At 45.9% G+C, this 71,312-nt stretch overlaps 2 protein-coding genes across 2 annotated transcripts in view; one reads left to right on the top strand and one right to left on the bottom strand.

The window, feature by feature from the left end:
- Positions 1 to 8,452, bottom strand: part of CGAS (cyclic GMP-AMP synthase) — a 16,792-nt gene extending 8,340 nt beyond the window's left edge. Inside the window, exons 1-3 of the mRNA XM_004580553.4 lie at positions 7,556 to 8,452; positions 3,599 to 3,821; positions 2,002 to 2,244 (exon numbers count right to left, since the gene is read on the bottom strand). Of these exons, the coding sequence (XP_004580610.2) occupies positions 2,002 to 2,244; positions 3,599 to 3,821; positions 7,556 to 8,251 (1,162 nt within the window). The 5' untranslated portion in view covers positions 8,252 to 8,452. The remainder of the gene's footprint in view (positions 1 to 2,001; positions 2,245 to 3,598; positions 3,822 to 7,555) is intronic.
- Positions 8,453 to 25,361: 16,909 nt separating this feature from the next.
- Positions 25,362 to 63,655, top strand: MTO1 (mitochondrial tRNA translation optimization 1). The gene is made up of 12 exons (XM_012925550.3): positions 25,362 to 25,618; positions 33,544 to 33,743; positions 33,825 to 33,942; positions 42,955 to 43,244; positions 46,307 to 46,419; positions 46,518 to 46,708; positions 47,280 to 47,410; positions 48,731 to 48,935; positions 50,684 to 50,855; positions 55,386 to 55,504; positions 60,202 to 60,362; positions 62,865 to 63,655. Exons 1-12 carry the CDS (start codon positions 25,402 to 25,404, stop codon positions 62,985 to 62,987), a joined length of 2,040 nt encoding a protein of 679 aa, XP_012781004.2. The 5' UTR covers positions 25,362 to 25,401; the 3' UTR covers positions 62,988 to 63,655.
- The last annotated feature ends 7,657 nt before the right edge of the window (positions 63,656 to 71,312 follow it).

The raw sequence follows: 71,312 nt of genomic DNA, 5'->3' as shown, positions 1-71,312 counted from the left end.
TGTGAGAAATTAAGTCAGCTCATTTAAGAGACTTCTAAAATACCATGTTTATTACACACTGTACACAACAGCCAAGAAAATGGAAACAACCTAAGTATCCATACATTGATAAGTGAATAAAAAGGCTGTAGTATATAGATATATTTACACAATGAACTACTCTTCAGCCATTCAAAAAATATTGTCATTTGTACCAACATAGATAAAACCAGAGATCGTGACATTAAGTGAAATAACCCAGGCACAGAAAGGTAAGTGCCACATGATCTCACTTAAATGTGAAATCCAAAATGTTGATATCATAGAAGTTAAGTGAAGAATGATGGTTACTAGAGTAGGGAGGGATAGGGCATGAGGAAAAGTTGGTTAATGAGTAGCAACTAGCTCTGGTATCTTTTTGCACAGAAGGGTGATTATGTATAATGATAATGTACTACATCTTTAATTTTTTGAAGATTTATTCATAGGGACTGGTACTGTGGCATAGCAAGCTAGGCTTCCATCTGTGCACTGGCATCCCATATCAGTGCTGGTTTGAATCCCAGATGTTCTACTTATGACCCAGCTCTCTGCTAATACACCTGGGAAAACAGCAGAAGATGGCCAAAGTGTTTAGGCCCCGGCACCCACATGGGAGACACAGAAGTTCCTGACTGCTGGCTTCCGACTCATCCAGCTCTGGTCCTTGCAAACATTTGGTAGCAAACCAGCAGATGGAAGATCTCTGTCTCTCCTTCTATCCCTATAATTCTGCCTTTTACATGGCAGCAGCAGACAGAGAAATTTTCCATCTTTTGGTTCACTCCCCGAATGGCCACGACAGCTAAGTCTGAGTCAAACAAAAGCCAGGAGCCTGAAACTCCATCCTGTTCTCCACACAGATGGTAGGAACAAAAATATCTGGAGCCTCATCTGCTTTTCCACACATTTTAGCAGGGAGCTAGATCAGAAATAGAGAAGCCAGGACTCAAACAGGTGCTTTGCTGTGAGAAGCCAGTGTCGAAAGTGGTGGCTAAACCTGCTGTGCCACAACAACCAGTTCTAGTGCTGCACATCTTAAACAAACAAAAAATGAACTAAATAATTGTATTATTTTATCATAAGAAATGATAAGTGTTCAAATAGATATACACATTTACCCTGATTTGGACATTATATAATGTATAAGTACATTAAGACATGACACTCCATAAATACACATAATTTACAGGGTCACATAAATTTATTTTTGTTTTTATTATTTTTTTAAAGATTTAAAAAATTTTTAAAGATTTTTATTGGAAAGACAGATATACAGAAAGATCTTTTATGCACTGGTTGGCTCCCCCAAATGGCTGCAAAAGCTGGAGGTAAGTCAATCCAAAGACAAGAGCCAAGAATTTCTTTCAGGTCTCCCACAACAGTGCAGGGGCCCAGAGCCATGCTCCACTGCTTTCCCAGGCCACAAGCAGGGAGATGATGGGGAAGTGGAATAACACAGGACACGAAACAATGCCCAAATGGGATGCTGGCGCTTGCAGTCAGATGATCAGTGAATTGAGCCATTATGCTGGCCTCTTATTCTGTTTTCTGGTTTTTTTTTTTTTTTAACTATTTATTCATTTCAAAAGCAGAGTGACAGAGAGAGAGGAACATGAAGAGATATATCATCTGCTGGTTCACTCCCCAAACGGTCAGAGTAGCCAGGTGAAAGCTGGCATCCTAGACTGCAGCACTAATTTGAGTCCAAGATACTCTTCCAATCCAGCTCCCTGCTAATGCACTGCAAAGGCAGTGAAAGATGCTCAAAGACTTAGACCCCTACCATTCCCATGGGAGACTCAAAGTTCCAGGTCGCTGGCTTCAGGCAGGGACATTACAGAGTGAACCAAGCGAACACAAAATTTCCTTTAATGTGTGTGTGTGTATGTATGTGTGTGGGTGTGTGTGTGAGAGAGAGAGAAAGAGAGAAAGACTCTGCCTTCCAAAGAAATAAACATTATTAGTTAAAAAATAAAATACCTTGAAAACTATTTCCTTCCTTTGCATGCTTAGGCACAAGGTAAAATGGCTTTTGCCTTAGCTGTCTCCGAATTGGCGATCCAAGCCAGCGTTCGATGGGCAGGCCCTCCTGGGTACAAGCAGGCCAGCTAGTGCATGGTTGCAAAGCCAGGATTATATCCACAGATATTTCTCGAGGTTGTGTAATGATCAGGGTTACAGCAGGACTACCCCGTCTCTTCTTCTCAACGGCAACATCTACATCTGTTTAAACATAAAAGGAAAGAAAGGCTTGAGCAACCCAAGCTTCAATGGAAATACAGAGTAAATATTACAGTAGGATAAGGGGGACATTAGTTCTAATATGGAAATAGTTCCTCACAGGAAAGAATTTAAGTCATTTAACTGATATTTGTTGATACCTACACCACTGATAGATAGAATCAAGGTCCTGTCTTTTTTTTTTTTTAAGATTTATTTGTTTGTTTTTTATTGGAAGGTCAGATCTACAGAGAGGAGGAGAGACAGAGACGAAGAGCTACCGTCCACTGATTCACTCCCCAAGGGGCCGCAATAGCCGGAGCTGAGCTGATCCAAAGCCAGGAGCGAGGAGCGTCCTCGGAGTCTCCCACGTCAGTGCAGGGTCCCAAGCCTTTGCGCTGTCCTCTACTGCTTTCCCAGGCAACAAGTGAGGAACTTGGTGTGAAGTGGAGTAGCTAGGATACAAATCAGCATCCACGTGCGATCCTGGCATGTGCAAAGTGAGGACTTTGGCCACTAGACTTTCATGCTGGGCCCCATGATCCTATCTTAACACTTCTGATAAGAAGCCCAGGAGACTGGGGTTTGTGATTGCAATGATTATCTTTTTATTTTATTATTATTAATTTTTAGTTTTTTTAATTGAAAAGGTAGATTTTACAGAGAGAAAGATCTTCCATCTGCTGATTCATTCCCCTGGTAACCACAATGGCTGTAGCTGAGCCAATCCAAAGCTAGGAGCCAGAAGCTTTATCTGTGTCTCTCATGTGGGTGTAGGGGCCCAGGGTTTGGGCCGTCCTCAACTGCTTTCCCAGGCCACAAGCAGGGAGCTGGATGGGAAGTAGAGTGGACAGGACATGAGGTCACATAGGATCCTGGTGCTTGAAGGGGGAAGATTACCCAATTGAGCCATTGATCCCATTTTCATTTAGAGCTGAAGTTAACAGTTTGGAGGGAAGCCTGCAGAAGAGGTCATGCAAGCAGCAGGAAGGAGCGAGCCCTGTGAGCTTAGCTCAGCAAAGCCCAGCCTAGCAGCAGCGCATGAGGCCCATATAAAGGCAGTGAGCATGCAGACTGTGGCTGGCAAGAACAGGTCGCCAATCTTAACCTGGCACATTTATGCACGGGCACAGGCTGCAGTTCAGTGACTATCTCGTGACCATGGAAATACTTCCAGTCGACACTTGGAAAGAATACTAGAAGATGCAGTAAACTTCATGAGCAGAGTTGATTCCAGAAGGTGGCAGCAATCTGGTGGAAGAGGTCAAGTGTTCACTGGCAGTTAGGAAATAACCTTAGCCCTCTGAGCGCTGCCCTTGTGAGGAGGAAAACAGCCAACCAAACTCAAAAACCTTACCTGTAATGTTTTTAATTTCTTCTGTAATGATTTTCCTAAACTTTGACAGCATCCTAGAGGCTGATAACCGTCGATCTGGTTCTAAAAACTGATCAAGAGGACTTCCTTGAGGGTTTCTTTTAAACTTCACGAAGTAATGAGCATCACTTTTGGGATATTCTTCAAGCATAACTCTGGGGACTTCTAGTTTAAACATTACATCAAATTCATCAGGAGCAGAAATCTAAGATACAACAGAAATAACATCGAAATGCTTGTGAATATTTTTTTAAGCAATTGTGTTTTGTTTTATTTTGTTTTTAAGATTTACTTATTTGCAATTAAAGGCAGAGTTACAGAGAGGAAAGCCACGTGGAGAGGACAGACTTGTCTATCCGCTGGCTTACTTCTCTACTGGCCACAAAGTTGGAGATGGGCTGGCCAGAAGCTAGGCAGGAGCCAGGAAAGAGCTTCTTTCAGGTCTCCCAGGTGAGTGAGAAGTCCAAGGACTTGGCCCATCCTCTGCTGCTTTCACAAGTCCATAAGCACAGAGCTGGAGGGGAAGTGGAACAGCTGGGATCCAAATCAGTACCCAGATGAGATGTTGATGCTACAGGCAGACAATTAGCTTGCTATACCATAGAATGGCCCACTGCAGTTTTTAGAAAGGATTTATTCATTTTTATTTGAAAGACAGATTTACAGACAGAAGGAGAGACAGACAGAAAGAACTTCCATCTGCTGGTTTACTCCCTAAGCAGCCATGGCGAGAGCCAGGAGCCAGGACCTTACTCTGGGTCTCCAAGAACATGGGTGCATGGGCCCAAGGATTTGAGCTATCCTCTGATGCTTTCCCAGACCATAAGCAAGGAGCTGGATTGGAAGTAGAACAGCCAGTCATGACCAGGTGTCTATATGGGATGCTGACACTGCAAAGCAGGGGATTAGCCTGATGTCACCACAGCAGAGCCTACATTTAAAAAAAAAAAAGAAATTTCTGGGCCCAGCATGATACCTCAGTGGCTAACTCCTCGTCTTTCATGTTCCAGGATCCCATATGGGTGCCAGGTCATGTCCCAGCTACTTTACTTCCCATCCAAATCTCTGTTTGTGGCCTGGGAAATAGGAGAGGATGGCCCAAAGTCTTGGGACACTGTAACCACATGGGAGACCAGAAAGAAGTTCCTGGCTCCTGGCTTCTGATTGGCCCAGTTCTGGCCATTGCAGCCATTTGGGAAGTGACCTAGCATATGGAAAAACCTTTCTTTCTCTCCTTCTCTCTGTAAATCTGCTTTTCCAATAAAAATTAAATAAATTTAAAAAACCCTGAAGTTTCTACTTAAAACTCCAGACTGAAATACAAGATTCCTAATATTATACCTTCCAGGAGAGGACCAGTGGAGTTGGGAGCAGGTAGAAATGCATAAATTATTTTTAGTTTTCAGGTTTTAACTCAATTTTTTTTTTACTATTAGCAAGCATTATTTTTTCTTTATGCACATTTATTATTTGAATGTTCATAATAACATGAATTTAGAACTTGTAAAGCATATTTTAACAAAGGCGGCAAATCCTGCCATGTTATTCTTAATTTATTTATTCAATTCAACAAATATTTATAAATGCTTAAACATTGTTAGTTTCATTACACCAGGGTTTAGGAAATCCTTCCAAGGCCTGGCTCACCAAGTTTACCTTGTTGCACTGACAGACCCAGACACTTGCTATAAAACTTGGCAAGCAGAGCTATCCTACCTGTTCTGTTTTCCATCCTCTGACAAACCACTCCACATCCTCTGCTGGCCTAGATGAGCTGGCTGTCATGTCCACCATGTGCATCTGGGTATGTTGTCCATTGCACAGGCATCAGCAACTTGAGGAGACCCAGTCCTGATATATGCCCTCCAAGGTTGTATCATGTATCTTGTGATGGTCTGGGTTTTGAGTCCAATGATCTAGTAGGTGAGTCCCCCAAGAAACCTTGCCTGAGGTGACTTTAGGCTTGACTCTTGTGTGTGTCAGCTAATGAGGGTCAGGTTTGATCCATCAGCCGCACCAGCCAACGCACTTACTGGTGGATGCAACTGCCCGGTTGGTTCCGGTTGTTCTACCAATCTAGTTACTGGCCTTGGAACAGCAGTGGAAAACAGCCAAGAGTCTAGGCACCTGTCACCCATGTGGGAGATCCAGAAGAAACTCCTGGCTTCAGCCTGGCTCAGGGCTGGACATTGCAGCCATCTAGGGAGTGAACCAGAAGAGGGAAAGATCTCCATTTCTCTTTGTAATTTGACTTTCAAAATAAATAAATAAGTGACTCTTTAAAAAATGGTGAGGGTGTATGTAACAATACTCCTGTCCCACATTGAAGTGTCTAGCCTTAATGGAAGCCAATGAACCAGTAGGTAAGACCTCTCTTTCTCAGGCCTGATGCGGTATCTTAGTGGCTAAAGTCCTTGTCTTTCACGCGCGGAGATCCCATATGGGCACTAGTTGGGCACCGGTTCTTATCCCGGCTGTTCCACTTCCCATGTAGTTCCTGCTTGTGGCCTGGGAAAGCAGCAGAAGATGGCCCAAAGCCTTGGGACCCCACACCAGCATGGGAGACCTGGAAGAGACTCCTGGCTTTGGATCAGCTCACCTACTGGGTAAGTGAACCAGCAGACAAAAGATCATTCTCTTTATATTTCCTTCTCTCTTTATATCTGCCTTTCCAATTAAAAAAAAAAGTATTTTTAAAAAAGAAGACAGATCTTTCTTTTCATATACATGCACTGAGAAAGGATCATGAAAATGCACATAGAGGGCAGCTCCATACAAACCAGGAAGAGCACCCTCATCAGAACCCAATCTTACGATATCCTGATCTCAGCCTTCCAACATCCACAACTGTGAGAAGAGAACTTCCTGTTGTTTAAGGCACCAGTCTATGGTATTGTGTTACGGCAACTCAAGAGGACCAGGACATACAGCCACTCTGACAGGGGAGCCACTCACTGTCTTGAAGGCTTAGAGATAGATACATAATAATTGGCCAGATTTTAGAATTATGAACATCTTAAAATCCTAAATCTAGGATTTTACAATCATTCATCTTATGGGAGAGCATTGTTGGCTGAATAAAGCCAGTATGCAACTCTGAAAGAAGTTATGAAGTACTAACAGTTACGAGCAATCACTCTGTTTATGTTCATGTTACAATCACCTTCTTACACAGTTAAGTGAGGTTATACCCTAGCACTCAGAAAACTAAAAACTAAGCCAGACGTAACCAAAACTATCTATCACTGATCAGAAAACAGAATTGGTGAGGGGAGCCTGCTCCTAAACCGCCACTTCACACAGCACAATTTTTTTAAAAAGATTTATTTTATTTTTATTGGAAAGTCAGATATACAGAAAGGAGGAGAGACAGAGAGGAAGATCTTACTTCCACTGATTCATTCCCCACGTGGCTGAAACGACCAAAGCTAAGCCAATCCGAAGCTAGGAGCTAGGAGCCAGGAACCAGGAGCCTCTTCCAGGTCTCCCACACAGGTGCAGGGTCCCAAGGCTTTGGGCCATCCAAGACTGCTTTCCCAGGCCACAAGCAGGGAGCTGGATGGGAAGTGGAGCTGCCGGGATTAGAACTGACGTCCATATGGGATCCCGACACGTGCACAGCTAGGACTTTAGTCACCAGACTATCGCACAGGGCCCACATACCTACTTTCATGACTGAATGTGCACATTTAAATTGCCCCCTCCCCATCAGTGTCTTGAGAGTAGCTGGCCATCAATACCGATCAGTTGCATGGTCGTTTGATGTACAGATTAATAAAAGAACCTAAAACTAACGGAGACTACTTAAGAACAAAAGTTTAAGTTACTTCACGGGTTCCGGCAGAGGCGCAAGTTGGGTAGGTGGGGGAAAGACAGGTGTGTTAGTTCGGGACCCCCAGTGCGCGGCAGGAAGAGAAAGCCTGACGCTGCGCAGCTCACCTTTACGTGTTCATAGTAGCTCCCGGTGTTCAGCAGTGTGACGCGTTTAAACTCTGATTCCACCCTCTGCAGTCTGTGCAGCAGCTGGTCCACGACCCTGTTCACGATCTTCGCCGCCACTGAGATTTCCTCGCGTTTCAGCCTTAGCTTATCCAGCACCTCCTTGGAATTCCAGCTGCCCCACGCCACCTCACTTTGGCTGACATTCGGGACCTGAACCGCTCCGCCGGGGCAGAGTTCCTTGCTGGGCCCGAGCGGAGGTCTCTGCTCAGTGCAAGATGAGCGTGCGCCCTTTCGGGAACGAGATCCTGCCTTGGGAAGGCAGGCCACGGGCGCCTCGGGAGGCTCCTCCGCCTCCAGAGGAACCGACTGTCGCTCTGTCAAAACGGTGGCTGCACTGGCCTGGGGCGCGGGGGCTTCCGCGCACAGAGACGCCCGCTTGGCACAGCTTCTTGGAGCGCGGACCTCCGTCTTCTCCCGAGGGCTCTGGGCGTTCTTCCTTTGGCGTACCGACTCCCTGGCCGGACCACCGTCCCCTGCCTTGGAAGGGGCCGCCCTGAGAGCAGCCGCAGCCATGGAGGCTGTGTCAGCCGCAGGCTGTGTCGGGGCGTCCCGCACACCCTGTGCCGAAGCGTTGGGCGCGGCGTTCCCGGCTGTCGAAGATGCTCGCGTCTTCTTTCCGCGCCGCGAGTCCATGACTGGCTCTGCTCTTTTCCCCGAATGACGAACCCGGACAAGAATCGCGAAGCGGAGGAACCAGATAGAGCGTCTGGAAATGAAACTTAAAAATCAGGCGGGAAGACGGCGGTTTGGGAGTCGGCACAAAACAGGAAGCGAGGCTGCGAGATCATCCGGCCCGGCCCATGTCGGGAAGCGCGGACCGCAGCCACGTGTGGCGCCTTCTGCGAGGCGGAAGTTCTCATGCTGCAGGGTGAGAAATTCTAGAGAACACTGGAGAAACTTGATTACCAAAAATATTTCCTGGCATATCGCCTAAACGTAGTTTAGAAAACTGTATCTTTTTCTAGTTGACAAACTTTTTAAAAGATTTGTTTGTTTGAAAGTTACAGAAGGAGAGAGGGAGAGACAGATCTATTGCCAACGTTTGAAATGGCAGGAGCTGGGCTGATCCCAAGCTGGCAGGAGTCAAGAGCTTCTTCCAGATCTCCCACGCGGATGAAGCGCCCAAGCCTTCGGGCCATCTTCTGTTGCTTTTTCCTGGTCATTAACTGGGAGCTGGATCAGAAGTGGTGCAGCCCATGTCTGGTGCGGTAGCCTAGTGGCTAAAGTCCTTGCTTTGCACCAGCCAGGTTCCCATATAGGCGCTGATTCTAATCCCGGAGGCCCCTGCTTCCCATCCAGCTCCCTGCTTGTGGCCTGGGAAAGTAGTCAAGGACGGCCCAAAGCCTTGGGACCCTGCATCCACTTCGGAGACCCAGAAGAATCTCCTGGCTCCTGGCTTCGGATTGCCTCAGCTCCAGCCATTGGGGCTGTTCAGGGAGTGAATCAACAGATGAAAGATCTTCCTCTTTGTCTCTCCTTCTCTCTGTATATTTGATTTTCCAAGTAAATAAATAAATAGATCTTTTAAAAAATGAACTGGTCTGACTTTCCAAATGAATAAATAAATCTTTTTAAAAATGAAGTGGAGCAGCCAGACAGGAGTCAGAGCCCACGTGGGACACTGACATCAGGCCTTATCTGCTTTGCCACAGCAAGGCCCAAGAAATTCCAGTAGCAGCTTAGGTAAAGATTTTTTTTGTTATTGTTCATGGGAAACAGAAAATGCCCAATCTTTACTAAAGGGATAAAGATGAAGGTTAAGTGGAGTGAATATTTAATTTTATTTGGCTTTTTGAAAGCCATAAAAAATCTTAAAGAAGCATAGAGTTCTGAGTTCTGTGTTTTTAAATAATAACTCATTTTATTTTGGATGATGTTTACATAATTAAGAGGGATGCATGCCCATGTTAACCATTGATTAGGTGGGGAGGGTCAAGGAATGGGAGAAAATGGATAAGATACTGCTTCCATCCCCTTTTTTCTTCCTGTATCTAGAGAAAATGGAGAGAGAAAGGAAGTGGACCGCTTTCAATTACCCAACCACATCAGTACCTAAAAATGGGGGATGGCCACCTGATGTCATCCCAGGGTCCCCAGTGTGCAGCATATTCTGAGGGTACTGCTCAAGTGATTTAAATAGTTCTGAGATGTTGTCAATTTCGTTGTTCCAAGGTTGAGGAAATCCTTCCAAGTTTCATTGGCTGGCATAGTCCACCTTAATTCGCCCGGATACGCGTTGTCAAAGCCTGATTGGGAGAGCTGTCCAGTTTGTTCTGCTTCCCATGGTACAAGATGTCCTCTGCAGGCCTCAATGAACTAGTTGCCATGTCCTCCATGAGCTGTCCACTGCACAGACCTCAGCAACAACAAAGACCCAGTTTTGATACAAGGACTCCATAAGCCTGTGATTTTCATCATGATAGGGGTTCTGAGTCCAGTGATCCAGTTGGGATCACTGGCTCCTGTATATGCCAGCCAGTACAGGGTGGCAGCCCAATCTCACCGACATCAGCCTACACACAGTGGTGGTTGCAGTCACCTGATCGGTTCTATCTCTAGACCCATCTCATACACAAACCAATGGATGCTGTGGCCCAGCCCAACCCTGCACACCACACACTCGACCTTCTTATAAACCAGCAGGAACTGCAGCCTACTCCCAGCAACCCCCAATAACCCCCAACTTCCAGCCACACTTCCTACGCTTGCCAATATGTGCAGCAGACTGGTCCAGTCTATCCTGTATCCCATTTGGCTCTTGTAGACATCAGTGGGTGCTGAAGCCTAGCAAACCTACTATCTAGCCCACACTCATACTGGCAGGCACTACTGGCTATCCAGCAAGGCCTGCCACCAGCCCTGATACTCATGCTTACCAGTGGGAATTACAGCTCATTAGAAAGGTGCCCACAATTTCCCCTCTAGGCCCACTCCTAGCCCTGGATCTTGTACTTTCTAGGTGGTTCTATAGTCTAGTCTGACAGAACTTGCCCCCAGTCCTAGCACCTGCTAGCCGATGCTGCAGTAAAGCCAATCAGCCTACACTTACTCTGGCTCATGCACGCACCACTGGATACAATCACTTAGCCCAGCCTGGCTCTCCCCCTAGCCTAGCTCACATGCAGGTTAATAGGCTTTGTAGTACTGCCCTGCCCAGTCCCAGCTCCCAGCGGGAGTAGTGGTCTGGAAGGGGGGTCCTCGCAGCTCCTCTATTTGATATGCGCCCCTCCCCCCAATCCTGGGTCTTACATAGCAGGTTGGTGGGTTATACAGCCCATTTTGGCATGACCCATCTCACCTCAGCATTCACCATGTTGGGTGGGTGTTGTAGCCTGGCTTGGCCCAGCCTGCCCCCAATTCCAGCTCATGCTGGTAGGTGCTATAGCCCAGCCCAGCCCAGTCTGACCTGCCCCCAGACCTGCCCTACATGTATACCAACAGGTACTATATCCTGGCTTGGTCTGGACTGCACACAACCTAGGCTCTTGTGCTCACCTGCATGGACTGCGTCCTGACAGAGGAATTCCCCAAGCTCCTCTATCAAGTCACCTCCCAGAGGCAGATCTTGTGTACACTGGTGGGTTCTTTGTCCAGCCTGACCTGGCCCACCTCCTGTTCCGGCAGGTAGAGCAACCTTACCCAACTAGTCCACACCCATTGCAGCTCCTCCTGTTGGTTGCTACAGGCCAGCCATCCTACACCCAACACACCTACACCACTCTGGCTCTTGCATGCACTAGCATGTGCTGGAACCTAGCCCAGTCTGGCACACCCCAGACCTAGTCCACACCCATGCTGAGGTATACTAATCATGTCCAGCCCAGTTCACAGACCATATTCCAGCTCTTGTGCTCACCAGTGGGAACTGCAGCTCAGAGCGGTGTCCCCTTAGTTCCCTGCCACAGATCTCTGCCGGCGATGCTCTGACCCAGCCCAGCGAAACCCATCCCCTATCTTGGCATTTGCAATCAGTTGCTGAACCCTGACCTGACCCGGCATGTCCCCTGTGTCAACTCTCGCTGTCAGGTACTGCAGCCTGGCCCTGCTCAGTCTGCCTCCCTCCCTGGGTTTTTGTTGTTGTTGTTGTTGTTGTTGTTGTTTTGGGTTTTTTTTTGTTGTTTTTTTGATAATGTTTATATAGTTGATTGAGGGGAAGAGCTGAAGTTTAGGAGAAAATGGGTGAGATCATTGTTTTTGTTTTTGTTTTTGTGGGGGTTTTTTTTGCTGTTGTTGTTTTGTTTTGTGAGATCTTTGTTTCTAAATTTTCTTTTTCTTCTCCCTATACCTGGTGGAAGGGAAGAGATAAGGGGAGAAACCTCACCCAGCTTCCCAATCGCCTCAGTGGCTAAGACAGAGCAGTAGACAGCATACCCAGATGCACGTGGAGGATATGGCAGTCCATTGGGGCTAGCAGAGGACATCTGGTATCATAATAGAGGAAGGAGGGAAGAACAGATTGGTGAACTACTCCAGCCAAGCACCGACTGGAAATATCCAGGCAAATGGAGACTCTAAGGTGGACTATGTCAGCCAATGGACCTTGGGAGGATTTCTTCATCCTTGGATTGCCAAGATCAATAGCATTTTAGAATTTTTGAAACCACTCTAGCAGAACCCTTGGAACATGTGCCACATTGGAGACCCTGGGATGACATCTGTTGGCTATTCTCCACTGAGGTGATTGGGAAGCTGGGTGAGGTTTCTCCCCTTATATTTTTTTAAAATAAAATAAAATAGGCAGCTATGCTGGTACACTGGTATAGTTAACACTGCTGCAGTGTGCGAGCAAGATCACACCAGACATGTATAAGGTTTATTAAGGAGTCTTTATTAATCAAGCTTGGTGATAATAGAGCACAATAGCAAATCACAAGTCCATACAGCAATCCACCCAATCATAATCCACCCAATCATAATCCCAAAAGGAACAAATGGTTATTATCCTTAAGTCCATCCATTAAGCCAAATACTTATGTCCCAGCTTCCCCAACAATATAAGTTATCCTAAGAGACATGCAACAAATAACCTGGACACACTCACAAAGAACCTGGACACACTTATAAAGCTGCAGACATTCACCTTTCCCTGGCTTCTCTGCCCACATTCTACTACTGCTAGGCCTCACCCCTCCTGGAACTCCAGATAGTACACAGACCAGAAACAACATTATTATAACCATTGTCCCATCTAAGCAGCACACAGGGACCATGCTCAGGGGATTACCTGTCCTGGGTCAGCCAAGAGTCGAGGTGCCAGAGTAACAGAAGCACCTGGCCAGAAAGAGTGAGAGTCCCTGTATCATGGGCCTTTTTGAAAGGGCTTGTGAGGGGAGTGGTTGCACCACAATGCCATACCGTCCCCTCTCAGTTGATAGGTGAGTCACAGATGGGCAGGAGGGAATACCTAAGTGTTGTGGGCTGAAGAGTTGATTAGTGCTCATTAGGATGGGCAGGAACAGGAACTGGGCTTGCACTAAAAACACCTAGACTAATTGGACTTGAAATATCCTAGCTAATTTAGGATGTGGGGGAAGTGGTTGAGGATGGAATTAACCATTGCTGTTAGGACCCACCTTCAGGACAGAGGTTGGGGGACACAGCCAAATTTCATTTGCCCACTGTCAATGGGTGCTGGCTATCACTGGCTGCACCCCATAACAAACACAAATTTGGCATTAACCAGGCCCAGAATGCTCACCAGCAATCAACGACTTTTCTCCCAGCAGTGTTAACACTTGCCTAGTTACAATACAAGTGAGGCAGTTGCCTACAACTGGCAGAGTTCCTGTTGTTTTAACCTTAGTTTCTGTTACAGATGTCCAAAAATGGCACTAACATTTGAGATTACCCATACAGCTCCAGCTGTTGTGATTCTATCTCAGTACATGCTTTTTTCTTTTCTTTTTTGGATTTGTTTATTTTTGTTTGAAAGGCAGGTTTTTCATAGAGGGAAAAAAGAGGGGGGAGAGAAGGCCCTCCCTCCTGCAGTTTTTTGATGGTAACAGTTTCAACAGTACAGCCCTGGCAGATGGCTGACTGCATCTTCCTACTAATGCACACCTTGGCGGACAATGGTGACAGTTCGCGGAAACTGGGGTGCTGTCCACCTGCTTTGAGTTCCCTGCTCCAGCTTCTGGCTGCCAAACTCTGGGGAGCAAACCAGCAAATAAGAGTAAAAGTAAGTATTTTCAAGTAAAAGCAAAACTCAAGTAAAATTTAAAAAACATTTTTTTCCTTCCACAGGAAGTAAAATATTTTTCAAACATACAGTTTGTGACAAGTGACATGCCACCATCATCCATCTCTAAGACTCTTTATAGTAGATGAAATTGAAAATCTGTAGCCATTAAATAATAAGTCTCCGTTCAGTCTGCCCAGCTCCCTGCAACTTGCACTCTGCCATGATTTTGGTTATTTTAAGTAACCTACCTACGTCAGTGGGATCATACAATATTTTATTTTTTCATGAATGGCTTGTTTGACTTAGCCAAGACTCATGCATGTTATAGCATATTCAGTAATTTCACTCCTCTTAAAAGCTAAATAACCTACCATTGATTATCTAAATGTTATCCCTTCATTTGTCAACAACGAAAGTGCCTTGGTAATTTTTCATTTTAAATACCTTCCCTGAAATCTGTATTTGGATACATCCTTCTTTTTGGTGCAAAGACATTTTTAACATCCCAGAAGGACAAGCTCTAGTTTGAGTTGAAATGCCAAAATGCAGTATTTCTTTTTTTCTAGAATCAATTGTCATGTAGCAGGCTTGTTGTCAAAGACATCAGTTTCAGGAAAGGAATGAAGTAGAAGTTGAAATGTGAAAACTAATTTCCTGGAAACTGCAGGTGCCCTTGGGGAGTCTTCCTGCCCATTCAGGGGTGTGCTCACAGCAGTCTGAAGACTCTGCTCACTTTTTGTATTTCATGTTTGTCTCCAGTAATTTGCTTATTCAATCAACAAATATTTGAATGTCTAATATGTGCCAAGGCTCTGTTCTAGTACTTGGGGATTTACTGACAAAATTCTTTGTCGGTCTGTGTAGCGAGTCTGGGCCTCCCCTACTGCTCGCCATGTGGCTGGAGCTGGGGGGAGGAGCCAGGAAGGGTGGGACTGGGGCCTAAGGACTTGAACCTCCGGCAGGCAGCCACCTTGCTGTATCCCGGGAGCCTTGGGATGGCCACGCCTCAAGCCTGGGAACACACAGTAGCTACCACGTACACGTGGTGAGCTGCTCCAGGGCAGCCAATGTGCCATTTGGCGCCAGGCTCCGCCTGCTGGCCGCCCGACCAGAGAGTTTTGGACTTTTGGTTCTTTGACCTGCTGCCTGGGAGGCTCCCTCCTGAACCCATAGTGCTTTGGGGCGTGAAGCACTGTGCTTGCTAATAACCTGATCTGGGAACACTTCAAAGTCTCTTTGGGGATCCCTTCAATCAAAATGGAGGAAACAGAATGCTGGCAGTGAGGGAATCCCAAATGAACTTGAGGCTTGCACCTAATGGTCCTCAGAGCAACCACGGGCAGGTGCGTGATTTACGGCTAGGAACAATCTGGAGAGAAGGGGACACCACAACTGGGATGAGGTTCCCACCAAGGGGTGTATGTGCTGGAATGGGGGCTGCGTTCTATCTAGGAAACAGTTGTAGTCACCCGAGGCACTAGGGTGGGCTGGGATTGGATGCACCAGGCCGGTTCAGATCCCAACACCATCTGGTGTCCTGGAGGACCAGGGTAGATGTGGGATTGACTAGGGGTCTCACTCCCCTTCTGAGCCATGTGTGAGCTGTATGTGGGTATGGACGAGCCATGGCTGGGCTGAAACATCCAACAACAAGAACCAGAATGGGGTGAAAGCCAGCCAGGAAAAGCCACTGTTCCTGCTAGGACAGGAGGTGAACCGAGTAGGGTTGGCTCAAGAACCCCCTGGCATGCGCAAAATCTGGCATTGGGAGGGGTTCTGATGGAGGAGCCTGGGCAACTCCTCTGGCAGGACACAGTCCCTGCAGGTAAGCGCAAGAAGCATGATAGGAAACAGCCCAGAATAGGCCATGGAAAGTTTCCCACTGGCATATATTTGGCATGGGTCAGGAGCAGACCAGGCTGAATCAGTTCATGTCATCCACTGGCAAATCCGATCACCAGAACAGAGTGTGGGATGGGCCGGGTTTGGTTGCGACAAAACCAGTACACATTATGGAATGCCAGGGCGTGGTTGCCTGTACTGGATATGAATGCAGTACCCATCGAGCACACGTGAGATCCAGGAAGGAAGGGGCAGAACTGGCGGGGGGATTAAGGGGCTGGTCCCCTTGCCGGACAGCTACCCCCACTGGAGAGCGAGGGCTGGGATAGAGACAGACCAGACTAAGCAAGGATACAACACCTGTGCGCCGCATGTGGACTAGATCAGGGCCGCAGCATCAGCTGGCAGAAGCTGGCACTGGGGACTAATTCGGTCGAGTCAAATCACAGGACCACTTAAAGAGTGCATAAACCGGGACAGAGAGACCCGGGAGGGAAAAAGTGGGTTCCCCCTTCTTGGGTCGCTATTCCCATAGGAGGGCATGAAAACTAGGATGGGGGCTGGGATGGCTAGATAGAGAGGCACTCAACAACATCTGTGAGGGCTGGATGGTTGAGTTGGTTAGATAGAACTAAGCTTTAATACCCATTGACAAGTACCAGAGCCAAATGGGATGGGGGACAGACTGGCCTTCTGCTACACATACTGGCAAACCAGGGCAGGGGGCGGGCCTGGTGGGGGTTATTGTGGGTCGCCCTGACTAGGCTGCAGCTCTCACTGGTTGAAGGGCCGAGTATGTGCTGGGCAGAACCAGGCTGGACTGCAACACCCATTGGTTCCAGTGCAACACGGGACCGAAAACAGAACCAACCCAGCAATTGCAACCACCAGCTGATCAGGGTGATGGACTGTGCCGGGCCCTGTGCTTGCTAGAACATACAAGAAACTAATCTGGGAATACCTCAAAGTTTCTTTGGAGATCTCCCCAGTCGAACTGCTGGACTCAGAACTCTAACCAAGAAAAGATGGAAGACAGAACAGTGTCGGGAGCACTGCATGTGTGCCCTAAGATGGCGCTGAGACCTCTCCTCCCTCCGGAGCTTGGCGGTACACAGGTTTCAGGAAGTGCCTTCTGATTGGCCCGTAGCTGCATGCTTAGCGCGTGTGCTACACGTGATCAGAGCCATGATTGGCGTGCCTGCCGCGTGCATCAGTGACCTTTAAGCTGATTGGACTAGGATTGTATTTAGTGGTGGGGGTTTCAGGAAGAAGGGGGCCAGGACAGGAAGACGGAGACAGAGACGGACAGACGGACTGAGACGGAGAACAGACTACAACTGGGACGGACGGACGGATAGAAGACTAGGGGTGACGAGGAGGTTGGGGAATGAAGCAGAGACAAATGGGAGGAAAAGGGAAAAGTCGAGTCGACTGGCTGGGAAACGGACTGGTTGGAAGAATAAAGTGCCTCAAGAGATAGAACCTGGAGTGTTGGGTGAATTCTTCTGCAGGACGGAAGAGCCCAACAGAACAGGACAATTATTCATCTCAGCTATATGTTGGCAGTGAAATATGGGGCAAATGGAGACTTTATGATGGACCATATCAATCAGTGGACGACCTCATCGAGCGAAACTGGCAGCGATTCATAACTGGAGAACTATTAAAACCACTTGAGCACATATCTCAGAGCATGCCCCACATCCGGGACTCGGGGTGGGCGGGAAACCGGGTGGGGCTTCTCCCTCAATATCCCCCTTTACCTCAGATACATGATGGAAACAATATTGACATAATAGCATTACCCACTTCCCTATCCCCCTGAATCTTTTTTTCTTTTTCTTTTTTTTCTTTCTCCTTTAACTGTAATTAACTATGTAAAGATTGTCAACAACAATACAATAAAATAGATTAAAAAAAATTCTTTGTCCTTCTGAGTTTACATTCTGTATGGAAGAAACAGGTAATAGACAATAAACATAATACCGTGTAGTAGAATAAGCATAATGAAAAAAAGAAAAAGTAATGCAAGAGGGATGAGAAATAAGGAATAACGCAGTTCTAAAAGACTGAGAAAAATGTTCAAACAGAAATGGCAGACACCATTTTGGTTTTTTTCTTTCTTTTTTTAAAGATTTATTTTATTTTATTACAAAGTCAGATATACAGAGAGGAGGAGAGACAGAGAGGAAGATCTTCCATCCAATGATTCACTTCCCAAGTGAGCCGCAACGGGCCGGTGCGCGCCAATCCGAAGCCAGGAACCTGGAACCTCTTCCAGGTCTCCCACGCGGGTGCAGGGTCCCAAGGCTTTGGGCCGTCCTCGACTGCTTTCCCAGGCCACAAGCAGGGAGCTGGATGGGAAGTGGGGCTGCCGGGATTAGAACCAGCACCCATATGGGATCCCAGGGTGTTCAAGGCGAGGACTTTAGCTGCTAGGCCACGCTGCCGGGCCCCAGACACCATTTTGTTTAAGAAGGCAAGGGCTAGGGAGCAGGACTGCTCAGACAAGGAGCTAGGAGTGAACTCATTTCTGACTCAGTGAACTGCAACAACGTGGCATCCTACAGGTTCCACCCAAGACAGATCCGAGTAGCCCTCAGACTTGACGGACTTAGCGAGCAGCAGATCAAGAACTCTAGTAGTGGCACATAACAGGCGCCATTTATTACAGTGTGCCAAAGAATTTAAGATGACAGGGTGAACAACAGTGAGGTACACATGCACTGAGCTTGGGGAGAAATCCCTGAACTCAGTATATTGCAATAATCTCACACGGAAAATCCAACTACAGCATTGTTCAGGTCAAAATAGGTCCGTGTGGCCCTCAGACCTAACAGCCAACAGGTCCCGGCAAGATCAGTACCAACAACAACCTACACTTGATCTTAGCCAAAAGGCCAAGAAGCGATACCAACAACAACCTAATATAGGACAACTAGTGTCTCCTGTATCCCAGGACCTGCTCCAACTGGAAGTGGGAGAAAGTTTGTACAGACAACGGTGCAGCCTCAGCACGATATGTAGGAGGTTGAGAGTGGTGAGCCAGGAGCTGGGGCTATGGAGACCATGGTGAAAATTTAACATAAGAACCCAGACCTGGAACTCGCTGAAGGGAGTGGCACAAGTGATTACAAAGAGCCATTTACCAACTGCAATAAGTAAAATCGAACTCAAAATTAGAAGATATTTTCTGTCACCAAGGAGAAGCAAAAAGCTGGAAGCAGAACTGGATCAGGTTAAAAAAAAAAAGTGTTCATGAATTGAAAGACACTATGAAAAGGCCAAATATAAGAGTTATGGGAGGGCCCACAGGCGTGGCCTGGCGGCTAAGGTCCTCACCCTGAACGCGCTGGGATCCCATATGGGCGCTGGTTCTAATCCTGGCAACTCCATTTCCCATCCAGCTCCCTGCTTGTGGCCTGGGAAAGCAGTTGGGGATGGCCCAAAGCCTTGGGACCCTGCACCCGCGTGGGAGACCTGGAGGAAGTTTCTGGTTCCTGGCTCCTGGCTGCGGTATGGCGCAGTACCAGCCGTTGTGGCCACTTGGGGAGTGAACCATCGGACGGAAGATCTTCCTCTCTGTCTCTCCTCCTCTCTGTGTATCTGACTTTCCAATTAAAAAAAATCATAAATCTTTAAAAAAAAGAGTTCTGGGAGTTCCAGAAGGTGCAGAAAGAGAAGCTGGGTTTACAAATGTATTTAATGAAATAATAAGGGAAAAATTTCCCTAATCTAGAGAAAGAATTGGGAAACAAGATCCAAAAGGAGCACAGAACTCCCAACAGGCTTGATCAAAAGTGGTCTTCACCAGAACACATGATATTCAAACTCTCTTCAACCTCAACATAAGGAAAAGATCCTTAAAGGTGCACATGAGAAAAATCAGCTGACATATAACGGAATGCCAATTAAACTCACAGGAGACCTTTCACAGGAAACTATACAGGCAAGAAGAAAATGGAGCAACATATTCCAGATTCTAAAAGCAAGAAATTGTCGGCCCAGGATAACATACTCAGCAAAGTTTTCCTTTGTTTTTGAAAATGAAATAAAATTCTTCCACAGTAAAGAAAAGTTAAAAGAATGTGCCTCTTCCAAACTTGCCCTACAAAGGATACTTCAAGATGTTCTCTTGACAGAGAGAAAGAATAGCGCCCACCAAAACCAAAGGCAAATGCGAAGAACATCCCAGTAAAATAACAGAAGACTAAATCAATGAATAATCTATTGCTAAAATGACAGAATCAAACTACCACCTATTTGTATTAACCCTGAATGTAAACATCTTAAACTCATCAAATATCATAGATCAGTAGAATGGATTGAAAAACAAAACTCATCTATTTATTCCCTACAGGAGACACATTTCACCAACAACGATCAGTGGAAAATATATCTCTTGAATTTTTGACCTTTTTCTTCATTTCATCTCTTCAAAACACTTTCTTCTGATTAAATTCTTCAGTGACTCATAAATCATACAGTAGCATCATTTTCTCTTTTTTTTTTTTCTATTGAAGTTGCTTTATTTTAACAATCTTTACAAAGCTGACTAGGGCATAAAGGGTCAAGGGCTACAGGAAAGTGGGTAAGACTATTGATTCCACATTATTGCTTTTTTTTTCCATATCTGGGGAAAAGGGGGAGGTAAAGGGAGAAGCCCCACCTAGCTTCCCGCCCAACCCAGGTCTCCGATGTTGGGCATGCTCCAAGGGTCCTGCTCAAGTGGTTTTGATAATTCAACAGTTATGAATTCTTGCAAATCTTGCTGTTCCAAGCACGATGAAATCCCTGCAGAATTCACTGGCTGACATAGCCCAACTTAGAGTCTCCATTTGCCCAAATTTTCACTGCCAACACATGGCTAGGGTGATTGATTGATTTGTTCTGTCCTCCATCCTCTGTTGTGGTACCAAGTGTCCTCTGCAGGTTCTGATGGACTGCCATATCCTCCTCTGGGTGCACCTGGGTATGCTGTCCACTGCTCCAACGGAGCCTCTGAGGAGGCTCAACCTTGACACTTGCATTCCATGGTCAGACCATAGAACCTGCACTTGTCTTCATGGTTGGGGTTCTGAGTTCGCAGTTCAACTGGGGAGATCCCCAAGGGAAATTTGTCTGAGGTGATCCCAGACCAGATTCTTGTGTGTGCTTGCCAGTGCAGGGTATGGCACAGTCCATTGCCCCAATCAGCTGGCGGTTGCAACTGCTGAGTCAGTTCTGCTTCCAGCCCTGTCCTCCACATGAACCAATGGGTGTTGCATCCAGCCTGATTTTGTCCACTTCACACTAGACCCTCACACAAACCAGTGGGAGCTACAGCCTAGTTGGGGTGACTCCCAATAACCCCCACCAGGCCCACGCCCTGCCCTGGTTCCCATGCTTGCCAGTGTGTACCACAAATTTGTTCAGTCAGTCCCACATCCCATTCAGCTCTCATACATGTCAATAGGAACTGAAGCCTACTTCACTCCAACCAGGCCCACTATCCAGCCCACATACATGCTGGTGGGTGCCATTCTGTCCAGCCAGGTCTGCCCCAGTCCTGGTTTTCATGCCCTCCAGGGGTATTGATAACACAAGAGGGAAGTGCCCACTATTTCCTTCCTGGGCCCACTCCTGGATCATGTACTTTCCAGGTGGTTCTGTAGTTTAACTTGACAGAATTAGCCCCCATTGCCAACATCTGCCAGCTGATGCTGCGGCAAAGTCCAACCAACCCTCACCCATTCTGATTTCTGCCTGCACCAGTAAGAACAATCAGTCATGCCTGGCTCTTCCTTGAACTGGCCCACATGAGGCCCACAGGTGTTGTAGCCCTGCCTGGTCTGTATGTCCCCATCCCAACTCATGCTCACCAGTGGGAGTGGTGTTCCAGCAGGGGGCCCTCCACATTCCCCTTACCAGCTTTACCCCCTCCCTCCATGGTCTTCATGTGTGCTGGTTGGGCGCTGCAGCCCAGGCTGGCATGGTCACCCCTTGCCTCAGCTTTTGCCAATAGCTGCTGTAGCCTGACCCAGCCCAGCCTATCCTCAATTCCAGCTGTTAATGGTGAGTTATAGTCTAGGCATCATTTTCTTGAAGAACATTCTTGATTTTCTTTTTCATTTCTTCAGTGACACATTAGTCATTCAGTAGCATGTTATTTAACTTCACGGTGTTGTTAATTTCTTTTTTTTTTTTTTTAAAGTTTTTTTTATTCATTTTATTACAAAGTCAGATATACAGAGAGGAGGAGAGACAGAGAGGAAGATCTTCCGTCCGATGATTCACTCCCCAAGTGAGCCGCAACGGGCCGATGCGCGCCGATCCGAAGCCGGGAACCAGGAACCTCTTCCGGGTCTCCCATTTAGGTGCAGTGTCCCAATGCATTGGGCCGTCCTCAACTGCTTTCCCAGGCCACAAGCAGGGAGCTGGATGGGAAGTGGAGCTGCCGGGATTAGAACCGGCGCCCATATGGGATCCCGGGGCTTTCAAGGCGAGGACTTTAGCCGCTAGGCCACGCCGCCGGGCCCAATTTCTTTTTTTTCTTACTGTTGTTGATTTTGTATGTGTTCTTTTATTTAAGGGGATATATAGTAACTATGTAATGGAGACTATCACATCTAGATGTGAGGATACAATGCAGTATGCATCTCTACTTCCAAAGATGGACTCCCAAAGAAACTGTTAATTATATCTTGACAATAGGACGCTAGACTCTCTGCCATTGTCCATGCCCACAATGATGGACATATGACTGTGTATTAAGAACTACAGAATAATAATACTACAGGGTCTGCCACATGGGTTCAGGGTCCCAAGGCTTTGGGCAGTCCCCAACTGTTTTCCCAGGCCACAAGCAGGGAGCTGGATGGGAAGCAGGGCTGCCGAGATATGAACCAACGCCCACATGGGATCCCGGCGCGTTCAAGGTGAGGACTTTAGCCACTAGGCCATGGCACCAAGCCCTCCCTACTGCTTTCTCAGGCCATAAAAAGAAAGCTAATGAGAAGCAGACCAGCTGAGACATGAATCAGTGCCCATATGGGATGCTGGCACCATAGCGGAGAGTGTTAGCCTGCTAAGCCACCATGCTGGCCCCAGGGAAATAACTTTATACAGTTAGTGTAATCTATTAAAATGTCATCACTGAGACACTGCTTAACAGTATCTCTACTAATGGAATATCATAGGAGGTGTATGACCGAGCAGTTAAGACAGCCACATTCCTTATCTGTGCACCCACATTTGATTCCTGGATAAGGCTCCGTACTCTGGTTTCTTGGCAATGGAGATGCTGTAAGGCAGCAGTGATGGTATGAGTACGTGCATTTCACATGAGAGACACAGATTGGGTTGTTGGCTCTGAGCATTGGTCTCTGCCCAGTGCTGGCCATGAAAGCCATTTGGTGAGTGTACTGATAGATGGCAGTCTGTTCTCTCTGCTTGTCTCTGCCTTTCAAACAAACAACACATAAGAAAGCTAAAGAGACAGTACCATAAACTTCAAAGATACATATGTACAGTGTGGCACACCAGGTTCAGCCACTGCGTGGAATGTCAGCATTCCCTATGAGTGGTTGCTCCACTTCTGATCCTGCTTCCTTCTACTGTAGCTGGGAAGGCAACCAAGGATGGCCTAAGTGCTTGGTCCATTGCTACCCACATGGAAGACCTGGACAGAGTTCCTGCCTTCTGGCTTGATGCTGCCGTTTGCAAAGGGAACCAGACAATGGAAAATCTTTCAGTCTCTCCCTCTCCCTTCTTCTTCTCTCTCTCTCTGTAACAGCCTTTCAAATAAACATATATTTTTAAAAATATATATTTATTTTTCATTTATTTGAAAGGTAGAGTCACAGAAAGAAATAAAGAGAAACAGAGATCTTCCATCCACTGGTTACTACCCCTATATGGCCACAATTGACCTCCAATTGCCAGGTCTAGGCCAGGACAAGGACAGGAGCCTGGAGCTTCTCCCAGGTCTCCCATCCCAAGGGTTATGTCCCTCCTCTTCTTTCCAGACACTTACGCAAGCAGCTTGGTCAGAAATGGAGTGGCTCGCAGATGAACTGACACCCATATGGCATGCTAGTACAGCACACAGGTGCTAGTTTAACCTGCTATGTTATAACACTGATCCCAATAAATCGCTATTTAAAAGAAAGAAAGAAAGAAAGAAAGAAAGAAAGAAAGAAAGAAAGAAAGAAAGAAAGAAAGAAAGAAAGAAAGAAAGAAAGAAAATAGCAGCTGGCATGGTTGTACAACAGGCTGATCCTCTTCCCGTAGTGCCTGTATTCCATACAGGTGCTAGTTTGTATCCCGGCTGCTCTACTTCTGACCCAACTCTCTGCTTGTGGTCTGGGAAATCAGCCCAGGACGATGCAAGTCCTTGGGACCCTGCATCCACACAGGAGACCCACAAGTTGTTTCTGGCTCCCAGCTCTGGATCAGCTCAGCTCTGACCATGGTGACTGTTTGAGGAGTGACCTAGAGAACATAAGACCTTTCTGTAGCTCTCTCCTCTCTGTCAAATCTACCTTTCAAGTGAAAAAATAAATCTTAAAACAAAAAAATTAGAAGCAACTTGCATGCCCATTAATTGAAGTTGACTGAATAACTCAACCCCAGCTGAATACTATACAACATTAAAAAGTGACCTAGATTCCCACATACTGTGCAGGGTGTGCATTACAATACTGCTAAGTAGCGGCTGGCATTGCAGCCCAGTGGGCTGTACTGCTGTTTTGTGGTTCTAGTGTCTGATGTGGCAGTTGGAGTCCCAGTTGCTCTGTCTCTGATGGAGCCTTCTGTCCATGTGCCTGGGAAAGCAGATGACGGCCAACACTTGCATCCCCACCACACGCAGGGGAGAGCCAGCCGGAGGGCTTGACTCCTGGCTTAAGCCTGGCAAGGCCCTAGCTATCACAGCTATTACAGCCATGAGGGGAGCGAAGCCAGGAACGGAAGATTCTCTTCCCAATCCCGAACCCATCATGCTGCCTTTTGAAAAAAAAAATTTTTTTTAATATTGGTAAGTTAAAAGCAAACTGCTAAACAGTAAAATCACAATTGTATATATACAGATTCTAATAACATAGGCATGCACACAGAAAAATTAGGAGGCAATAGCAAAAAAAAAAAAAAGCAACAATGATCAGTAGAGATGGAAATCCTGCGGAAGCAGTGTGTTCTTCACGCTTTCAAGTTTTGTCTTTAAACTGTGCACACACAAAAAAATCTATTTTCTTTTTTTTTTCTTTGCTTAGAACATCTATTTCTCAGTTGCTAAAGCAACTTTATGTACTTAGTAATTTTAATAATCAGAGTAATAAAACTGACACATAGCATAACAGCTCCTCAAAACTGGGCATTTAACCTCGAATCATCCAATTCCCCTAATTAGCAATCACTAAACTCATAACTATATTTGAACTCCTTTCAAATCTCTTCCTATTTTCGGTTTTCTATTGACAGAAGCCAACGTAATGGTGCACGAGAAAATTCAAGCACTCTAACAAGGTAACGTGATCACATCCGTAGTCTGCAGATGGACACCTGGCGGGGCGACCTTCAGTGGGAGCCCATCACCACAGCGCCGAGGTAACCACGGACGCCGTGCCACGGCCTGCCCCAAGCCGCCAATCAGCAGCGACGCTGCACGCAGACGCTGCGCCGTGACCTTAAGGCAAGATGGCTGCGCCCGGCGGCTATTCCCTCGTCTAAGGAGCTTCGTGCCTCCCTCCAAGTCAGGCAGCCTTTCAAGCTTGCTTCCAGAATGTTCTCCGTCAGAGGCTGCGGCCGCTGCATCGCAGCGTCCCTCAGCAAACATCCCCTTCCGTTGGCTCAGTTCAGTACCGACAGCGCGACGGCCCGGATTCGGCACTTCGACGTGGTCGTCATCGGTGGAGGCCATGCCGGCACCGAGGCCGCCGCCGCCGCGGCTCGGTGCGGCTCCCGCACTCTGCTACTCACGCACCGCGTGGATACGATCGGTGAGGAGCACGGGTGTGTGCTGCTTGACTTGGGGCGCGGGCTGCCAGTGCTCGGCGCCCGGTGGGGTGACCCGTTCGCTCCCCAGCCCTGTGGTGGCTCCAGGGATCAGGCGGGTAACCGGGCTGGGGCTGGTGACGGAGCCGGAGGCGAAGCCAGCTGTGGTGGTCTACCTTCTGCTGCCTTGTTGCTTTCCGAAAACACGTGCTACTCACTGCGTCCTGTATTCCTAAGAAGTGTTTCTTAGGTTCCTTCTCAAGACTCGATGGTGCTTTTTTGTGTTTTGTTTGCTCTTAATTAATGATGGACACCTGTAATTAAAGCAAGACCACTCTCTAGCATGACAGGTGCTAGCTTAAACATCACCGTGTAAGTTATGCCTGGTTCTGTCTGCTCTCTGCCGTTTGCTTAGGGATGTTGGCTTTGTGTTGTAAAAATTTTTCATGCTGAAAAATTTTTAAATGACCACTCAGTTTCTGGTTGTGTAGGAATATGCACTATAGGCAGTGACTCTATTTGGGTGAGAAGGTTGTATGAGTACGGGAAGATTGCACTGTTTTAGTAGTCATTTTAGTGTGTGCCTTAAAAAAAAAAGACTTGCACTACCTTTGTACTAAAATAGAAACAATCCAATGAACAAAAACAGTACTAAAAGACTAAACTCATCATTAAATGCTATTAACAATAACATTCTATCGAACATAAAGGATTCTCATCAAAACCCATATTCTGTTAACACAATGTCATCTGACTTTTCTGTTTAATTGCATTTCTAATTATATTTAAATAATTAATAAGATAGTATCTTAAAAGCAAAGGCTTTTTTTTAAAAGATTTATTTGTGTGGTTTTTTTGTTGTTGTTGTTTTGAAAGGCAGATATGCAGATAGGAGGAGAGACAGAGAGAAAGCTCTTCCATCCGATGGTTCACTCCCCAAGCGGCCGCAACAGCCAATACTATGCCAATGCAAAGACAGGAGCCTGGAGCCTCATCTAGGTCTCCCACACGGGTGCAGGGTCCCAAGGCTTTGGGCTGTCCTCCACTGCTTTCCCAGGCCACAAGCAGGGAGCTGGAGGGGAAGCGGGACTGCACCCATATGGGATCCCAGTGCATCAAGGCGAGGACTTTAACCGCTACGCTATCATGCCAGGCCCACAAAGGCCCATATTTATGAAAGCTGATACAACAAAATGTCAAGTATTTCTATACTTGACTTCAGCAAAGAAAGATAACTTACTTTAGTGTAACAGGTGAAACTTCCTGAAATTTAAAGCATGAGTGACCAGTTGTGGTTCATGCATATTCTGTGCCGTTGTCTTTTTTTTGCATTCAGGGACAGCAAGTTTTTAATTTTACACCAATCTGGAATATTATGCTTTTTTTAAGAGGGTTTTGGGTTTATTTGTTTGTTTGCCCTTCGCAACAAAAGGGAAAGGCTTTTCGAGCTTGTTTTCTATATCCTGTGAGTTTGTGTAAAGATTTTTAAAAAATATTTATTTTTATCTGAAAGGCAGAGTTACTGAGCAGAGAGACAGCAAGATCTTCCTTCTGCTGGTTCACTCCCCAAATGGCTGCAATGACCAGAGCTGGGCTGGTCCAAACCCAGGAGTCAGGAACTTCCTCCAGGTCTCCCACAGGGTGCAGGGTCCCAAGGCTTTGGACCATCTTCTACTGCTTTCCCAGGCCACAAGCAGGGAGCTAGAGGGAAAGTGAAACAACCAGGACATGAACTGGTGCCAGTATGGGATTCGGGCTCATGCAAGGCGAGGATTTAGCTGCTGGGCTACTGCGCCAGGCCCATCATTCCCAGTTCTGATCAAGGTCTGACTTTGTACGCTCAGATGGCTGCAATGACCAGAGCTGGGCTACTCTGAAGGCATAAGCCAGGAGCTTCTTTGGAGTCTGCCATGCGGACACAAGAGCCCAATGACTGGGGCCATCTTTCTCTGCTTTCCCAGGCTACCAGCAGGGAGCTGGATTGTCATAGTAATCCTAATAGTTTATAAATTTGAGACTACTTAGTGTAGGAAAAAAAAAGCTTTTTAAGGGAGAGGTTTATTTTGGTTGTTATTTGACTTACTTAAAAGGCAGAATAACAGATGTCTGTCTACTGGTTCACCCTCCAGATACCTGCAGTGGTCAGGGCTGTGCCGTGCTGAAGTTCAGAGCCAAGAATTCCATCTTTGTCTCACTCAGAAGTGATAGAGACCCGTGTACTAGAGCCAGCATCTGCCACTTCCCAAGTTGTGCAGTAGGTGACTTGGAAGTGGAGGTAAGATTCTACTCCAGACATCCCAGACAGTGGCTTAACCCACTGTGCCAGTGCCTGTCCTGGAAAATGGTGTGGTTTTTTTTCCTCCAAAGTTTATTTTGTGATTTGAAAGGCAGAGTTACAGAGACTAGGAAAGACACACACATTTCATTTCATCTGCTGGTTCACTCCCCGGACAGTCACAGTAGCCAGAGCTGAGCCAATCCAAAGCAAGGAACCAGGAGTTTCTTCTGGTTCTTCAACGTAGATGGAGTGGCTCAGGGACTTGGGCTGTCCTCCACTGCTTCCTCAGGCACATCAACAGGGTACTGGATCTGAAGTAGAGCAGTCAGGACACAAACATGTGCCTTTTGGGGATGCCAGCATTGCAGGCAGAAGCTTAGTGTAGTACGCAAAAAATTCTTTTTAAGGTGTTTGTTTATTTGAGAAGCAAAGAGATAGAGTGAGTTTCCATCTGTGAGTTCAGTTCCGCACACACATTAGGCAACCTGGACTAAGCTGAAGCTGGGAGCCAGAGTCTGCTGGACAGGGAGAGGAACCCAAGGGCCTTCACCACCGCTTTCCTCGGACTGTGTCACAGGAGGCTGGAGTCAAGAGACGCCACGTGTGTTCTTCTGGTACTGCGATGCGCAATATTAGACACTTAACTGCTAAGCTAACCTCTTGCCTCACATACATCTTCGTCTCATTTAATTGTTCAGTTGAGTTAGTGTTACCATCTCTTCCCTTTTGCAATATGCATCAGTTCATTCAGCAAGCATGAATGGGAGCCAGCATTGTGGCATACTTTGTAAAGCCATGCCTGCAGTGCTGGCATCACACATGGGTGCCCTAGCTGCTGGGCCATCTGGGGAGGAAACAGCACAGATATATATTTTTTTCTTCTATCTCTATGTAACTCTGAATTTCAAATAAATCTTTTTTGAAAAGGTTTTTTATTTTTATTTTTTATTACAAAGTCAGATATACAGAGAGGAGAAAAAGCAGAGAGGAAGATCTTCCATCCAATGATTCACTCCCCAAGTGAGCCACAATGGCCGGTGCGCGCTGATCCGAAGCCGGGAACCTGGAACCTCTTCCGGGTCTCCCACGCGGGTGCAGGATCCCAAGGGTTTGGGCCGTCCTCAACTGCTTTCCCAGGCCACAAGCAGGGAGCTGGATGGGAAGTGGAGCTGCCGGGATTAGAACCGGCGCCCATATGGGATCCTGGTGTGTTCAAGGCGAGAACTTTAGCCGCTAGGCCACACTGCGCTGGGCCCTAATTTCAAATAAATCTCTAAGAAATGAAGTAAAAAGCATGAGTTGCTGTGGGCATTAGGCATAGTGCTTGGGGCACAGCTGTGGGTGTTCTTAACCTGCACAGAAATGCCTGGATGTAAGTCCTTGAACCTCGAGCTTGTGCCTATCATGGGAGCAGGCTGGGAGGTAGTGGCTTCTTTGCCACCTCTTGCATAGAACATTCATATTAAGTTCTCAGCTCCTGCCTTCAGCCTAGCTCAGTACACAGTGTTGCAGGCATTTGGGCAGCAAAGTAGGAGATTAAAGATCTCTGTTCCTATTTCCCACCTTGTCTCTGTGCCTTTCAAATTAAAAGGGAAAAAAAGGATTTTAAGTAGAATTGCATATGGCTCACCTTATGGAGAATTTACAATGTAAAAAGAAATTAGGGACAGTTCTCTGGTATAATGAGAGGCAGTTCAGGTCTTAACTGCTCCACTTCCAGTCCCGCTCCCTGCTAACGCAGCTTTCCTAAATGCTCGGACCTCTGCACCCCACGTGGGAGACCTAGCAGAAGCTCCTGACTCCTGGCTTCAGCCTGGCCCATCCTTGGCTGTTGCAGACATATAGGAATGAATCAGGGGAAGGAAAGCACCTCTCTCTCTCTGAATCTCTGCCTTTCAAATAAGTCTTTTAAAAGATTCTAAAAAAGATGTGAATTTTAAAAGTGAAAGATCATGGAAAATATACTAACTTGAAAAATACATTAATTCCTAGTAAATATTTCTCATGTACTCTGCAGCAGAGATTGCGTTAAGTTTTCTTTGTGTGTTATCTCACTTTGCAAGTAACAGAAAATTCTACTGGAATAATCTACAAGTGGAAGAATATGTATTATTAATCAAAAGGTAGAATAGTATGTATTATCTAAGAAGAAATGCTCAGGTAGATCAGCACTTTGATTCATTAAATTGGCAGCCCCACATCGGGCCAGGATTCAGATTCCTGCACTCCGTTATGACGTTATGATGGCACTCTTAGCTTGTCTTCTGTCCGGGATACACAGTATCTACCGTAGTTCCAGAGGCCCATCCAGACCACTATCAACCAAGGATGTTTGACCTCTCTTGAATCTCTAAAACAAACTGCCCTTTCCTTGAAACCCTTAATGACTTTTCTTCAGCTGTTTCCGTTGTATCAGACATTGTCAGGTGTTACTGTCCCACAGCGATGGACTTGGTGCATGGAGCCCATAACACGCGTGGACTACTGACTGATGGTCACTAGCCGAAGTTTATTAACAGCAGCAGTGTTGTTTTTTTTTTAAAGATTTATTTATTTTATTACAAAGTCAGATATACAGAGAGGAGGAGAGACAGAGAGGAAGATCTTCCATCGATGAGTCACTCCCCAAGTGAGCCGCAATGGCCGGTGCACGCCAATCCGATGCCGGGAACCTGGAACCTCTTCCAGGTCTCCCACGCGGGTGCAGGGTCCCAAGGTTTTGGGCCGTCCTCAACTGCTTTCCCAGGCCACAAGCAGGGAGCAGGATGGGAAGTGGGGCTGCCAGGATTGGAACCTGCGCCCATGTGGGATCCCAGTGTGTTTTAGGCGAGGCCGGGCCCAACAGCACCAGGGTTTTAAAGAAAGGTTGTCACTTAGGCATCCAGGGAGGAGGGGCTTGAGCCATTTACATCTCAACAGCAAGGTACAGTTCCCCAAAAATACAGCTAGTTTCTCTAGCAGGTTCTTTATCTAAACCTTATCAATTGCTCCTGGTGCCTTCAGGGGGGATTCACTTGGCTATTGTCTCCCACAATAGCAAAGATTCTGAATGTCCTTCTACAGTCAGGTTGGATCAGAATTACTGTGATTGCTTTTAACCAATGAAGACCTTAACCCTAAACTGAGTTACAGGGGTGTTTACTTTAATAAAATTAAAATTATTACTGTATTTTATCTTTATTTACTTATTTTTATTTGAAAGGCAGATATAACAGATAGGAGAAACAGAGAGACATTCCATCCTTTGGTTCGTTCCAAAGGGGCTACAACAGTCAGAGAGGAGCCATTGCAACGCCAGGAACCAGGAGCTTCTTCTGGGTGTCCCATGCAGGTGCAGGGATCCAAAGCTTTGGGGCATCCTAGGCTACTTTCCAGCCCCCCTGTGGTGACCATAGTGACTATGAAGGATTTAATGTAGGTGTTGACAAAACTTTCCAACTCATCCAATTCCCATAAAAACCTTAAGGTGGCCTGGTGGCACAGTGGCCTAGCGACTAAGGTCCTCGCCTTGAACATGCCAGGATCCCATATGGGCGCCGGTTCTAATCCCGGCAGCTCCACTTCCCATCCAGCTCCCTGCTTGTGGCCTGGGAAAGCAGTTGAGGACGGCCCAAACCCTTGGGACCCTGCACCTGTGTTGGAGACCTGGAGGAATTTCCTGACTCCTGGCTTTGGATCAGCGCAGCTCCGGCTGTTACGGTCACTTGGGGAGTGAATCATTGGACGGAAGATCTTCCTCTCTGTCCTCTCTGTAATATCTGACTTTCCAATAAAAATAAAAAATAAGTAAAAAAAAAAAACCTTAAGGTAAGGTTCGGTCTTTGGCACAGTAATTAAAATGCCTCGAGACATTTCTCAGAATGCCTGGGTATAAGTCCAGTTTTACTTCTGATTTCAGCTTCCTGCTAACATGCACCCTAGAAGGCAGCAGGTGAGGGGCGGTTCAAGTGGTTGGCTGGATCCCTGCCAAGCACGCGGGAGACCTAGCCAATTCCCAGCTATTTAAGGTGCTTTTGGAGTGAATCAATGTATGGAAGAGCTCTCCTTATCTCCATTTTTCTTTTTTCTTTTTTTTTTTTTAAAGATTTATATTTATTTTTATTGCAAAGTCAGATATTACAGAAAGGAGGCGAGACAGAGAGGAAGATCTTCCGTCTGATGATTTACTCCACAAGTGACTACAATGGCCAGAGCTGTGCCAGTCCAAAGCCAGGAGCCAGGAACTTCTTCCGGGTCTCCAACATGGGTGCAGGGTCCTAAGGGTTTGGGCCATCCTCAACTGCTTTCCCAAGCCACAAGCAGGGAGCTGGATGGGAAGTGGAGCTGCCGGGATTAGAATCGGCGCCCATATGGGATCCCAGGGCATTCAAGGCAAGGACTTTTAGCCACTAGGCCACGGCACCGGGCCCTATCTCTGTTTTTCAAATAAATTTTTAAAAATATTTTAGGGCCTGGCGGTGTGGCCTAGCGGCTAAAGTCCTCGCCCTGAACGCGCCGGGATCCCATATGGGCGCTGGTTCTAATCCCGGCAGCTCCATTTCCCATCCAGCTCCCTGCTTGTGGCCTGGGAAAGCAGTTGAGGACGGCCCAATGCCTTGGGTTCCTGCACCCGCGTGGGAGACCTGGAGGAGGTTCCAGGTTCCCGGCTTCAGATCGGCGCGCACCGGCCGTTGCAGTCACTTGGGGAGTGAATCATCGGATGGAAGATCTTCCTCTCTGTCTCTCCTCCTCTATATGTATCCACCTTTCCAATAAAAATAATAAATCTTTAAAAAAATGTATTTTAGATAACCACATGGATGCAGTCTCTAAGAATGAGCAGGTTTGGTTTTTTCTTTTTCTTTTTTTAAGATTTATTTATTTTTACTGGAAAGGCAGATTTACGGAGAGAGGGAAGACAGAAAGATCTTCCACCGGTTCACTTTCCAATTGGCTGCAGCCGCTGGATTGGAGCTGATCAGGAGCCAGGGACAACTTCTGGGTCTCCCACATGGGTACAGAGTACCAAGGCTTTGGGCCGTCCTCAATTACTTTCCCAGACTACAAGCAGAGAGCTGCATGGGAAGTGGAGCAGGTGGGATATGAACTGGTGCTCATATGGGATCCTGGCATTGCATGCAAGGTAAGGATTTAGTTACTGAGCCATTGCAGCAGGTCTGAGAGACATCATTGATTATAACAATGAATGAGTGCCAGGGAATATCTTAAAACTGTGCTTGTTAGCCTAGTGGCTAAAGTCATCTCCTTGCCTCTTCCAGGTTTTATATGGGCATTGGCTCACATTCCAGCTGCTCTACTTCCCATCCAGCTCCCTGCTTGTAACCTGGGAAAGCAGTAGAGGATAACCCAAAGCCTTGGGACTGTGTTACTCTTAGTAACTTTGACTTTCAAATAAATAAATCAATTTTTTTAAAAGACGGAAAATGAAAAGACTCATTTGGAAATGCAGACAGTGGTTTGTCTTCAGGGTGCCTAGATAACTCTTGCATCTCAATGGTACTTTAGAACTTTCTTTGTTGTATATATTTCAAGTTTCCTGTTATTTCTTGTTTATTTGTAATATGAAATGATCGTAGTAAATACATTTTTGTATTAAACACCCACTGTTTGCAAGGTGCTCATATTTGTTTTGTTTATGTCTGTCCTGTTTAGGTCAAATGTCCTGTAATCCCTCCTTTGGTGGCATTGGAAAGGGGCATTTAATGAGAGAAGTAGATGCCTTGGATGGTCTGTGTTCTCGCATCTGTGACCAGTCTGGTGTGCATTACAAAGTATTAAACCAGCGAAAAGGGCCAGCTGTGTGGGGTCTGAGAGCTCAGATTGATAGGAAACTGTATAAGCAAAATATGCAGGTAAGAACAAGAGCATGGGACGAGAAAGGACTGTTGTGGTTATTTAAATGCCTTGGTTCAGTTGGCATTCTTTTTTGACAGAAAGAAATCCTGAACACACCCCTGCTTGCTGTTCAGGAGGGAGCTGTAGAAGATCTGATTCTTGCAGAACCAGAGCCTGGACACCCTGGGAGATGCCGAGTCAGTGGGGTTGTTTTAGGTATGTACTGGTTGTAGATGTATCAAATTCCACATGATTGTGTTTGTTTTAAAGACTGATTTATTTTTATTGGAAAGCAGAATTACAGGGAGAGGGAATAGATAGGGCTTCCATTTCTGCTGGTTTCACTTCCCAAATGGCTGCAGCAGCTGGAGCTGAGCTGATCAGGAGCCAGGAGCTTCTTCCAGTTCTCCCACGCTGGTGCAGCGTCTGAAGCCTTTGAACTGTCCTCCACTGCTTTCCCAGGCCACAAGCAGGGAGCTGGAAGGAAAGTGATGCAGCCAGGAAATGAATCAGTGCCCATATGGGATCCCAGTTAAACCATCACACTGGCCACGTTTTTGTATTTTCTTTGAGGAAAAGCTGTATGAATAATCGTGTTTTCCTTTTCATTCTTACCATCATGAAGCTTATTCAAATTTTGGGTTCGTTATCATCTAGTGTAGGCTTCCACAAAAATAAAATGTTCATCTTAAATGCAAAGCAAGAGAGAGAATAATGAAATATCTTGCATTCACTTGATCATTCTCCAAATGCCATGGCTGGGCCAGCCCAAAGAATGGAGCCAGGAAGTGCATGTGGGTGATATGGCCCAAGCATTCTAACCATCATCCACTCCCTCCCAGGGAACAACAGCAGGAAACTAGATCAGAAGTTGAAGAGCTAGGACTGGAGCTTGCACTCCCAGGTGGGAAGCGGGTATCTCATTGGTGGCTTGTGCTGTGTAATGACTCCCATCTCCTTTTTTTTTTTTTTTTTTTTTTTACTATCCCAACCCCACAGCTGAACCCCACTCAAACTCCTCCTGCCGCAAGATGTTAGCGGCAGGGCAGAGCCAGGGCCTTAATCCAGTTCCCAGGTTTCCCTCATGGTGTACTTACCCTGAGGGAAGAGCTCTCTCAGGCCTGGAGAAAGCCTAGGACTCGGTCACTGCCTTTTGGCAGTGACTTTTCCCTGAGTCCCCAGCATTGGGTCCGGCCTGGCTGGGGCACCCCCCACAGCTACCACACTGCAGGGAGCTGCTTTTGCCCCAACCCTACAGCCAGACCCCACGAATCCCATCTCTTAATGTGCTATTTTATATCCTGTGCCTTTTCCCCCGGACTGTATATTATAATTTCTTTCTTTAAAATTCTGACTTTAATTTTCTTAAATGTGTATTCTCTTGTTTTATTACCTTTTGGGGAAAGGGGGAATATTTGTTTATTTTTTTAAAGAACAGTAACAAAGAAAAGCGTGAGAAGAAGAGACAGTTTCCATCTGCTGGTTCACTCTTCAAATGCCCACAGTGGCCACGGCTGGACCAGGCTGAAGCCAAGAACGTAGAATTTCACTTGGATCTCCCACGTGGATGGTAGGAGCCCAAGTTCGTGTGCCATCATTTGCTGCTTTTCCAGGCATGTTAACAGGGAGCTGGATCAGAAGCGGAGCAAACAGGACTTGAACAAGTGCTCACATGGAATGCTGGCATGCCAGACTGAGGCTTAAGGGGCTGTACCATACACATACACCAACTCCTGCGTAGTCTTTTTGTGTGTTTAAATGAAACCTTGAAATTTGTGTTGGAAAGATAGCTATCTCCCTTCCTCAAGATAGGTGCTTCAACTTTTTTTTCTTAAGTGTTTATTCTATTTGCATCTACTTGAAAAGCAGAGTCATAGAGAGGGAGAGAGATCTTCCATCCACTGGGTCACTTCCAAATACCCACAACAGCCAGACCAAAGCCAAAGGCCCAAATTCCATCCAGAAATTCGCTTACTGAGCTGCTTTCTAGGATGTATTATGAAGAAATTGGATGAGAAGCAGAGCAGGGGTTGGCACGACAGTGTAATACTCCACCTTGCAGCACAGCATCCATCCCATACGAGTGCTAGTTCCAGCTCTGGCTGTTGCACTGCTGGGACAGCCCCTCCCCCCCCCCCCCCCGCCGTGGACTGGGAAAGCAGCAGAGGATGCCTCAGGTTCTTCGCCCCTGCACATATGGGAGACCAGAAAGAAGCGCATGGCTCCTCGCTGGTATCTTGGATCGGCTGTGGCTGTTGTGCCTACTAACTTATTGCACCAGGCCCAATACTGGTTTTTTTGGTTTGTTTGGTTTGGTTTTTTTTTTTTTTTCAAGATTTATTTATTTGTGTTAGCACTGTTGCATGGTAGGTTAAGCTAACACCTCAATGCCAGCATCAGTGTTGGCTGTTCCACTTCTGATCCAGCTCCATGCTAATGTACTGAGAAAACTGCAGAGGATGCCCCAAGTGCGTGGACCCTTACATTCACATTGGAGACGTGGCTCTGTCTTCAGCTTGGCCCTGTCCCAGCCTGTTGTGGCTATCAGGGGAGTGAACCAATGAATGGAAGATCTCTCTCTCTCTCTCTCTCTCTCTCCCCCCCCCTCCTTCCCTCCCTCCCTCTCTGTAACTCTGCCATTTAAATAAACAAAATAAGACTTTAAAATTACTTGTTGGAGGGCCCAGCGCGGTAGCCTAGTGGCTAAAGTCCTCGTCTTGCACAAGCCAGAATCCCATATGGGCTCCAGTTCTAACCCCAGCGGCCCTGCTTCCCATCCAGCTCCCTGCTTGTGGCCTGGGAAAGCAGTGGAGGACAGCCCAGAGCCGTGGGACCCTGCACCCATGTGGGAGACCCAGAAGAATCACCTGGCTCCTGGCTTCGGGTCAGCTCAGCTCTGATTGACCATTGCAGCCACTTGGGGAGTGATTCGGCAGATGGAAGATCCTTCTCTCTGTTTCTCCTTCTCTCCAGATCTGACTTTCCAATAAAAATACACCTTTTTTATTTTAAAATTGCTTATTAGAAAGACAGGGTTACCGAGGGGTAGAGTCAAAGAGAGATCTTCTATCCACTGGTTCACTCCCCAGTTGGCCACGGCAGCAGGGCTGGGCCTGGCTGAAGGCAGGAGGCAGGGGCTTTGTCTGGATCTCCCATGTGAGTGGAGGGGCCCAGATTCTTGGGCCATCCTCTGCTGCTGTCCCAGGCGCATTAGCGGGATCAGAAATGAAGCAGCCAGGACTTGAACTGCCTCCTCTGTGGGATGCTGTCATTGTAGAAAGTGATTTAGCCTGTTGTGCCATAACACCAGACCTATAATTAAAGACAGTGGTGAGGTTTATTCAGATGGTGAGGCATATAGACATAGGAGGGCCATATGCACGGAGAGTTGGCCAGGAAGGAAAGGAGAGATTGCCATCTTCCATCCTCTGAGTCCATCTGCACAGTAAGAATGGGAGAGAGCTGTACAACTGTTTTTATTGTGGTGAAATATACATTATAAAAAATTTACCATTTGACCATTTTAAGTGTGTTAATCAGTGCCATTAAGGATTCAGTGTTGTATAATCAGTACCAGTACCATCTTTTTTGTCATCTCGAGCTGAAATTACATATACATTAAATGACCATTAACTCCATCACCGGAAGAATGACCCTCTATTATTCTGTGAGGTAGAACTGGGACAGAACCTTGCTATGTTAGTTTCATCTCTTTCGTTTTAGCCACAGATTCCCTCTGCATTCGTCAGTTCTCTTTCTCAGTTCTCTAATCTCTGTTCCTTTGTAGGGCAAATTAATTTCACTCCTCATGGTATCTCCCTTCAGACCCTTGAGTTTCAGTTATTTCCCCTTTGCTGAGTCAGTTAACATTCTTTCAACTGCTTCCTTTCTTCCAGAAATATATACTAGAGTATGTCCGAAAATTCATGTGACAGGGCTAAGCATGTGAATGGGAACCTCTGCTCCATTGGCTTATTTTGGCTGATGGGTGGGGGGCGCAGCCTGGCCAGACTGCTTAGAAAGCAGCTGACACCATCTTGGCTTGAGCGGTCAGAATGTCTATTGTCTACTGTCACCGGGCTTTGCTGGTTCACCGCCTGCCAACTAGTTCCAGGAACATGGGGGTGAGGAATTACTGCCTAGGGACATCCATGAATAAGGCCACCATACGTGTAAGTGAGGATTGAATCCTGAGGGACTCCCAGTGACAGGGTCACTGTACTTGCAGGTTAAGTGAGGGGACTGAGACCTGGTGGTTTGGAGGAGAGAGACTGGAAGATCTATATGGGTAGACTGATTGACCAGCCCACATGGGAGTCCTGAGTTGGGCTTATTGGTGCAAAACATATGCCAGCCCACACGAAAGCTAGGGCTGGGGGCCTGTTTAGCAGTGCTAAATCCCAGTACCTGACTGAATGTCAGAACGGGTTGAGTCACATTAGGCAGGGCCATGACACTAACCACATGCGAGAGAACCAGGTCTGGGGATAGATTCTGTGGGTAATAAGTGGCCCCAATCTTTTGGAAATACAGGTCCCACTTGTTAGCTCAAGAGTTGGGGTGGTGATGAGCTAAATAGGCTGGCCAGGTCCAGGTCGCAGCATCTGCATGTGTATCCTAAAACAGGGTGTGGGGCGGGCCGGGCCTCAACATTCATAAGCCCATACAAAGGCCAAGATGGAGAGGCAGGCTGTGCCAGGCAAGAGCCTAGCACCTGTTGGCATGCATAAGATTCGAGTCTGGGAGTGGGCCGAGTGGGGCAATTGGGAAACTCTCCTAGTGGGTCATAGCTCCCACTGGTGAGCATGTGGTTACCACCTGGGGGTTGGGAAAGCTGGGCAAGGAAACTCCATCTGTTGGCAAGTGTGTGGGTGGTCTTCAAAGGGGGAGGACTGGGCAGAGCCGAGCAAACCTCAGTTCACTGGCAAGTGCAGAAACCAGACTGGAACACAGGTCATGCTGGGCTAGGCCATCACACCTGCCGGTTTGCATGAGCTGTGGATGGGAGCAGACTGAGCAGGGCCAGGTTCCAACACCTGCCAGCAGGAGTTGGGATTGGGAGCAGGCTGGGTCAGGCCAGGCTACAGCTTCCAAAGGCAAAGCCCAAGATGGATGAAGAACTATGCCAAGCTGGGTCAGAGTAACCACTGGAACATGCGATATCTGTGGCTGGCAGCAGGCCACAGATCTGTTGGGGATCTGATTGGGGAGGTAAGAGGATGCCCTGGCTGGGTTGTGGGTCCCACTGGTGAGTGCAGGGGCCAGAGTGGCTCCTGCTCTCTGGTGTGGACATACCTGCAGTGTCCCTCGGCATGGCTGTGGACTGGGTCTGGGGTGTGCCAGCCTGGGACAGACTCTAACATCCACTGGTGCTCATAAGAACCAGGGTAGATGTAGGATGGGCTGGGCTAGGTCTCTGCCCCTGCTGAGCCATGTGTGAGCTATGTCTGGGTATGGACCAGGCTTGCTTAGGCTGTAATACCCAACAGTAAAGACTGGAATGGGTGAGAGCCCGTCAGGAAAGGACGCTGTTCCTGCTAGGACAGGAGATGGACTAAAAGTAGGGCTGGCCCATGAAGCCACCAGTGTGCGCAGATTCTGGCATTGGGAGAGGTTCTGATGGGGGAACTTGGAGAACTCCTCTTTTGGGACACAGTCCCTGCAGGTGAGCACAAGAACCATGATAGGGAGCAGCCCAGACCAGGCCAGGGAATGGTACCCAACAGCATACATTTGGTGCAGGTTGGGGGCGAATTAGGTTGGGCCAGTTCATGTCACCACTGGTGAGTTTGAGCACCAGATTATGGGTGAGGCCGGGTTGGGTCACAACACAAGCCAGTTCACATGAGGGCCAGGACTGGGGGCTGGCTAGCCTGGGCTAGGCTGTAGCCCCCACCAATGTGAGCTGGAATTGAGGGTGGGCTGGGACCAATCAGGCTACAGCACCCACTGGCAAATGCCAAGGTGAGATGGCCATGCCAGACTGGACCGCAGCGCCCAACCAGCACACATGAGACGGGGGAGGGAAGGGTGAACCCAGTAGGAGGGTTGTGTGGGGCTACCCTGGTGGACTACCACCCCCACTGGTAAGCGGGAGAGCTGGGGTGCGGGCACACCAGGCTGGGAAGGGCTACAACAAATGTTGGCTTGCATTTGAGCTGGATTGGGGGAAAGCCAGGCTTCATTGACTGTTCCTACTGGTGCATACACAAGCCAGAGTTGGTGTGGGTTAGTTGGGCTTTGCCACAGCATCAGCTGGCAGATGCTGGCATGTGGGGCAAATTCTGTCAAGTTAAACTACAGAACTGCCTGGAGAGTGCAAGATCTGGGAGTGGGCCCATTAGGAAAACAGTGAACACCACCTTCTTGGTTACCACTCTGACTGGTGAGCATGAGAACTATGACTGGGACAGGCATGGGTAGACAGAGTGTGGCACCTGCCAGGATAGTGACAGGATAGTGTGACAGGATGTGTGACAGGATAGTGGGGCTGGTTGGGTTGAACTAGGCTTTGGTGCCTATTGACATGTATGAGAGCTGAGTGGGATATGAGACAGACTGGACCAGTCTCTACATACTGGCAAACACAGGAACCAGGGTAGGGGACGGACCTGGTGGGGTTATTGCGGGTCACTCTGACTAGGCTGCAACTGTTACTGGTTTGCGTGAGGGCCGAATGTGCGGTGGGTAGGATTGGGCTAGACTCTAACAGTCATTGGTTTGCATAGAAGACAGGGCTAGAAACAGAACTGACACAGCAATTGCAACTATCAGTTTGTACGACAGACTGTGTCAGACCTTGTATTGGCAAGCACACACAAGAATCAAGTCTGGGGCTATGCACGGTGGGCTAGTGGCTAAAGTCGTTGCTTTGCATGTGTCAGGATCCCAGATGGGTCCCAGTTCTAATTCCAGCGGCCCCACTTCTATCCAGCTCCCTGCTTGTGGCCTGGGAAAGCAGTAAAGGGCGGCCCAAAGCCTTGGGACTCTGCACCCGCGTGGGAGACCCGGAAGAAGCTACTGGCTCCTGGCTTTGGACCAGCTCAGCTCCGGCCATTGCTGCTGCTTGGGGAGTGAATCAGCAGATTCACTCTCTGTCTCTCCTTCTCTCTGTATATCTGACTTTCTAATAAAAATAAAATAAATCTTTAAAAAAAATTCAAGTCTGGGAACACCTCAGATGGAGTTTTTGTGGGAATGCCCCCAACTGAATCACTGAACTCAGAACCCCAACTATGGAGAGAATTGCAGATTCCATGGTCTGTCCATGGAGTGCATGAGTCAGAGCTGGGCCTCCTCAGTGGCTTAGATAGAGCAGTGGACTGCATATCCAGGTGCACGTGGAGGAAATGGCCGTACATTGGAGCCAGCAGAGAACACCTGGTACCACAACAGAGGATGGAGGACAGAACAAATTGATCAACTACCCCAGCCAAGTGTTGGTAGTGAATCTCTGGGCAAACAGAGACTCTGAGGTGTCAACCAGTGGATAGATTTCATCATACTTAGAGTTGAGAGAAGGGGGCGGTAATTCAGAATTGTTGAACTATCAAAACCTCTTAGTAGGACCCTTGGAGCTCGCCCCACATCTGGCAACCTGGGATGGCGTGGAGTGGATGTCTGCCATCCCAGGATATGGAGGCATTGGGAGGCTTGGTATGGCTTCTCCCCTTGTCTTCCTTCCCCCTGATGCAGAAAAGAAAAAAAAAAAAAAGAATGTGGAAATGGTGTCACCCACTCTCCTGTAGCCCTTGACCCTTTGCACCCTAATCAACTATGTAAAAATCATCAAAAAAAATTTCATGTGACCCACATTCCAGATTAGAAGGCTGTTGTGGCTGCTTCGCTTTTAATCTAGCTTCCTGCTATGGTATCTGGAAAAGCCAAGAAGATGGCTTACATTGTCACTTCATTTGCTACCTGCATAGGGGACCCACATGGAGTTCCAGGCCCCTGCCTTTGTCCTGGCCCAGGCGCAGCAGTTACAGCCATTTAAGGAGTGTACCAGTGAATGGAAGATCTCTCTTTCTGTCTAACTGTTGTTCTGCCCTTCAAATAGATAAGTTTTTTTTTTTTTTAAGATTTATTTATCTATTTTTTTATTGCTAAGTCAGATATATAGAGAGGAGGAGAGACAGAGAGGAAGATCTTCCATCCGATGATTCACTCCCCAAGTGACTGCAACAACCGGAGCTAGCTGATCCGAAGCCGGGAACCAGGAACCTCTTCCAGGTCTCCCACGTAGGTGCAGGGTCCCAAAGCTTTGGGCCGTCCTCAACTGCTTTCCCAGGCCACAAGCAGGAAGCTGGATGGAAAGTGGAGTTGCCGGGATTAGAACCAGCGCTCGTATGGAATCCTGGTGCGCATTCAAAATGAGGACTTTTAGCCATTATGCTATCATGCTGGGCCCGGATAAATAAATTGTTTAACAAAGAGAGGAGGAGTCTTCAAAAAATTCATTAAAGACATTTATTTATTTTTATTTGAGAGGCAGATTTTATGGAGAGAAGGTCTTCCATCTAATCGTTCATTCCCCAAATGGCCACAAAAGTGGTCAGAGCTGAGCTGATACAAAGCTGGGAGCCAGGAACTCCCACATGGATGCAAGGTCCCAAAGACTTGGGCCATCCTCCTCCAGTCCACAAGCAGAGAGCTGGATCGGAGGTAGAACAGCTAGGCCATGAACTGGTGTCCATAAAGGATGCTAGCTCTAACAGGTGAAGAATTACCTTGCTATGCCACTATGTTGGACATGAAAGATGATTTTTTAAAAAATATTTGGGCCCTGCGCGATAGGCTAATGGACAAGGTCCTCGCCTTGCACACACCGGGATCCCATATGGGCGCCAATTCTAATCCTGGCAGCCCCCCTCCCATTCAGCTCCCTGCCTGTGTCTTGGGAAAGCAGTAGAGGATGGCCCAGAGCCTTGGGACCCTGCACTTGCATGGGAGACCTGAAAGACACTCCTGGTTCCTGTGCTAATGAAAACTAGTCATGTTCCATTTGCGCCCCTGCTAACAGTTAGGACATTATTTTACTGGAGTTGGTGCAATGATGTATTGGGTTTGGGTTCCTAATTTTGGTGTACCTCAGTGCTGTCCATTGCAGCATTTAAGGAGTGAACTGGCAGATGGAAGATTCTCCTCTCTCTCTCTCTGTCTCTGTAACTCTACTTTTTAAATAAATAAGTAAATAAATAATGTTACTGTGTCCTGCCCGTTATTTAGTGGATGGAAGCACAGTACATGCTGAGAGTGTCATTCTGACCACTGGGACATTTCTGAGAGGCCAGGTTGTAATTGGATTGGAGACGCATCCAGCAGGACGCCTAGGAGATCAGCCTTCTGTAGGATTGGCTCAAACTCTCGAGAAGTTGGGATTCGTTGTGGGAAGGTTGAAGACTGGGACTCCACCCCGAATTGCCAAGGACTCCATTAATTTCAGCATTCTAAACAAGCAGACACCTGATGATCCACCCATACCATTCAGTTTTCTCAATGACACAGTGTGGATTAAGGTAAGGTAATTTATGAGCATGTAGAATAACTTGGCCATTCACAGCAAGAAGATAACTAATCCTCTTTCTTTTGTGGCAGTAATTCAGTTCACTGTTGCTTAGGGCACAAAGAAATGACCTGTAAAAGGAATAGCTGGTTTGAGTTGAGTGTTGCCCACAAATTCTTGGATTTCACTATCTCTACAGTTTGATTTATTTTGTACAATGAACTTCTTAGGGGTGGCACAATGGCTCAGTCAACTGATCCTCCACCTGTAAGCACTGGCATCTCATATGGATTCCAGTTTGTATCCTGGCAGCTCCACTTCCCATCCAGCCCTCTGATTGTGGCCTGGGAAAGCAGTGGAAAATGGCTTAAAGCCTTGGGACCCTTGCACCTGCGTGGGAGGCCCAGAGGAGGCTCGAGCTTGCTTGCATGTTTGTTTGTTTGTTTTCCCCAGAAAGGACTTTATGCTTGCTTTTTTTTTTTTCTGGAACATTTGAAAGTAGGTTGCAGAGATCATGAGTTTTTGCCTGCAAGTATTTCAGACCACATCGCGACTCAGCACAGAAACGTCCTGTTACATAACCTAATGATGAAGTTGGGGGATTTGACATTGATAGAATGCTGCTATCATTTTTTTTTCAAATTATTAAAAAAAAAAACTTATTTGAGGGGCTGGCATGGTGGCTCAGCAGGCTCATCCCCCTCTTGCAGGATGTACATCCCATATGGGCACCAGTTCATGTCCTGGCTACTCTATTTCTGATGCAGGTCTCTGCTTGTGGCTTGGGAAAGCAGCAGACGATGGCCCAGGTCCTTGGTACCTTGTGCCCACGTGAGACACCTGGTGGAGACTCCTTGCTCCTGATTTTGGATCAGCTCAGCTCCCACTAGTTTGGTCATTTGGGGAGTAAATCAGCAGTTGAAAAATCTTTCACTCTGTATCTCCTCCTCTGAAAATCTGCCTTCTAGTAAAAACGAAATTTTATTTTTTATTTATGTACTTTTTTTTTTTCTGAAAGGCAGCTACAAAGAGAGGAGGGCCAAGACATAGATCTTCCATCCACTGGTTCACTCCCTAAATGGCAGAAACAGCCTGAGCTGGGGCAGTCAAGAGCCTTTAGCTTCTTCCAGGTCTCCCATGTGGGTTTCCCTGGCCATTATTAGGGAGCTAGATCAGAAGTGGAGCTACAGGATTGAAACCCATATGGGATGCTGGTGCTGAAAATAGAAGTTTAGCTTGCTAAGCCACGGCGCTGGCTCCAAAATGCTGATGTTTAATATCAAGTGCATCATCAGATTTTGCTAGTTTTCTAAAGATTCTCCCTTACCCCGCCAGTCCTGGATTGGGTATGTCATTTATTTGTCTTGTCTCTGTAATCTCTCTCATCTGGATCATTTCCTTGATCTTTCATGATTCTGACATTTCTAAAGATTATAGGCCATATTTGCATTTTTTAATTAAGCATATATATAGTGTGTTTAGAATGGAGGATTAATAACAGAAACTAGTTTCTGGTGTTACTCTGGTGAGTGGTGCAAATGTTCTTTTACTTTAAGCAAATTACTTTGTTTTTTAAAGATTTATTTATTTTTATTGGAAAGACAGGTTTATAGGAAGAAAGGAGAGAAGGAATAAAAGATGTGTCGTCTAGATTCACTCCCAGTGGCCACAGTGACTGGAGCTGAGCCAGTGAGAGCAGGCAGCTTCCTCAGGTCTCCCACGTGGGTGCAGGGTCCCAAGGTTTGGGGCATTTCCCACTGCTTTCCCAGGTCATAAGCAGGGAGCTGGATGGGAAATGGAGCAGCCAGGACATGAACCAGCACCCTTATGGGATGCCGGTGCTTGCAGGCAGGGGATTAACCATTGAACCATTGAGCCCCAACCCCCGGCCACACTACCAAGCAAGTTATTTTGTGCTTTTACAACATGCAGTTTATGATGGTACTTTGTTAAAGTGTGCATATTTTTAAAAAGTTTTTATTGTCAATTTCCAGGCTTACACCAAGTAGGGAAATATTTTAGTAGATCTGTGTCCATCACCCAGCTTCATGAAATAGCATTTTTGGCATCCTTGCTACATCTTTCATCCTAAATACTTTTCTTTACATGAGTTTTAAAGTAACAACCCTAGAAATCACATCATTTTTCTTACTAGTACTTAGGGGTGTGTGTGTGTGTGTTTTCAGGGAGTATAATGAAACAAAACCAGGGGTGGCAGGGCCTTTGCATAGGTATCTTTAATAGCTATGAACTTTAAGGGAAAAAAGAATTTATCACAGCTGGGCTCAGTGTGGTAGCCTAGCAGCTGAAGTCCTTGCCTTGCACGTACCAGGATCCCAGATGGACGCCAGTTCTATTCCCGGCAGCCCTACTTCCCATCCAGCTCCCTGCTTGTGGCCTGGGAAAGCAGTGGAGGATGGCCCAAAGCCTTGGGACCCTGTATCCACATGGGAGACCCAGAGGAGGCTCCTGGCTCCTGGCTTCGGATCAGCTAGCTCCGGCCAGTGCCGCCTGGGGAGCGAACCAGAGGACAGAAGATCTTCCTCTCTGTCTCTCCTCCTCTCTGTATAATCTTTCTAATTTAAAAAAAAAAAAAAATTCTTAAAAATTAGCATAGCTAACATCTAATTAGTGTTTAATTGTCCCTAATTATGTCAAAAACATTTTTGCAGTTTTTTTTTTTTATTTTAACCAGAAGTCAAATAATGTTCACATTGCATTGGAGAAGATGGTTTATAATAGTACCTTTACATTTTTTTTTTCTTTTTTAACATTTATATATTGAAGAAATGGAGTCATTTGCGTCCAGAATTTCCACATTCTGATTTTGTCTGATGGTGCTCCTGTGGTATTCCTCTTTTCTATAACCTAATGGTAGATAGAGCTAGAGGCTTATGTATGCTTAGACATATCTTGTGGGTGGTTTATTTTTTGACAAGAATGACTCATAGGCCTCACTGGGCATGATATGTGGATTTACTGTCTAGAAAATAAGCATAGGTTGTGTGGAATTTGAGTAAGAGACAAATTAGTAGAGCCGCCACAAAGTCTTACGTTTGGTTACTGTTTTTTTAGCCGGAAGATCAGCTGCCGTGTTACCTGACTCATACCAACCCTCAGGTGGACAAGATTGTCCTTGGGAACCTTCACCTGAACAGTCACGTTCAGGAAACCACAAGAGGGCCCCGGTAAGGACAGGTACTCACCAGTGCTCAGCTACTTGGAGGCATCATGGCAGCCCTCTTCGCTTCATTTAGGTTTTTTCAATTTCATTGTCCTGTTACAGATACTGTCCCTCCATTGAATCGAAGGTGTTGCGTTTTCCAAACCGTCAACATCAGGTTTGGTTGGAACCTGAAGGAATGGATTCTGATCTTATCTACCCTCAAGGGTTATCTGTGACACTTCCGGCCGAATTACAAGAGAAAATGATCACGTGCATCAGAGGCTTGGAGGAAGCGAGAATGGTTCAGCCAGGTAAAGAGCACACAGCTGCCCTCTGGGTAGCTCCACTTCGCTTTTTTTTTTTTTTTTCTTTTAAGATTTATTTATCTTTTATTACAAAGTCAGATATACAGAGAGGAGAAGAGACAGAGAGGAAGATCCTCTGTCCGATGATTCACTCCCCAAGTGAGCACAACGGCCGGTGCTGTGCCAATCCAGAGCCAGGAGCCAGGAACCTCCTCCAGGTCTCCTACACAGGTGCAGGGTCCCAAAGCATTGGGCCATCCTCAACTGCTTTCCCAGGCCACAAACACGGAACTGGATGGAAAATAGAGCAGCCCATATGGGATCCTGGTGCGTCCAAGGTGAGGACTTCAGCCGCTAGGCCATGCTGCTGGGCCCTCCACTTCGCTTTAACTGTCAGTGAGGAGGTTTTAACTGCAGTCAGGATGATTGCTTGGATGGTCAGGAGATGAAGCCCAACATGTGTAGGTTTAAAGTAATCTTGAGTGTTGAAGGGCATTGGTGATAATCTTTACATCTGCTCTGTGAAGCCAACTCAGCCCCGTTTTCGCTGACTGCCTCGTGTTGATTCTTTGGTTAGGCTACGGTGTTCAGTACGATTACTTCGATCCCCGTCAGATCAGTCCTTCCCTGGAGACTCACCTGGTTCAACGACTCTTCTTTGCGGGACAAATAAATGGCACCACTGGCTATGAAGAAGCTGCAGCTCAAGTAAGAAACCGTGCAAGTGTTACTGCAAGCCAAAAGAGACTGTTTAACTGGTGTTGCTAATTCAAATGTCTGAACAATATAGATGTTGGATAAAACTTCTAGCTGTAAGAGAAGACTGTTGCTGTTTCAGGATATATACGGTGGCTGTTGTATGTAATTGGTTTTTTAAGATTTATTTTTTCGAGAAGTCAGATATAAAGAAAGAAGATACAGAGAGAAAGGCCTTTTGTCCATTGGTTCACTCCTCAAATAGCTGTAGCCATTCCAAATAGCCTCAAATAGCTGAGCCATTCCAAACCCAGGAAACAGGAGCTTCTGCCATGTCTGCCACACGGGTGCAGGGTCTCAAGGCTTTGGGCCATCCTTGACTGCTTTCCCAGGCCACAAGCAGAGAGCTGGATGGGAAGCAGGGTTTGCCAGGACACAAACCGGCACCTGTATGGGATCCCGGTGTGTGCAAGGTGAGGACTTTAGCCTTTGGGCTGTCATGCCAGGCCCCAGTAATTGAGTTTAAAAAACACCTGACTGAACCCAGTGTGGCAGCTCAGTGGCTAAAGTCCTCACCTTGAACACGCCAGGATCCCATATGGGCGCCAGTTCTAATCCTGGCAGCTCCACAACCCATCCAGCTCCCTGCTTGTGGCCTGGGAAAGCAGTCAAGGATGACCCAAAGCCTTGGGACCCTGCACCCGCGTGGGAGACCTGGAAGAGACTCTGTGCTCCTGGCTTTGGATCGGCACAGCTCTGGCTGTTGCGGCCGCTTGGGGAGTGAATCATCGGACGGAAGATCTTCTCTGTCTCTCCTCCTCTCTGTATATCTGACTTTGCAATAAAAATAAATAAATCTTAAAAAAAAAAAAAGAAAAAAACACCTGTGAATATTACTCTTTTCTAGACTCCTAGATCTGGTATTGTATTTTAACTATATTAATTGTGTTGTCTCTGAAATTAAAGATAGTAAGTTATTTTAACATAATTGTTTTGGAAATTACATTGTCCTTATAAATGGGAAATTGTTTTAACTTATGTTAATAGGTGAGAAAAGGCTAGAAAAATCTCATGTGAATTTTTTTTACTTGATTTTTTTTTTTTTAAAGTTAGCCCTCAGGCTCTCAGGAAAACTAGGTGTTTCTGAATCAATGAGTTGTAAGCAAGCTAAATATTCAGGAAAAAATATGGGTCCTGTTTCCTGCTTCTGTTGCATCCTTGTAGGCAGTCTGCTTTCTGCTTATCCTGTGCTGTTCTTTCCTTGTAGTGTTCTGGTAGAATAGCTTTTGTTCAGCTCATAATGGCCTTTTAAACATTTCAGTCCTCTTGTAGGGTGTGATAGCTGGGATCAACGCCAGTCTTCGTGTGAGCCATAAGCCTCCCTTTGTCGTCAGCCGCACTGAAGGCTACATCGGAGTCTTGATCGATGACCTCACAACGCTGGGGACCAATGAACCATATCGCATGTTTACCAGCCGAGTAGAGTTCCGTTTGTCGTTGCGTCCAGATAATGCTGACACCCGGCTCACGTTCCGAGGTGAACACACACCGAGCCATGAAGTCTGATTAACTCCTCTTTGAAAGCTCTTAGTGGATGTTGTGGTACAATGATGAGTTCAGCTGTAGCTTGGGATGCCCACATTCCATATCAGTGTGGCTAGTTTCATTCCCAGCTCTTCCACTTAATCTGGTTTCCTGCTTATGCGCCTGGGAGGCAGTGGATGGTGGCTTAAATACCTGGGCCTCTACCACTTACATGTGTGACCTAGATAGAGGTCCTGTCTTCTGGCTTTGTCCAGACCCAGCTCTGATCTTACAGACATTTGGGAAACGAATCACCAAGTGGAATATCTTGGTCTCTTTCCCTCTCTCTGCCTTTCAAGTAAATAATATTTCAAAAAAGATTTATTGTGTAGGCAGCACACTGGTGCTGCAGGCTAATCCTCTGCCTGCAAATGCTGGCATCTCATATGGGCGCTTGTTACTTTCCTGGATGCTCCACTTCCCATCTGACTCCCAGCTTATGGACTGGGGAAACAGCAGAGGTTGTCCCTGGTCCTTGAACCCCTGCGCCCCCCTCATGTGGAAGACCTGGAGGAAGCTCCTGGCTCCTGGCTTCATGTAGATTCAGCTCTGGCTATTGTGGCCATTCGGAGATTGAAGCTGTTGAAGGCAGATTTCTCTTTCTATCACTCTAGCCCTCCGTCTCTCTGTCTCCTTTTTTGTAAATCTGCCTTTCTAATAAAATACATTTAAAAAAAAGAAAGAGATTTTTTTCATTTTTGGAAAGACAGAGTTACAGAGAATAAGAAACAGAGATCTTCCATCTGCTGGCTCACTCCCAAATTACCACAACTGCTAGGGCTGGGCCAGAGTCAAAGCCACAGGATCTTCATCTTTCACTGCTTTCTTAGGCATATTAGCAGGAAGCTGGTTCAGAAGTGGACCAGCTGGGGTTTGAAGTGTTGCTGATAGGAAAAGCCTGTTTTGCAGGCAATGGCCCAACCCACTGCTGAACAGCTGCATAACACCAGCCCCATTAATAAATTATTAAAAAAAAAAAAAAGAAGGAAAGAAAGAGGCCATGTGATGGCTAAATCCTTGCCTTTGCAAGTGCCAGAATCCCATGTAGGCACTGGTTCATATTGCTGCTGCTCCACTTCCCAGCCAGCTCCTTGCTTGTGGCCTGGGAAAGCAGTGGAAGATGGCACAAAAGCCTTGGGACCCTGCACCTGCATGGGAGACCTGGAAGAAGCTCCTGGTTCCTGGCTTCAGATTGGCTCAGCTCCGGCAGTTGCTGCCACTGGGGAGTGAAACAATGATGGAAGATCTGTCTCTCTCTGCTTCTCTCCGTAAATCTACCTTTCCAGTAAAAACAAATAAATCTAAAAGTGAACAAAACTTTCTTAACAATATTAAAAATTGGGAAGGGGACCTTCTTGGCTCCAGCATGATGGCATAACAGGCTGATCCTCTGTCTGCAAGCACCAGCATTCCATATTGTGTTGATTCATGTTCCACTTCTGATCTGGCTGTCTGCTTATGGTCTGGAAAAGTAGCAGAGAATGGCCCAGGTCATCAGGCCCCTGGATTCACGTGGGAGGTCAGGGAGAAGTTCCTGGCTTTGGATTAGCTCAGCTCTATCCATTGTGGCCATTTAGGGAGTGGAACCAGCAGATGGAAGACCTCCTTCTCTGTGTCTTAAAATAAATCTTTAAGAAACAAAACAAAGCAAAATAAACAACAAAAACGCTTCTTAATTTATTTCTCCTCGCTGTATCCTAGGGTATAAGGAAGCTGGCTGTGTGTCCCAGCAACGATATGAAAAAGCTTGTTGGATGAAATCTTCTCTAGAAGAAGGCATTTCTGTGCTGAAATCCGTTGAATTTTCAAGCTGTAAGTGGAAAAAGTTAATCCCAGAGGCTTCTATAAGTGCTACAAGAAGTCAGCCTGTGAGGTATGTGCATTTGACATAGGCTTTTCTCACTTTTTTACCGAAAAATGAGATCGTTTCAGTGACATTACCTGTGGAGCCTCTACTTATACATTTTATTTTTATAAATCTATTTATTTGTTTGAAAGAGTTACACAGGGAGGGAGAGAGCGAACAGACCCTCTGCTTGTTCTCATGGCTGGTTCAGGCCAAAGCCGGAACCTGGGAGCTTCATCCACCTGGTCGCCCACAGAGCTGGCAAGGGTCCAGCTAATTGAGTCCTCTACCATTGCCTTTTCCCAGGACAGCAGGAAGTTGGACTGGAGATGGAGCAGCTGGGACATGAACAAGCACCCGTATGGGACTTCAGACTTGCAGGCATTGGTTTTGCCCACTTTGCTACAACACTCGCCCTTATCTAAACATTTTGAATGATTGTAACTTGCCTTCAGTTCCTTTTCAGAATCCTTTAGATGTAGCTCATTCATCTTGAGTATTAAAAATATGTATATAATTTAATGAGTAGAAAGAGGAGAGGAGTTCCGAGGCCCCAGGCGTAAATGTTACTTGTTTTAATTAAGTCAGCACACATTGCATGTGTTTGTTATAATATATCTTTGTACTCCAAATATTTGGACAGTTATTGACTGTTAATTAAAAAACAAAGAAGTTTAAATGGGTGGAAATACAATTACAATTTTAAAATTACTTACACAGCATTTGAAATTGATCAGGGCCAGTGCTGTGGAGTGATAGCTTAGGCCTTTGCTTGTGGCACTAGCATCCCATATAGGTGGCAGTTCAAGTCCCAGCTGCTGCACGTCCCATCCAGCTCCCTGCTAATGTGCCTGGGAAAGCAGCAGAGGGTGGCCCATTGCTTCGTCCCCTGCAGCCATGTGGGAGACCCAGAAGAAGCCCCTGGCTTGTGATTTCAGACTGGCCCAGCTGTGGCTGTTGCGGCCATCTGCGGAGTGAACCAGAGATTGGAAAATCTTTTTGTTTCTCCTTTTCTGTTGTAAATCTGTCTTTCCAATAAAAATAAATCTTTTTTTTTTTAAAGAAGTGTGTGGTACAACAATTGAAGTTGCCACGTCTGATGCCCACATCTTACATTGGAGTGCTGATTTGAGTCCAGCTGTTTCACTTCTCGTTCAGCTTCCAGCTAATGCATCTTAGTAGACAAGGGATAATGGTTCAAGTGCTTAGGCTCATGCAGCCCACATGGAAGACCCAGAGAGAATTCCAGGCTCCTGGCTTTAGTCTGAACCATCTCTGGGTATTCCAGGTATTTGGGAAGTAAAGCAGCAGATGAAGGATATTTTTATTTCATGTGTGTGTATATGTTCCTGTGCATCTGTCTTTTAAGAAAATGATACAAAATTTTTAAGATGTGGACTAATTGGACCCAGTGCAATAGCCTAATGGCTTAATTCTCGCTTTGCATGCACTGGGATCCAATATGGCCACCGGTTCTAATTCCGGCAGCTCCACTTCCTATCCAGGTCTCTGCTTGTGGCCTGGGAAAGCAGTGGAGGACATCCAAAAGCCTTGGGACCCTGCACTCATGTGGGAGACCTGGAAGAGGCTTCAGGCTCCTGGGTTTGGATTGGCTCAGCTCTGGCCATTGCAGCCACTTGGGGAGTGAACCAGCGGATGGAAGATCTTCTTCTGTGTCTCTCCTTCTCTCTGTATATCTGCCTTTCCAGTAGAAATGAATGTTAAAAAAAATGTAACTAATTATTAGGGTAGTAGAGGATGTCCAAGGAGCATAAAGTTACAATTTATATATTTATGTATTTAATTCTTGTATTTGAAAGGACAGCTCTCCTGTTTGCTGGTTCATTCCCCAGATAAGTGCAGCAGCCAGGGCTGGCCAGGCCAAAGCGAGCAGGGTCTCCCGCACAAGTGGCAGAAACAAACCCACTTTGCTATCACCTGATGTCTCCCAAAGTGCACATTATCAGAAAGCTAGAATTGGGAGAACATAAATTTGAACCCAGATACTGCAGTACACTTGCTATGTAGGCCCCAGAACTGCTAGCCTAAATGCCTGGGCCAAATCTACAGTTTTTGTTGCCTAGACATACACTATGCACATTGTTAGTTTTTCTAGCAGCTGTGCCTGCGGTATATTTTATCTACCTTTTTTTTTTAAGATTGATTTTCATTGGAAAGAAAATCTTTCTGTCTCTCCTCTCTGTAAATCTGATCCGCCTTTCCAGTAAAAATAAATAAATCTTAAAAGCAAAGAAAAAAAGAGTGAACCCTATGGTCGGTTGGCTGAGAAGTAGCAGGAAACACTGTTTCTGTAGCACGTGCACATTTTTACAGCCCCTCCAGCACTGCATGAGCCTTCCAGCCTCCTCAGGAGCTCACGAACACATAGAATTTTCTGTTTGATTTTGCTTTTGTTTTGAATTTTCATTTTATTGTTTACTTAAGAGAGGGACTGGGAGGGAAAAAAGAGTTCCCAGTTGTGGTTCACTTACCAAATTTCTGCAGTTAGGGCACAAGCCAGCAGCCAGGAACCTCAATCAGGGTTTCCCATATTGGTGGCAGAGACCCAACCTCCTTAGTCATTACCTGCTGCCTCTTAGGTACACACTACATTAGCAGAAAGCTGGAAATGGACGTGGAGCCTCACTGAAGCCCAGACACTCTCATGTAGGATGCAGAAGTTCTCAGTGGTGTTTTTAAGTACTGCCATATATGCCTGTGTCCAACTGCCCCAGCTTTTTAATTAGGTCCTTTGTTTTTGAGTTGCAAAAGGTCCTTATATTTCCTGGGTATTAGTCCCTGATGATATGTATAATTTGCAGGTATTTCCTCACCTTCTGTAAGTTGCTTTTTTACTTTGATGAGTTCTTTGCTATGTGAAGACATGAAGTTTGCTGTGACCTCTCCCATTTGTCTGCTTTAGCTTGTGTTGCCTGTGCTTTCGGTATGCTACCCAAAAAATCACTGCCAAATCTGGTGTCATCCATCTTTCCTGTATGCTTTCTTCAAGTTTCTTAGCATTTTAGAGCTTACATTTAAGTTTGTAATCCATTCGCTGTTAATTTTTATGCATGGGATAGGCAGTTTCCATTAGTCACCATGAGAAGATGCCAAAGTGTTAAAGCTACAGGTAGATCAGGTGAGGCTTCCAAAAACTTATTGTCACTTGCTGAATTAAAACGAGTGACAGAAAGTTCAGATATGTTTAGTCTGGAAGTGCTGGTGCTTCTTTGAACATTTTAATATCATTTATACTGCTTTTTGAGTCTTCCCTTTTGATGCCACACCCCTGTACCAATTTGACCCCAGGCCCTCTCCTCTCCTAAAGTGGGTCCAACTATAGGCCATTTATTTATTTTTACTGGAAAGGCAGATCAGATTTATGGAAGGATGGTGAGTCAGAGAAAAAGATCTTCCATCTGCTGGCTCTCTTCACTCCCCAAATGGCTGCAACAGCCAGAGCTGAGCCGATGTGGATCTAGGAACCAGGAGCCTCTTCCAGGTCTCCCAAGCAAGAGCTGGATGGAAAGCAGGGCCTCAGGGATATGAATCGGCGCCTATGTGGGTACAGGGTGCTAAGGCTTTGGACCATCCTCTATCGCTTTCACAGGCTGTGGACAGGGAACTGGATGGGAAGTGGAGCAGCCAGGACATGAACTGACTCCCCTATAGGGTCCTGGCTCTTGCAAGGTGAGAGTTTAATTGTTGAGCCATTTGCCAGGCCCTGCTGTGTTAATTCTTCACTTAATATGTGGCTTTTCTAGGTCTAATTAGTTTAAAGGACTACTGATTTAGCAGTTTTTACAAAATTGAAAATTTCATCTTAAAATTCATATATCTCTTTTTTTAAGGTTTATTTATCTTTATTGCAAAGTCAGATATATGCAGAGAGGAGGAGAGACAGAAATATCTTTCATCCAAAGATTCACTCCCCATGTGACCACAACGGCTGGTGTTGTGCCGATCCAAAGCCAGGAGCCCAGAGCCTCTTCTGGGTCGCCCACCTGGGTGCAGGGTCCCAAGCCTTTGGGCTGTCCTCCACTGCTTTTCCAGGCCACAAGAAGGGAGCTGGATGGAAATTGGGGCTGCTGGGATTAGAACCAGGGCCCATATCTGATCCCAGCACATTCAAGGCGAGGACTTTAGTCACTAGGCCTGCTCCGGGTCCTCATATAATATCTCAAAGGGCCCCCAAACAATGAAAACACTTTTGGAAGAAGAATATGGTTGAGGGGCCAGCATTGTGAAGTAGTGGATAAAGCTGCCACCTGCAACATCAGGATATCAATTCTTTACATGAACAGGAGGACAGATGATAGCCGTATCACCCTATTAACAACTTACTTCTCATGATAAGGAGTTGGGGAGAATCAAATGTCAACTCCGATTCAGAGCATGCTGTGTAACAGATGCTGCTGCTGTGTGCACGGAGGAACGTGAAGACGACCTTTTGGAGCTGTTCATTCTCAGAGTTGGTATTGGCCCAGAGAGGCTTGCTGCAAGATCGCCTTATATGTTATGAGTATCTGTGTTAACGTAGCTTTTGTGTATTTGCAGTGCTCTAGATGTTCTCAAGCATGAGGAAGTTGACATGGAGTCTCTGGCCAAAGCTGTTCCAGACCTCTTCAAGAAGTATATTCAATGTAGAAAACTAGCCGAAAGACTGAAAATAGAAGGTAGAAAACCATCTTTTTTGCCCAAGATATTTATGTACTGCCTTTAGCCATTTGCATAAACTATGAGAGGACAACAAGCCCCTTCAGAGCTCTGTGCCCAGAGAAGCCATCATTCGCACAGAGCCAGCGTAGTATTAGGCGCTGCGCTGCTCACAGGGTGCTCTCCAGTTAGCAGCATTGCAACTCCTGTCAGCTTCTCAGAAATGTAAAGTCTCAGGCTCCATGTCATTCACACTGACAGTCTGCAGTTTAACAAGATCCTCAGGTGTTTTGTTTCTGTCTTTTAATTGAAATGTGCTACAGTAAAGCTCTCCTTGGAGAAAAAAAAAACTAATTTTGTACATTGAGCATTCTCTTCATCTAATAGTATAACAGTGAGCAAAGCAATACACTCTTAGGCTTTGACAACATAGGGGTTGTCTTCCACTGTTGATAAGTACTCATTTTGATTGACGCAAAGAGATTTAGTCTGCCCCTACATGTAACATGTGATGAAATCTCACACTCTTGGTCAGTTTACCAGCTGCCAAAGCCCATGTGTTGGTGATTGCATTACATTTTTTTTTAAGTTTTTCATCATAAGAGATTTCAGACATAAACAAATTGATAAGACTGCGAATAAGACTGCCTTTTGCATGTTGATAGGTGTTTTTGCAGGGGTAGAAGTCTGTAACGGAAGAGGCAAGGAATAGGAATGTGTAGGGAGAAGGGTAGGCAAAGTTGGATGATGGTGTGCTGTTCAAACAGGAAACAGAATCCCTGTTGTAGCAGCCAGAGCGGGGAGAGCGTAGCACTGCTCCAACTGGTGTTTCCTTCACTTCCAAGGAGGTCTGTCACCTGCAGTGACCTAAGAGCTACATGTCTTCCTGCCATGGAAGTTGATAAACTCACCAAGAACTTGCTGTGGTAGTACACTCATGCACAGGAAATAATGTCAACCTTTTATTTTACCACCACGATTTCTATACTGAGAAAACTTAGAGCTGTTATCACCAGGAAATACTGATTAAATTACATGTTTTAAACGTGATTTGTGGTATTTGTTCAGTGAATCATAAGATTCAGGTCAAAATAATCCAGAGCAATACTTTATTCACAGGAAGGCTTGCCTTCAGCCAGTGTTACTACTGGTTGTCTTTGTCTTTTTTTTTTTTTTTTTTTTTTTTTTAAGATTTTATTATTATTGGAAAGCCGGATATACAGAGAGGAGGAGAGACAGAGAGGAAGATCTTCCATCCGATGTTTCACTCCCCAAGTGAGCCGCAACGGGCTGGTGCGCACCAATCCGATGCCGGGAACCTGGAACCTCTTCCAGGTCTCCCACGCGGGTGCAGGGTCCCAATGCATTGGGCCGTCCTCGACTGCTTTCCCAGGCCACAAGCAGGGAGCTGGATGGGAAGTGGAGCTGCCGGGATAAGAACCGGCGCCCATATGGGATCCCGGGGCGTTCAAGGCGAGGACTTTAGCCGCTAGGCCACGCCGCCGGGCCCTTGTCTTTTAAACAGTCTGGCATATATAACAGCTCTGGCAGTCTGGGGTTTACATTGAGTTAAAGTGCAGTACACTAAGTGTGCGTGTGTGTATGTTTTAAGATTTATTTATTTTTATTGGAAATGGGCATTTACAGAGGAGAGACAGAGAAAGATCTTCCATCTGCTGGTTCACTCCCCAAATGGCTGCAATAGCCACACCTGAGCCAAGCCAAGCAGATCTGAAGCCAGCAACCAGAAGCTTCTTCTAGGTCTCCCATGCGGGTGCAGATACCCATGACCTATCCTCCACTGCTTTTCCAGGCCACAAGCAGGGAGCTGGATGGGAAGTGGGGCTGCCAGAACACAGACCAGCACCCAAATAGGATGCCTGCACGTGCAAGGTGAAGATTAAGCCACTAAGCCATCACGCCAGGCCTGCAAAGTGGTTTTTAAGATTACTACTTTGGGGGACCCGGCACAATGGCGTAATGGTTGGGGTCCTCGCCTTGAACGCACCAGGATCCCACATGGACGCTGGTTCTAATCCCAGCAGCTCCACTTCCCATCCAGCTCCCTGCTTGTGGCCTGGGAAAGCAGTCGAGGACGGCCCAAAGCTTTGGACCCTACACCTGCATGGGAGACCTGAAAGAGGTTCCTGGCTCTTGGCTTTGGATCAGCACGGCGCCGGCCATTGTGGCCACTTGGGGGGTTAATCACCGGACAGAGGATCTTCCTCTCTGTCTCCCCTCCTCTCTGTACATCTGACTTTGCAAATGAAATGAAATGAAGTGAAGTGAAGTCAAATCAAGTCAAATCAAATCAAATCAAATCAAATCAAATCAAATCAAATCAAATTTACTTTGGGCGCAGCTAAAGTCCTTGTCTTGAACATGCCAGGATCCCAGATGGGTGCTGGTTCTAATCCCAACAACTCCACTTCCCATCCAGGTCCCTGCTTGTGGCCTGGGAAAGTAGTCAAGGACGGCCCAAAGCCTTTATAAGATGCTGGACTCTATGTTTAGTATATGCTTACAAAGAGGGAATCTCAACTAAACTTGAACTGTGGTTATGCAACAAGGTGGAGTAATCCACCATGGGGGGAGGGGTGGGGAGAATCCTAGTACCTATGAAACTGTGTCACATAATACAATGTAATTAATGAATAAAAAATAATTTTAAAAAATGATTTAAAAATTCTGCGGGAGGAAGGTCCTGGCTTTGGACTTTGGATTTCTTCCTGTCTCAATGTGACTTCCAAGTTCTGCAACCCGTTTAGACTCCTCAATAAAGTCTTTGGACCTCAATTTTTTTTTTACAAATTCTTTTCCTAAGATGTATTGTATTACAATATTGTACCGCACCCGTTAGAGGCATTATGTTAAGAAAAGTGAATAGTTACCAAGATCACAGGGTTGGTGAATGGCATAGCCAAGACTGAACCCAGGTAACCTGCATGCAAAAATGTGTGCTTGGCAACTGTCCTTTGATGTTGTAATACCCATAGAAGTTATTTTTTTTAAAGATTTATTTTTTATTTTTATTGCAAAGTTAGATATATAGAGGAGGACAGACAGAGAGGAAGATCTTCTTTCCAATGATTCACTCCCCAAGTGACCGCAATGGCCAGAGCTGCGCCGATCTGAAGCCAGGAGCCAGGAGCTCTTCTGAGTCTTCCACGTGGGTGAAAGGTCCCAAGGCTCTGGGCCATCCTCATCTTCTTTTCTGGGACACAGCAAGGAGCTGGATGGGGAGCGAGGCTGCTGGGATTAGAACTGGTGCACATGTGGGATCCCAGCACATTCAAGGCGAGGACTTTAGCTGCTAGGCCACCGCACCATGCCCTTGTAGAAGTTATTGAGCCAACCTTGGAAATCTCTAAATAAGGTGAGGCCCAGAATGATAATAGGTAGCCATGGTTAGAGGGCACTAGTAGAGCCAGACTCAGATTTTCTGGCTGCAAATCAAGCTAACAGAACCTCAGGCAACGCCTTTCTTGAATGGGACAGAAAGACCGCCTCAGTTTAGGTCAAGAAACCAGGTTTTAAGTTTTTCTAAAAGCAGAATGCTTGATATATAAAATAACTGCTGAATTATAATCTTTTTTTTTAAGATTTATTTATTTTTATTGGAAAGGCAGATATACAGAGAGGAGAGACAGAGAGGAAGATCATCTGTCCGATGATTCACTCCCCCCCAAGTGGCTGCAACGGCCGGTGCTGCGCCGATCCAAAGCCAAGAGCCAGGAACTTCCTCCAGGTCTCCCACACGGGTGCAGGGTCCCAAGGCTTTGGGCCGTCCTTGACTGCTTTCCCAGGCCACAAGCAGGGAGCTGGATGGAAATTGGGGCTGCCAGGATTAAAACGGTGCTAATATGGGATCCCTGTGTTTTCAAGGTGAGGACTTTAGCCTCTAGGCTACTGTGCCATGCCCTGAATTATAATCTCAATATCAATATTATTTATTATGGGCTGCCAACTAAGTATCTCTAGTTTTCAAAATTATAACTTTATTTGAAGCTAATTTGTAAGACCGTTTTTCTTAGAAGAGTATTCTTTCTTTAAACTAAAAATTAGGGCCTGGCAGAATAACCTAATGGCTAAATCTTCACCTTGCATGTGCCAGGATCCCATATGGGTGCTGGTTTGTGTCCGGGGTGCTCTACTTCCCATCCAGCTCCCAAGCTTGTGGCCTGGGAAAGCAGTCGAGAACAGCCCAAAGCCTTGGGACACTGCAACCACGTGGAAGAGCTTGAAGAGGCTACTGGTTCCTGGCTTCGGATTGGCTCAGCTCCAGCCATTGTGGCCTTTTGTGGAGTGAGCTAGCAGATGAAAGATCTTTCTCTCTCCTTCTCTTTGTAGATCTGACTTTCCATAAATACAAATAAATATTTTTTTTAAATCAAATTTAATTTAATTAAAAAATCAAGCCCAGTCTATTAGAAATTGTTCCAGCCAGAATTTGGACTGAAAAGGAATGCAAACTTTTTATCTTTCATTTTCCAGATGTTTGAAATGAAAAGAACATACATTATGCTGCTAGAAAGCATGCTATCTACGCTAGGTACTCTTAGTCTCAATCTCTTCATTTGCCACAGGCAACACCCATCCAGCCTGTCTCATGGTATTGATTATTGAATGACAGAATATGTGCAGAGTTCTTTACATGTAGAAAAGACTGTACTGGTACAGCTGGATATCACAACAGAAATCTAATTTCATTTTTCAGCCACCTATGAATCAGTGGTGCTCCTTCAGCTACAAGAAATAAAGGGAGCTCAGCAGGATGAAGCTCTCCAACTGCCAGAAGACCTGGATTATTTGACTATCAGGGATGTTTCTTTGTCCCATGAAGTTCGGGAGAAGCTACACTTCACTCGCCCACAGACGGTAAGCAAACGGATAGTGAAGTAAAGCAAGTTCCAAATGAAGACCCAGTCCTTTTTACACCTGGAGGCTATCTTGACCATATAACTGAAGAAGGTACTTCAGAAGGTTCATGGACAAATTGAATTAAGCTTATTTTGGTACAAAAACAATGAAATCTGTGCAAAATTTTTCACGAATTTGAGACCTCTCAGGTCTCTCTCCACATGACACATGTTGGTATGTCTCTGCAAGAAGTAATAGAAGCCTCATCTAATTAAATAATTGAAAGTCAAAAATTGGTTTGGTTATATACTTTCAGCCATGTGTTGAACCGTCAAAGCAAACTAGTCTAAATTTGGATGGATTGAAAAAGCACACAAAGTGGGCCTGGTACAGTAGCTTAATGGCTACAGTCCTCACCTTGCATGTGGCAGGATCCCTTATGGGCACTGGTTCTAATTCCGGCAGATCCACTTCCCATCCAACTCCCTGCTTGTGGCCTGGGAAAGCAGTTGAGGATGGCCCAAAGCCTTGGGACCCTGCCTCCACGTGGGAGACCTGGAAGAGCCCTTGGCTCCTGGCTTAGGATCGGCTCAGCTCCAGTCATTGTGGCTGTTTGGGAAGTGAACCAGGAAAATCTGTCTCTCCTCCTCCTCTCTGTCTATGTGCCTTTCCAATAAAAACAAATACATCTTTTAAAAGATATATATATAAAAGGCACAGGAAGTTTAAAATACAGTGCTTTTCAGATCACTACTTGGATACCTTCCTGGGGTTTCCATAGCAGAAACCCCTAGCAAAAGAGCAGAACCAGAGTTCCCCCACGTGTGCCTCATATATATGTGCACAATCATATGCATTAACAAAAATTTTAAATATTTTTTGTGTAGCTGGTTGTAGGTTTCTAATAAATGTTGTGAAGACAGAAAATCAGTGACTGGGCTCAGCTCCAGCCATTGTGATCATTGGCGGAGTGAACCAGTGCATGGAAGATCTTTCTCCTCTCTGGAATCTGCCTTTCCAATAAAAACAAATAAATCTTTAAAAAAAAATTCTGGGCCTGGCACGGTAGCCTAGCACCTAAAGTCCTCTCCTTGAACACACTGGGATCCCATATGGACGCTGGTTCTATCCTGGTGGCCCCGCTTCCCATCCAGCTCCCTGCTTGTGACCTGGGAAAGCAGTTGAGGATGACCCAGGGCCTTGGGATTCTGCACCTGGGTGGGAGACCCAGAGGAGGCTCCTGGCTCCTAGCATTGCTTCCACTTGGGGAATGGATCATCAAACAGAGGATTTTCCTCTCTTATCTGACTTTCCCATAATTAAATAAATAAATGAATCTTTAGAGAAAAAAAATTTTTTTAAAAGAGTAGATTTACAGAGAGAAGGAGAGACAGCAAGAGCTTCTGTCTGCTGGTTCACTCCCCAAATGGCCACAATGGCTGGAGCTGAACTGATTCAAAGCCAGAATCCCCGAGCATCGTAGGGTGTCGACCGACATGATTGCAGGGTCCCAAGGACTTGGGCCATCATCTGCTTTCTCAAACCATAAGGCAGGGAATTAGATCAGAAGTGGAACAGTTAGGACTTGAACTGCCCCCTAGTATTTGTTCTTTTTTAATTAACAATTTATTTATTTATTTCAAAGAGTTAGAGAGGCTGAGGGAAGAGGAGTCTTCCATCCACTTATTTATTCCCCCAGTGACCACAGTGGCCACAGTTGCACCAGGCTGAAGCCAACAGGAAGTACCAGGGGTTCAAACATTTGGGCCATCTTCTGCCACTTTTCCCACGTGCATTAGGAGGGAGCCAGAATGGAAGTGCTACGTCACCACATTGGTAGTAATAATTCATAAAATTAAAGAACATATTTAGGACCCAGTGCGGTGGCCTAGTGGCTAAAGTACTGGCCTTAAATGTGCCGGGATCCCACATGGGTGCCAGTACTAGTCCCAGCAGCCCCGCTTCCCATCCAGCTCCCTGCTTGTGGCCTAGGTAAGCAATTGAGGATGGCCCAGAGCCTTGGAACTCTGCACCTGCATGGGAGACCTGGAGGAAGTTCCTGGCTCCTGGCTTCAGATCGGCATAGGACCAGCCGTTGTGCTCACTTGGGGAGTGAATCATTGGACAGAAGATCTTGCTCTCTGTCTCTCCTCTTCCTCTCTGTATATCTGATTTTCCAATAAAAACAATGAAATCTTAAAAAAAAATAGTATTCTTGGCAGTCATTGTAGAAACCAGTGAAACAGGCCTTACATTTTATAATCCTGTCCTGTTAGTTTTGGGATGTGTTTTTATGTGTACTGTCCAACATGATGGCTAATAGCCAAGCCAAATTTGGCCACTTAACGTTAGCTGAATGAAGTGTGGAATTTCAGCTTTGCAGTGGTACTAGCTACTCTTCAATACCATATGTCATTAGTGACTGCCATCTTGGGCTGTGCATTAATAAGGTAGAAATGCTATAGAAAATAGGTGTGATTTGCTGTTAATCACTTACGCTCATGTGGTCTGTCTTGTTAGATTGGAGCTGCTAGTCGTATACCTGGAGTGACACCTGCTGCCATTATCAATCTGCTCAGGTTTGTGAAGACTGCTCAGCAAAGACAGGTGGCCATGAATGAGTCACCGGGAACTGATGGATAAGTCTGCGATACAAACATCAAGCTTCACTTTACAGAAGACTTCTGTCAATACAGGAGTATAAATAGGAGACAGCTGTTTTGCACTTGTTGAGACAACTTTATTAGGTTATTGTAAGTTTGTTGTTTGTTTATGAAGGGGCAGAGATTATAGTTGTGGTTTCTGTGTATCTGAAAAAAATAGTTTTAAACAATTTATACTCTTGAGAATTCTAATGTGGTCAGTCTCTTCATATAACTTTGCAGTGTTTATTGAAGAGAGATGTCATGAAGCTAAAACTAAACTTGAAAAAAAAAATCTTGCCTATTTGCCTGCTCATACGGGCTTTGTCCATTACATGTACCAAATTAAAAATCTGTCAGCCTGTTTTGAAAAATGGTAATCTTCTGCCTGGTTATAGTTGGTCAGAAAGCAGTATCAAAGGGCTGTGCTTTGCCACAGTGGGCATGCCACCACTGGGGATGCTGCATCCAGGAGTGGGGGAGCACTGCTTCCTGTCTTACCTGCTAATGCACACCCTGGGGTGCCTCAAGTACTCTGGAGTCTCTACCTCGGGTGAGACCTTGGATTATGCCCCTGGCCCCTGGTTTGGGTCTGAACTGGCCCTAGCTGCCAACAACAAATGCCAAGGCATTTGGAGAATGAACAAACAGGAGAAAAGAAAAAAAAAGTGAAAATAAATAACAATTTTAACAATAAGAAAGCAGGTCCTGGTGCAGCCGCCAGCGGCTAAAGTCCTCACCTTGCGTACACCAGGTTCCCATATGTGCGCCGGTTCTAATCCTGGTGCCCCGCTTCCCATTCGGCTCCCTGTTTGTGGTCTGGGAAAGCAGTAGAGGACAGCCCAAAGCGTTGCGACTCTGTACCCGTGTGGGAGACCCAGAAGAAGCTCCTGGCATCCGACTGGCTCAGGTTTAGCCAATGTGGCCGCTTGGAGAGTGAATCGGTGGGCAGGAGAGCTTGCCTCACCTCTTGTATGTTAAAAAAAAAAAATGCAGTATCAAAGCTATGAGATGACTAGAGCTAAAATTAAAACTACAGAATTACTGAGCTAACATAGTATGTCCATGTTGACATCAGATTTCAGTACTTAACAAAGCAAGGAGGAGACATAGTTCATGATAACCTTGGATAGATTTTGTGAATATAAGAAAGAAGCTCCAAACCTCCACTCCTAAAGTCATATCAAAGAAAAAGAAGTATTATTATTTCATTCAGTGTACATTGTACAAATGAATTGAAATAGCACACTCTTAGCCCGTAAGTATATACATTTTTATAATTAATTTTTTTTTTAATTTTGTACTTAGTAAACCTTCCCCAGTAATTGTTTTGTAAATTAATGAAAGCCTCATCAAAGACGAGAAGGCAGCATAGTTATTGCAGGCATTTAACCCATCAGGAACACCGTTTCTACATTAAGTGTAATACCACAGTGGATTTTTTTTGTGCTACTTACTTAACACAAGATGGGAAATCTGATTTTAAACTTTTTTTCCTGAATAATACAAAAGAACAAAGGCTTGCGAATGGGGTGCCTACTCGATAGGATATATGAAGTATTTATGTTGTAAAATTTTTTTGAGAGCTTTCTGATACTCTTTGCCAAGTGACACTTAGATATACAAAGGAACTCCAGGATTTAATGTTAGCCAATACAAAACAATGGTTTCAGTGAAAACTGTTTAACGAAAAACATTTGTTTTAGATTCCTTTATTGGCCTGAGAATGTGAACTTTTTAAAATATACACTATTTCTGTTACCACTAGCCAGAAGTGCTACGGAATATAGTCCCCTAGGAAAAAACAGCTAAGAATGTGATCTTACACAATCCATTTACTTCGTGGAAATCCCCCATCATTAACAACAGTCTGATTCCAGCAGAAACTGTTGGCACTTGTGAGGTCCTGGGCTCACCGCAGGCCATGCCGGCCAGCTGGAGAAGCCGGGGCCAAAGGTCATCTCAACAGGAACACCAACGCTGAAACGGGAAATGACCAGGAGCATTGTGAAATGTGGATATGACTGATGAAGGCTAACTAAATCATCACCATCTTGATTATGAAATTGCTTCAGAGCAGAGAGCTTGAATTTTATAACTTGCTATTTTAAAAATATGATGTCACTTTGAGTTGCAACCCAGATGGAAATGATAATGGCTTTTCCACTTTAAAAATTTCAGTTCCTGGGGCCCAGCGCCGTGGCCTAGCAGCTAAAGTCCTCGCCTTGAACACTCCGGGATCCCATATGAGCACCCATTCTAATCCCAGCAGCTCCATTTCCCATCCAGCTCCCTGCTTGTGACCTGGGAAAGCAGTGGAGAACGACCCCAAAGCCTTGGGACCCTATACCCACATGGGAGACCCGGAAGAAGTTCTGGTTCCTGGTCTGATTGGCTCAGCTCCAGCCATTGCGGTCACTTGGGGAGTGGATGGTAGTTCTCCCTCTCTGTCTCTTTTCCTCCTCTCTGTATATCTGACTTTCCAATTAAAATAAATGTGTATATATATATATATATATATATATTTTTTAAGTGTTTATTAGAAAGTCAGATTTATACAGAGGAGAGGCAGAAAGATCTTCCGTCTGCTGGTTCATCCCCCTAGTGACCACATTGGCCAGAGCCAGGAACCAGGAATCTCCTCCAGGTCTCCCATGTGGTTACAGGGTCCCAAGGCTTTGGGCCGTCCTTGACTGCTTTCCCAGGCCACAGGCAGGGAGCTAGATGGGAAGTGAAGCAGCCAGGACACAAACCAGCACCCATATAGTAGCCCAGTGCATTCAAGGTGAGGATTTAGCCGTTAGGCTATTAAGCAGGGTCCAACCCATTCTTTATCAATTCATCAGATAATGGACATCTTAGTTGGTTCTGTATTTTGGTTGTTTTGACCAGTGCAGGTGTATTAAGTTTCTGTCTTTGAGGCATATACCAATAGTAGGATTGCTGGATCATATAGCAGCTCCAGTTCTAGCTTTTCTTTTTCTTTTTTCTTTTTTTTTTTTTTTACATTATTATTATTATCATTCTAAGATACAGTTCCATAGGCTCCTGGCACTTCCCTTATCCCCCCCCAAATTCCCTCCCCCTACCTAGTTCCTCTATATCATTACTAAAATACAGTTCTTCATACACAGTCATATGTCCATCATTGCAGGCATGGACAATGGCAGAGAGTCCAGCATGCTATTGTCAGGATCTAGTGAACAGTTTCATTGTAAGTCCATCTTTGTCTGGAAACAGAAATGCATACCATACTGCATCCTCACATCTGGATGTTAGTCTCCATTTCACAGCTACTGTACATCCTCTTAAATGAAAAGTCATGATACAAAATCAACAATAGAAAGAAAAATAGAAATTTACAATGCCATGAAGTTAAATGACATGTTACTAGATATGACAGTCTCCATTACACAGCTACTATATATCCCCTTAAATTAAAAGTCATAATACAAAATCAACATCTGGGAGAAAAAAAGAAATTAACAACACCATGAAGTTAAATAACATGCTACTAAATGACTAACATGTAGCTGAAGAAATGAAAATCAAGAACCTTCTTGAAGAAAATGATGCTGCTGTATGATCTGCGAGTGATTGAATGATTTAATCAGAAGGAAGTGTTTTGAAGAGATGAAACCAACAGAAAACAACAAAACACATGCAATATAGTTCCTGCTGATCCTTGTTGGTGATGTGTGTCTCTTCTAGACAATAAATAGATGGGTTTTGTTTTTTAATCCAATCTACCAATCTATGAGGTTTGATTAAGCTTAAACCATTTACATTCAGAGTTTAATATGTATGGATGGTACTTTGTTCCTGTCATTTTAGGAATGAGTTGTTCATTGGTTTAGTCTTCTGTTGTCATTTTACTGGGATGTTCTTCCCATTTGCCTTTGGTTTTGGTAGGTGCTATTCCTCTTCTCTGTCAAGAGAACATCTTGAAGTATCATTTGTAGTGCAGATTTGGAAGAGGCAAATTCTTTTTTTTTCTTTAATTTATTTTATTGTATAGTTGTTGACAATCTTTACATAGTTAATTATGGTTAACAAAAAAAAGGTTCAGGGGGTATAGGGAAATGGGTAATACTATTATGTCCATATTGTTTCCATCGTGTATCTGAGGTAAAGGGGGATCTTGAGGAAGAAGCCCCAGCCAGTTTCCCGCCCACCCCAAGTCCCGGGTGTGGGGCATGCTCTGAGATATGTGCTCAAGTGGTTTTAATAGTTCTCCAGTTATGAATCGCTGCCAGTTTCGCTCGATGAGGTCGTCCACTGATTGATATGGTCCATCATAAAGTCTCCGTTTGCCCCATATTTCGCTGCTAACATATAGCTGAGATGAATGATTGACCTGTTCTGTCTTCTGTCTTTTTTTGGTTAGAGTTCTGAGTCCAGCAGTTCGATTGGGGAGATCTCTAAAGAAACTTTGAGGTATTCCCAGACTAGTTTCTTGTATGTTCTAGCAAGCACAGGGCCCGGCACAGTCCATCACCCCGATCAGCTGGTGGTTGCAATTGCTAGGTTGTTTCTGTTTTCAGTCCCGAGTTGCACTGGAACCAATGGGTGTTGCAGTCCAGCCTGGTTCTGCCCAGCACATGCTCGGCCCTTACATCAACCAGTGGGAGCTGCAGCCTAGTCGGGGAGACCCACAATAACCCTCACCAGGCCCGCCCCCTACCCTGGCTTGCCAGTATGTGTAGCAGTAGACCAGTCTGTCCCCCATCCCATTTGGCTCTTGTACTTGTCAATGGGTATTTTAAAGCTTAGTTCTATCTAACCAACTCAACCATCCAGCCCTGACGGATGTAGTTGAGTGCCTCTCTGTCTAGCCATCCCAGCCCCCATCCTAGTTTTCATGCCCTCCCGTGGGAGTAGTAACCCAAGAGGGGGGAACCCACTATTTCCCTCCCGGGTCTCTCAATCCCGGGGAAGAGGCAAATTCTTTTAACTTTTCTTTACTGTGGAAGAATGTGATTTCATTTTCAAAGACAAAAGAAAGCTTTGCTGGATATGTTATCCTAGGCTGACAATTTTTTTGTTTTAGAATCTGGAATATGTCACTCCATTCTCTTCTTTCCTGTAGAGTTTCCTGTGAGAGATCTCCTGTGAGTTTAATTGGCATTCCGTTATATGTCAACTGATCTTTTCACGTGCACATTTAAGGATCTTTTCCTTATGTCCAATTGAAGAGAGATTGATGATCATGTGTCTTGGTGAAGATCGCTTTTGATCAAGCCTGTTGGGAGTTCTGTGCCCCTTTTGGATGTTGTTTCCCAATTCTTTCTCTAGATGAGGGAAATTTTCCTTTATTATTTCATTAAATACATTTGCAAACTCAGCTTCTCTTTCTGCACCTTCTGGGACTCCCATAACTCTTATATTTGACCTCTTAATAGTGTCTTTCAATTCTTGAATACTTTTTTGGCCCGATCCAGCTCTGCTTCCAGCTTTTTGTTTTCTTCCCCCTGATGACAGGAAATATCTTCCAATTCTGAGATTCTTTCTTCTGCTTGCTTCATTCTATTTTGGAGACTCTCCACTGTACTTTTAATTTGCTCTACTGTGTTCTTAATTTCTGATATATCAGCCTTGATTTGCTTTATTGCTTCCTTAAATTCTTCGAACTCTTGTATGTGTTTCTCATTGTTGATCAGAATCTTTAAATGAGTTTTCTGAATTCTGTGTGCTCCATTTTCTCAGTGTTTTCCTCAGTTAACTCTGAGGTTGGCATAGGGTTTTGCTCCTTTGCAGGGGAGTTTTCATAAATATTCATTGTGCCGTTGTCTCTTGTTTTGCTCTTGGTCATTGTACTTCTGGTTAGCAGAGTCTTCTCCTTGGGGCAGGTTTCTAAGCTGTGTCACCCACAGGTCTACAATGCGATTTTACTTACTGCAGTTGGTACACAACACTTTGCTTGCAGCCAGTTGTGCCACTTCCTCCAGCAAGTTCCAGGTCTGGGTTCTTATGTTAGATTTCCACCATGGTCTCCAAAGCCCCAGCTCCTGGCTTACCACTCTCCACCTCCTGTGATACCGTGCTGTGGCTGCACCATTGTCTCTGCAACCTTCCTCCCCCTTTTTTTGGAGCAAGTCCCAGGATTAGGGAGACACCAGGTATCCTATATAGTTAGGTTGTTGATGGCGCTGATCTTGACGGAACCTTTTGGACTTTAGGTCTGGGTGCCACACGGACCTATTTTGACCTGTATGATGCCACAGTTGGTATTATTTTCCTGCGGGACCAGTGCAATGCCCAGAACTCAGTGAGTTCTCTTGAGCTCAGCACATGCACAGTTCACTGTTGTCCCCTGAAGTCCTAAAGCTATTGCCATGGTGTACACAATGGCGCCTGACGTACCACTACTAGAGTTCTTGATCTGCTGGCCGTCAGATCTGAGGGCTACCCAGACCTGTCTTGGGTGGAACCTGTAGAATGCCACGTTGCTGCAGTCCACTGAGTCAGAAATGAGTTCACTCCCAGCTCAGTGTATGCTCAGTCCTTTCCCTTGCCTTTGCCTCCTTACGCAAATGGCACCCAATTCAGCTCTAGGGGGCTGACTGGGCTGTGAAATCCACCCTGTTCTCACACTGCCCATCTGGGACCTGCTGCTCTGTCTCTGCTCCTGGTCAAATCAAACGGACCAGCAGGATGGACAGTTCTTTGGGCTCACCTCCCAAGCTCCCAGTGAAAGTCCCTTCCTACCTGGTTGCTGGTGGAGTTCAGATCACCGTCAGCTGAATGCCGCTGGAGTATCAGTCACTGCAACACCACACCATTGTGTCTGCTGTTGTTCTGTCCTTTCCTGTTTCCTGGAATATGTCCTCTCTGCTTCATCCTGATTAAATGTTTTTCCGTCCGTTTAAACGTGTCCTTACCCTATTCTGCCATCTTGATTCTCCCACATTTCTAGTTTTTCAAGAAACCTCCATATGTTTTCCACAATGGTTGCACTAATTTACACTGCTACCAACAGTATGTTAAAGTTCCCTTTTTTCCACATGCTTGCAGCATTTGCTATTCTCTGTCCTTTGAATACCAGCCACTCTTAAGCAATGAGTTGCTATCTGAAAGTGGTTTTGGTTTGTATATCCTTGCATTCTCTTTGAAATTTTTTTTTATCTCTTGAAAAACAAACACAAAGGCCTCTTGAGTGTGGGCAGTACTGTACCTGTAGACCGCCACTTCCTGACTGCAGCTAAGACACGCCCACAAGGCAGCAGTGATCAAGTGACTGAGGGCCTGCCACCCACGGGGAAGAGCCAGATGGAGTTCCCGGCTGCTGGCTTTAGCTCTACCCAAGTTACAGAATGCTGGCATTTGGGACGTGGCTGCTTTGCTTGTGTCTCAAATTTTTTTTTTTTAGTGTTTGTGATCAAAGTATCAAGAAGTACATACTAATTTTCTTTCTTTTCACTTTATTTGAGAGGCCAAAAGAGAGAGGGAGACAGCAAGCTCCTGTCTAGTGGTTCATTCCTCAAATGCCTGCAATATGTGGGAAGCAGAAGAAATGTCAGAAACTCAGTCCAGGTGTCCAGTGTGTGTGGCAGAGCCCCAAACACTGGGGCCATTAGCAAGGAGCTGAATGGGAAGTGGAGCAGCCAGGACCTGTAACCAACACACATATGGGATGCCAGTGCTACCGGTGGTTGTTTAACTTACTATGCCACAATTTTGGTTCCCATGTGAAGTCTACTGCTGCACCAAACACCTACTCCTGGTAGACATGTTCAAGTAAACCAGAACAGTTAAGAAAGATCAAGAAGAAACGTATTACATTTAAGTATTAAATTCCGTTAGCTTTCTGCAAGTGATACAGGAAGTTCCTTCTCTCACAGGAGACCAACAGAAACTTCCTGTTACTAAACATCAGAAATTCATCACACGTTCCCTTAAGGAAAACAGTCCTGCTGGCTGCCAGCCTGCGTCCCGCGTCCCGTGTCAGAGCTCCTGACTCCAGCTTCCTTGTGTGCAGCCCCTGGGAGGCAGGATGCAATGGGTCAGGTGACTGGGTTCCCTTCCCAGCAAGTGGAAGATTCAGATCCAGCTCAGGGTTCTTAGCCCTGGCATGGGAATGAGCCATTCGCTTCTCTCAAATCAGAAGAAAAAAATTCCACCTAGTAAGCATTCTTATGAGCCAGCTACAAAAACAGATTTGTTACACATGTTACTCCATTTAACCTTAGGATAGTTACTTTTTTTTAAAGATTTATTTATTTTTATTGGAAAGGCAGATATATAGAGAGGAGGAGAGACAGAGAGGAGTATCTTCCGTCTGATGGTTCACTCCCCAAGTGGCTGCAACAGCTGAACTCATCAGGAG

Source organism: Ochotona princeps, chromosome 1 (assembly GCF_030435755.1).
Source record: "Ochotona princeps isolate mOchPri1 chromosome 1, mOchPri1.hap1, whole genome shotgun sequence".
NCBI classification, from domain to species: domain Eukaryota; kingdom Metazoa; phylum Chordata; class Mammalia; order Lagomorpha; family Ochotonidae; genus Ochotona; species Ochotona princeps.
This window is presented reverse-complemented; position numbering and strand designations above follow the sequence as displayed.

Excerpts from the sequence above, each read along its gene's own strand:
- MTO1 (XM_012925550.3), top strand. The coding sequence starts at position 25,402 with ATGTTCTCCGTCAGAGGCTGCGGCCGCTGCATCGCAGCGTCCCTCAGC. Across the intron at positions 33,943-42,954 it reads AGTCAGTGGGGTTGTTTTAG|TGGATGGAAGCACAGTACAT; the intron begins GTATGTACTGGT and ends CCCGTTATTTAG. Across the intron at positions 43,245-46,306 it reads ATGACACAGTGTGGATTAAG|CCGGAAGATCAGCTGCCGTG; the intron begins GTAAGGTAATTT and ends CTGTTTTTTTAG.